The 72089-nt window shown below is 44.9% G+C and overlaps 1 protein-coding gene across 2 annotated transcripts; it reads right to left on the bottom strand.

Moving 5' to 3' along the window:
• Window positions 1–231: 231 nt before the first annotated feature.
• Rpia (ribose 5-phosphate isomerase A) lies at window positions 232–37967 on the bottom strand. Of its 2 annotated transcripts, none has more exons than XM_059257927.1 (9): window positions 37667–37967; window positions 31109–31169; window positions 29237–29292; window positions 24211–24270; window positions 22825–22889; window positions 22002–22070; window positions 21238–21379; window positions 19794–19893; window positions 232–968 (listed from the first exon to the last, which is right to left on the bottom strand). In XM_059257927.1, the coding sequence occupies exons 1-9, from the start codon at window positions 37928–37930 to the stop codon at window positions 943–945; spliced, it is 843 nt and encodes a 280-aa protein (XP_059113910.1). In that variant the 5' UTR covers window positions 37931–37967; the 3' UTR covers window positions 232–942. The 2 variants fall into 2 exon arrangements, with proteins under 2 accessions (XP_059113910.1, XP_059113909.1); XM_059257926.1 differs by lacking the exon at window positions 232–968 and adding an exon at window positions 13753–14692.
• Window positions 37968–72089: the final 34122 nt, after the last annotated feature.

A 72089-nucleotide genomic window follows, 5' to 3' on the forward strand; every position in this document is an offset into this window, starting at 1 on the left:
TTTTTTTTTTGTTTGTTTGTTTGTTTGTTTGTTTTCAAGACAGGGTTTCTCTGTGTAGCTTTGCTCCTTTTCTGGAACTCGCTTTGGAGACCAGGCTGGCCTCGAACTCACAGAGATCCGCCTGCCTCTGCCTCCCGAGTGCTGGGATTAAAGGCGTACGCCACCACCGCCTGGCGAAGCTGATTTTTAATATAAAAAGAGGCCATGCAGTATTCCCTCCAGATCTGATTTTTCAAGTTTTACCAAATGAAAAGGCACTAAGAGAAATACATCTCTAAGAAAGAGAACTGACAAAGAGGAATTAAAATGGCAAATGGCCAGAGTCTGTGATGCAGCTTGACCCATGACCCCTCAGTGCTCCTGGCCTCCACAAACCGGGAGGAATATCCAAACCAAATCACACCTAGATTCCCAGACATCTCTAGAACAAGAGTAGGAGATTATTCTGATTATTTAAATAAAGCAGTTGTTAGGAAACACATAATAAGTCTAGAAATGCCTGAATATTCTGGTTGGAGTGTCAACAACTGGATAAAATTGCCAAAACAATTGATCTATTTTTCTTTGTCTGTGCTGTGGGTACTGACATGGACACTTGGATGTTTTAAAACAGCTCAGTGGTAGAAATAAATTTTTTTAAAACAAATGACTGGATTTGACACTTGTTCCTGGTTCTGGTTCCTCCCCAATATGGCGCTGGGTCATGTTCTTCATCTAAAAGTACCTGCCTACATTTTATACAACACTGAGTGATGGTCACAAAAACAGCTCTTTGCAACCTTCTGAAAAATGTTCAGAGGGATGGTGAGGATTAATTTCATGGGAAGCAACGTGGTGGGCCTTTCCATGTGTGATGGGCCATGGCCTGCTCTCCTTACGAACTCCATGTTGAATCTGTATTTACTTATCGCTGTATAATTAGAACAGCAGGTCCAGCTTGCCTCAGCTCCCTCTTTCTGTACAGACACCTGCAATCACAGAAACAGAAAGTCAGAGTTTCTACTTTACAAATGGAAACAAAGCCTTACAGAATCGTGATTTCAAGTAGAAACTCAGTCCATATGAGAGGCCTGGAGCTAAATTGGTCATTTTTGCAATTCTCAGTAAGAGAACATCTGTAGAATTCAGTACCTGGAACTCAGCGTTCACAGTAAACATCAACACACATGCAAATTCATCTGTATCCTACTTCATCTTCTTCTTTTTTTTTTTTTTTTTTTTGAAAAGAGATACCGATGTGTAAAAATAAACTGCAAAATAATCTTCACATGCTTGGAAAATAACTCTTATGAAATATTTAATTGGTGCTACAAATCATCCTAATGTTTTGAAAGAGAATTAGGTTAGCACATATCAAAAGTCACCAAAATTTCATCCCCTTTAACTCATTGAGTTCAAGAAATCTAAACATTGAACATTAAAAAGCAGGGGAAATAGCTTCATGTTCCAACTCTCGTCTGGCATGCTCCAGATTTCAGGTCCAATCCCTAACATCACAGAAGTATTAATAATAAAATAAAAAACCAAACATAAGTAGAATGCTAAGTGACCAACAAGAGGAGAAATGGACAAGGAAATATGGAAAATTATCTCAATGAACTTACTATCATGTGAAAGGAAGCCTCCAAAGCCTGTGTGACAATATGGACAGCTACGTGTTAATGAGATACGTGTAGCATTGAATTCTATTACAATTAGCCCTACGTAAAAAAAAAAAAAAAAAAAAAAAAACCCGCACGTATTCAAAAATAAGGATTAGAACAGAACTTGGACAAAATGTTGAGCATATGTTACATTAAAGGCAAGTGGTAAAGTGTCTTCCTTCAAAATGCTTGTTTATTGCAGCAATGTTCACTATCCAAGCTATGGATCAACTTAGATGCCCATCAATGGATGAATGGACAAAGAAAATATAACATGTGTGCCCAATGAGGGTTTTTTTCATTACATTATGTGTGTGAGTGAGCGTGTGTGTGTGTGTGTGTGTGTGTGTGTGTGTGTGTGTGTGTGTGAGAGAGAGAGAGAGAGAGAGAGAGAGAGAGAGAGAGAGAGAGAGAGAGAGAGAGAGAGAGAGAGATCTGGAGGTCAGAGGATAACTTGCAGGAGTTGGTTCTCTCCTGTCATGTAGCTCCCAGGATCCAACACAAGTCATCAGGCTTAGTGACAAGTACCTTAACCCAATGAGCCACCTCACCACCCCCTCCAGTGGAATTTTACTCAGCCATAAAGAGCTAAATTATGGTATTTGTAGGAAAACATGTGGAACTGTAAATCATTATGTTAAGCAAAATAAGCCATTTTAGGACAAATACCATGTGTTTTCTCTCACATGAGGAATCTCAGTATTTTTTTAAAGGTATGAGTGTAGAAGGAGGACCATTCGGAAACAGGAAGGGGACAGAGGGAGGTTAAAGAAGACAAGAACAAGAAGTGGGTGACTTGATCCAAGCATGTTACATACATGTATAAAAATAGAATGAAAGTTGGTGTTTTATACACTTAGTATACACTAATAACGTCTTGATGTTGAACACTGTTTTATAGTAAGGAACACCCAGAACTAGAAGAAGCAGAAACACTTGCCACTGTTCACAGTAAAAGCACAGCTTCAACCTCTCTGTCTTGTTTTCAGAGATGGAGCCAAGGCCTCTGGTACCCTCTGGTGCCTGGCCCTCTGTGGATCATCTCACAGCACGGAGAGCCTGCTCCTGTCCCTGGAGTAGAAAGCTGCTACTTAACCAAAAATGCAGGCCAACAGCTTCCTAACAGCTGGAATTAACGATCAGAAAGGTAAGATCTCACTGCCTACAACAAACAGACTCACCAGTTACTCTCTGCTGTCAAGCGATGTAAAAGCTATAAAAATAGGTTAAGCCATTCTGAGACTGTGCTCTGCTTACACAACTGTCTAGGCAGAATAAATTAATGAGGGTATGTCTGGGGAGAGGTGCATGTTTTAATCAAGCCATTTCTCTCTAACCCCCACATATATGTGTCTACTTCTACCCTTGAGTACCTCCAAAACATGTTAAAGAAAAGAAACTAAAGATGAATACATGTTCTTACTGATTCACCTGCTGGAAATTTCTTCATTTAATTTTTGGAGAATACTGCATTGAAAATATTCCAACAGTACAAAGAAGTGGCCATGGAAAATAATTCTCTCTACTACCCTGTCCCCCAAGCTAAGACACTTTTAATAAAGCATTTTAGCTCTAACAGAGAGCTTCTTGAAGTCAGGTCAAGACCAAAAGCCAGTGAGTCAGAGAAGGAACAGGGTTGTAAAGAAGGGGGGCTGTGTGAGCTGTCTTCAAACAGCAGAAAGTCTCTCTTAAATTATCAGAGCTGCAGAACCAGGTGACTCACACCTTCAACCTGGTCTACAGAGTGAGACCCTGTCTCAAAAACACACAACAAAAAATGACTTTTAGAATTATCCTTACTTATAAAATTACCACTATAAAAGAGATAATCATTTTAAGTACAGAAAATTATTCAGAAAAAAAGTGTTCTAGAAAACAACCCTGTGTTTAAGTAACTATTCTGGATCATTTCTCCATTGTCATTATTTATACTTACCTACACACTGGGGACAAGAAGTGATCTCATGGGGTGCCTACAAAAGGGTGCCCATGAATGGAGTTTATAGTCATTGAATGTTGCATACATGCAATCAGAAACACAATCAAAAGACTCAGAGGAAAGTCTTCTTGAAACTTTTAAACATATAGAACTTTACATGTAGACACATTATACAGCAGTTTATTTTAGGAGTAAGTATGTGCCCTGTGAGTTTTACTGCATGTAAACTATATCTCAATAAAATGCATTTTAAAATAAAACAAGAATTTATTCTTGGGAACTGATGTTTGGGCACTAGCCCAGAAATGCAAACCCCAGCTCTGCAAGATCCCAAGGATTGCCAGTGTCTGTCTCTGCCAACAGTGGTGGCCAGGAAAACACTTGTTCATTGACAATCTTCACATCTAATGAATCCAGGCTTGTTTTTAACAGCTTGAATTACAAGCATACCTTTATTTTGTTTTGGTTTGGTTTGGGTTGGGGGTTTTTGGTTTTTTATTGAGGTTTTTTTTGTTGCTTTGTTTGTTTGTTTGTTTTTGCTATGGATCAACCTCAGGGCCTCGGGCATAAAAGGAAGACACACTCCACCACTCAGCTGTACCCTTAGGAAAGGTCTTTCCATGGTACCAACTGAATGTTATTTAAAATTCTACTTTGCTGACACAAACTTTTTGTTTCAGCCAAACAGTCTTTTCCTGTACATGGTTTTAATTCATTTTCCAAAGCACAAGCTTAACACTACAACAAACTTCAGGAAGAAAGTTGGTAGGGAGCCACAGAAATTAAGGCAGGCTTCCTCCACTGGGGAAAATGTGCAGGGGAGGTGTGCTTGGAAAAGCCAAGCTATGAAGAGTTAGAGGATAATCCTTCAACCTCCTAACCTCCCTTGGATTTTCCAATAATTCCTCCCGTACCAACCCCATACACCGAGAGCGACCTGTGAGGGGTGCATAGCCTGGGTGGGAGTCCAGGACGCAGCTCTTGCTCAGTTTCTGCACAGGCAGCAGGTTGGCAGCAATCACTGTGAGGGCCCTGGTGGCAGCCCGTGATGGACTGCAGCTGTGCTCAGATTTGAGCGAGCCCTGCTGTAGCTTCAGAATGGCCAGTGTTTGAAGTCTGACCCATTTTCCCCCAGGAAAACTTTCGTGTTCCCTAAAAACAACCTCCTCTGACCCCTGATGACCTGTCAGTAGATGTCCACGCGAAATCCATTTGCCTGAAGGGCTTGTCGGGGTGAGGGGGCTTCAGGCAGGCAGAATTGTACCCCAACCCAGCCAGCATATTTAGCTATGGGTGGTTTTATGCACTTAAGAGAACAGAGCTAAGGGCTTGGCAGTGAGCTGATGTAGCAAACACTCAAAACAACACATCTTCACCGAGAGAAAATGTCCTCTGACCACTTCATAACATAACTGTAACTACACTTGCAGCTTTGCTGGTTAACAGCCCTGGCTGTTGTCCCAGAGTCAAATGGTAGAGAAACACTCGAAATGCAAACGTACCGCGAGACCTAAGGGATTTACTAGGGGAACACCACAGCGGGTTTTATGGGGCATGCGTTATCCGGCGCTAGGAGCCCTAAGCACCTCGGTAGAAGTCCCTTTAAGCCATGCATAGCCAGTACAGTGAGGCCTAAGCACCTCGGTACAAGTCCCTTTAGGCCATGCATAGCCAGTACAGTGAGGCTATGCATGGCTTATGAGCACATGAGCATGCGCCGAATACCCCCGAAGGAACCAGGAAGAACCCGCGAGTTCCGAGGGTGTTCAGCTTAGCTTTTTGAAGAACCATGGCAATAACTTTCCCAAAGAGGGCGGATTGCTCTGAAATGAAGACAGAGATAGTAAGCTTTTAGGGACAGGGACTGATGAGGCTACACACGTCTCCCCAAGATCCCACTCTGCTGTGGGCACAGAAATCCCTGCCCAGCCTGTCCAGGAGGCCTTTGACGAGCTGGGCTGGAGCGCCCCCTTCTGGCTACTGCCTTGAGGTACATAAAGCTCTGAGGCCACTGAATCCCTTGAAAGAGAGACTATCTAAAATGTCACCATTTAACTCTGTCACAGCCATCATTACATTGGCATTAACCTCTTTAAAATTTTATTTGGCATTTCTCATTCATACATTTCTCACACTTCCATTTTTAATGTTAATAATATTGTTTAGGTTCTTCAAAGAAATCAGGGAAATAAGAGGTAGCTATCAACTCATCAGCAAAGACAACTACTCTTTTTTTTATTAAGAGATTTTCTATTCATTTTACATATCAACTCCTGATTCCCCTGTCCTCCCTCCTCCCACTCCCCAGCCTTCCCCCCCCAACCTACCCCCTATTCCCACGTCCTCCAAGGCAAGGTCTCCCATGGGGAGTCAGCAGAGCCTGGCACATTCAGTTGAGGCAGGTCCAAGCCCCCCCCTCCATATACACAATGGAGTACTACTCAGCAGAGAAAAACAATGACATCATGAGGTTTACAGACAAGTACTCTTAATATTGTTTGGTATGTTAAGTGTAGTTGAGATCAACATAGTTGAGATCATGCTCTGCAGTAGTCATTTTCCATCTACTTCCAGTCTCGTTCCTCTGCCCTGGTCCCCATCCTCACTAGATTGGGCCATGCGAGGCACCGGCAAGAGTCAAGGATCAAGCCAGGACATTCGCTCACCCCCTCCGCCTGGGGGAGGAATTTTCCAGTAGCCGTGACTCTTGCTCCCACCAAGTGCATAACTTCGAGGCTGTGAGACAACCTCTTACAACCTTGATGTTGCTCAGCTCTGGGTCCCTTCAGCTTAATGATGGGTTCTCTGCTCCTTGTCCCTATGAAGTAGGTCCCACAATGACACTGTCTGAAATGCCCCGAGGGGTTTATTTACCTGCTCACATCAAGACCAATCTGTATAATACCCACTCAAAATTATCCCATACGGGTCGCTAAATATAGTTCTTTATGGATTCTTTTTGTTGTTGTTTTGTTTGAGACAGGGTCTTACGTAGCCCAGATTGGCCAAGGATGACCTTAAACTTCTGATCCTCCTGCCTCCACCTCCTGAGTGCTGGAATTATAGGCCTGTGGTAGTGGAGGTCAAACCTAGCAGCACTCTAGGCAGACACTCTACCAACTGAGCTACATCCCCAGTGAACAAATTCCATCTTAAAGACTGAATAATGTAACATCACCTCTTGATTCACATCATTTAGGTTTCCGTATTTGCTCAAATACAGCATTGGGATGAATGTCTGCACACCTCAGTTTCCACCCCCCTTCAATGTATTTGCACAGGCTGTTTCCTACAAGTAACTAAAATGAGCAGGACATTTTCTGTTTCTTGGCACTTAGCGCCAAAAATCTCCAGCAAGAAAGGCTAGAAAGAGCTTGCAAACCCAGCGAGCTGGGCAAGCTCCTCTCCACAGCCCTCCACAGCTCAGATTAGATTATTGATGTTGCTGCTGCTCCTCTGCCGCTGCTATTTAATTGAGGTGTTTTGTGTTCGATCTTAGCGAGGCAGAACAATTTTCAGGTGTTTCCTCTTTGGTAAACTATCCTGTCTCTTGCTATTGAGTTCTCACTAGCGCTCTTAGAGGTTAAGGTATCAGATTCTTAGGCACACAGACGCTGGCTGTGGCGGCATTAAGTAAAAGGGAATTGTTCAAAGGATAGCACAGGATTCTAAGCGTCAGAAAACTGGGTTCAAAAATTAGGAAGACTCAATAGAGCCTGGCAAATGACAACAACGTGGGGACTGCATTAACGCCTTCTCTCATGGGCGAGTAGAGTCTATTGCTCCAGCTCCTTACTGTGAGGTACAATAATAGGTGTATGCTGTATATTTTCTGAGAAAGGCCTGTAGCTTCCATAAGACCTTTCATGCTATGATTGGATAAGTGTCCCCCAAAGGCCAATGTGTTAAAGATTTGGACACTAGCCTGTGGTACTGTTGTGAGGTGGAAGAACCGATGGGAATGGAAGCCTAGTGGGGCATGCCCTTGAAGAGAACACTGGGACATAAGCCCTCTCCTCCCTCCACTTCCTGGCCACCATGAAGTACACAGCTTCTTTAGTCTTGTGTTCCTGACAGGATGTACCGTTTTGCCACAGGCCCCAAAACAACCAGGACCAGATGACCAAGGATTGAATCCTCTGAACCCTCCAGACAAAACAAACCTTTGCTTCTATGCTGATTATCTGAGGTGATTCGTCACAGTGATAAAAAGCTAACATAACTCCTCAGAGTTCATCTACTCCACGTCGTGAGGAGGCCCAAGAAGAGCCACAGAGAGCAGGGGGCCCAGGCAATGCCCAGAGTCCAGTACTGGTTCAAGTACTCCTGACCCGAAACCTCATGCACTAGTCACTGTTCCGTTTGCAGGGCTGTGAGCAAAAGGAAGTTGGCAGTGTTCTAAGCTACTGCATTTGAGGTGCTCTGAGGCATCAGGACAGAGCTGAGATACTCCCTTAGGAGTCAAGCGCTAAGCAGGAGCAGCTAATCGGCCAAGCCTGGGCCTGTGTGACATCTCTGGAGAAAAGACCCATACATAAGAAGAGTCCCTAGCAGGAGGACATCTCTCACAATCCAGCACTTTGTGCCTTGAAAACAGAAAGTTACAAAAAGCTAGGACACCCTCCCTGAACCACTGCCTGCCTGCCTGGAGCAAGCATAGGTTAAAAAAAAAATAATAATAATCAGGAAGAAAGGAGAATTTCAATGGCATAAATTTATACATAATATACATTCCATATGTGCATACACACAAATATACCAAAGACAGCAAAAATATGAAAAGCTATACATGCAAGTTCCTAGGGCTTCTGTATTCACAATATATAAAAGTAGAAAAAAAAATAACAGTTCAACAACTAGTAAAAAAGATATACATACAAGAGAATATTATTTAACAATAAAAAAGTAAGTGCTGATGATGCATGCCAAAACATGGGTAACTTTAAGACTGTGCTCCAGAGGCCTCCAGAGGACTGGGAATTTTGCTGTTTAAAAGAATCAGAGGATGAGGCTTCTACAAGCAGACAGGACAAGTTTCACTAGATGACAGGAAAACCATCTCAGACAGTGATGTCCTGCTCTTGTTAAGACCGTTTTCATTTTGTAAGCATACTGCACATTTCCACAGAAGCTGGATTCTCATGAGCTGAGTGGTATGTGCACAGCCACTGCAGAAATCCTACATCATGGCATGTCAACAAAAGCCAGCATCTGGGGATTGGCAGCCAGCTACAGAGACCCCGGGCATGGTTTCCTGTTGGTTTTTGTACCATCCACCCACCTCCTCTGAAATCAGCAGAGGGATATATGATTTACTTTTTATGGTAAGAGCTCTGAAGTGTCACATTTAATATTAGGGTTTTTTTAATGCACGATTCTAGTCGAATGTGGGAGAGAGAAATGGGGGAGTTCATGTTTTAAATCCACTCACTTAGAACCCGGTATCTTCTCTAGCAGTTCTGAGGGGTCCATAACATTCTTATTTCTCCCCTTCCATGCCAGTGTTGAAGCAGGGACAATAACTAAGCACACTTTTTCCTAACAAGCTGTTTTGTTATTTCTGGATAAGTTCAAGGAAGCGTTCTGCATGTGGTATCTATCTGGTACACTTGTCCATCTCATTACAAACAGGCAGACGTCACTGTATCTCTGGCATCCTTAAACACAGGAGCGAAGAGAGTCTCTCCTGACTTAGACACTATGGCAATGCAACGTTTTCATTTGGGTTTGGCAGATCTTTGGGCCTAATTCTGTGAGCATACCTTAGCCCTGGGTGATGACATCTTTGTGTTAGTGCCCCAGTTAATTCCAAAGCTGTTGTCAATGTGTAAACCAGCCTGTGACAGTTTTCTGTACATGTTAAAGAACTTGACTGTTCAGTTTTCATGACGATTATGTAAGGACATCGGATAGAGATGGCTGTCTCTCCCAGACCATGTCAATGACCTTTACGATGTACTTTGGTTCCACACCACAGGATTTGTCCCCATAACCTTTTGACACTTCTCAAGTACTTTGTGTGTGTGTGTGTGTGTGTGTGTGTGTGTGTGTGTGTGTGTGTGTGTGCTGTTGTTGTTGTTGTTGTTGTTGTTGTTATTGTTAGATTTTCCCTTTTGCGATGGATTGCTTTAACAGCTGTAATTTCAACTAGATCGGAAAGATGTGGCCAGTCCAGGACAAACCCTAAAGTAAAATATATGTATTTTGAAGATGCAATACAAAAAAGAATGTAAAATACTGTTTTGTTAAGAGAGTAGTTTAGACATTCAGGATTAACTATTTTGAAATTGGCTTCACCCCTCTTTTTAGTGTGGTGACTAGAACATTTTAAATCACGTGACTGCCGACATTTCCACTGGGCAAGGCTGCCGTGATTCTTGGTGCAGCCCTGGCACTCGGTCCGTACAAGAGCTTGCTCTGTGAATGCCACTCACAGGACTGCAAAGGAGAGAGGGTGCATCCTCAGCACTGAGGAACATGGGCCAAGAAAACCAAACGCAGGGATCAGATCTCGGGACCATCAGAACTCATCAGTGACAGCAGATCGGCCTGAGTCTCCATGAAGACCAACTTCCGAAATAAAATGAGAATTAGCGCACTCGCCTCTTTGAAACTCAAGTTGAGATGCCAAACCATCCCCTCAGAAGGCAGTTCTGTCATCAGGGGATACTGTGAGTCTGACTGCCACTGGGATAAGCCTGACAAGAGATGCCACCAGGAACTCAGTTCCCTGACACAGCTACTTCCTCTTCCACCCTGTGGATGAGCCGAAGCTTTCAGTGACCCACCGTAACAGAAGGGGGTTTCAGCCTGAATTTACTGTATTCACCAACCTGCCTAACAACTATCCGGTAAACAATGGAGTCACCTCTGCAAAGAAGACCTCTCCTTCCTTCCCTGGACTGTGCCTCCACCCAACCCCAGCCAATCATTGTATTGTCTCTCAAAGCATGGCTGCATGTTTACCTGCTGAGACTCACTTGTGTTCAATTCATTGCTAAGCTATACTGGAGTGTTTTGCAATTCTGTGATTCAACTCAGTTACTAAAAAAAAACAACGCAATGACAGTGAACCTGTCAAAACATCATCTGATTACTGGGTTAGTGGAGTGAAGGCTGATGCAATCCTAAATCTGGCTGCATCAGCTGCTATGTGTGACAGGAAGTAAGCAGTCAGGCATCTCAGGGCACGAGAAGTTGTTGCAGCCCCAATGAAGTCTGGAGGCTGAAGCCGTGACATGGGGTTTCTGAGACCCCAAGTCATCCACGCCAGTGCCCAGTTCATGGCAAGTGCACGATGCCAGGTAATCACAGGTGTGAAGAACTGCTAAACCAAGGCTGAGGCCCTCTGTCCGGGCTAGCACAACTGGTCTAGCTCTCGGTCAGGCCTTGGGGTGGCTACCAGTCAGCCTGACACCCACACCTAAGCCCTGGAACCCTTCTGGTGAGCATAAACAATCCCAGTGGCCATTAGGCAAGGCCACTCTTCGATCATGACAAGAAAAGCCAGACTCCTCCACAATCATATCTGAACACAGGTGAAACAGGAACACCACCGAAGTCATAAAAAGGACCAGACAGCCCTATCCTGGCTAATCATGGCTGCTTTCCTACAAGGCCCACAGCTCTAGCTGTAAGGAAGAATGTTCAGATGCCTGCCCAAAGAATCACTCCTGCTTTCTACCAGCACTTGGTCCTGGGCAAATCCTCCATCTTTACTACCTGTGACCAAGCACAAACACAGATCTTCTCAGACTTAACACCAAGACATCCCAAAAGCTACCCACAGCAAGCTTCCCTTCATGCAATGGGTCCATCACTTGCCTGTGGCTAAAAGGAACTCACAATCCCCTTTCCTGGGCTACTACAGTGGCCAATGGCTCATTTCATAGAGAAAACTCCAAAGAGAGGAACACAGAGGAGATGGGGAGAAACAGAGGTTGAGTGTTGCTTCTGTGACAGATGAGAAGTGACGCTCTTTCTCCAACTAGGTTACACACAATGTTCTATTGCCCTTCTTCCAAAGAAAGCTCAACAATACAGAAAAAAAACAAGAGTAGCCATGAGCTCACACCAGCACACACATGTGCACACAACCATTCACCAACTTCAGGCCTTTAACAAATGTGACTCATTACAACTGACAAGACAGAATCAAGGGACATAAGTTAGGCAAAACCCTACAACTACCCAGGAGCACAAGAGAGGCCAGGAACCAGAGAAGTCTGCTCAGCTTTCCAGGGTGTAACCTGAACCAGGTACTTAAACTGAGCCTTACTTTCTCACTCTGAAAATTCAGGCACACTCAAAGGAGTTGCGGGATGACAGGTCAAAGTTCCAGGACAGTGGCCTGGCACACAGGACAAGTTGAAAGAGGAAATGGCCGCTTTCCTTCCTCACTTTGAGTCCGAGCTGAAGCCAAAACTGAGTCAACTCTACCCAAGTCCCCGTGATTGTCCTTGCATCCCTCCCAGAATGGTGGTAGCCTGCCTTGATGACAAACCTTTCCCAGAAGCCACTCAAGGCCTAGAGATGACTCAGGGGTTAGAGTATGCACTGTCCTACCATTGCAGAGGACCCCAGTTCATTCCCAACACCCACATCAGGCAGCTCACAACCACCTGTAACTCCAGGCCAGTTTCCAAAAGCCTCTTCTCACCTCTGTGGGAACCTACATTCGCGTGTACACACTCACACACAAACACTCACAGAAATAATTTTTGTTTTATTTTTTGACAGGGTCTATGTAGCTCTGGCTGTCCTGGATCTCACTCTATAGACCAGGCTGAGCTCAAACTCACAGAGATCTGCCTGCCTCTGCCTCTGCCTCCCAAGTGCTGAGATTAAAGGTGTGTCACCACGTCTGGCTACATAAATATAGCTTAAATATATATATATATTAAGGTATGTACCACCGGCCCAAGATAGAGCACAAGAAACTGGCTTGGCTTGTTCAGTGAATCACTTGCAAGGTCACATTTAATAATTTAGTGGCAAGTGTTGCATTTTAAGTGAATCAAAATTTACCTCTAAATTGCCCTATCTCGCCTACCAGGTGTTTTGTTTTTCTCTAAGAGAAGAAAAACCTCACATTAACATTCAAAAGCCCTAGTCTGGTCACATGTGCCAAAGCCTGTGAAGCCAACAGGAAATTTACATGTGATGTGGAGCAAAAAGGTGTTTCTGAAACCCAGCTAATCTTGTTTATCTTTATCCATGAGTTAAATCCACACCACACAAACTGGCTTGTTTCGAAACGTACCCTATCCAATTTCTCGGCTCGGTCTGCACAAAGGCTGTTGATGAACCAATTAAAAATAATGCACTCCTAACCCAGCCTTCATAACAACGCCTGAGGCAGCTACCTGTAGAGAGCACTTTCTGAGTAAAAAACAGAATTCAGCAAGGGGGGAAATGCCTTTGTTGAGACTTGGCTCCCCTGTGTAGCCCCGGCTGTCCTGGAACTCACTCTGTAGACCAGGCTAGCCTAGAACTAAAAGAGCCACCTGTCTGCTGGGATTAAAGGTGTGTGCTACCACAGGAGGCTGGAAAATGCTCACTTAAGGCTCGGTCCTGGTTAGCTTTTCCTCTGAGACTTGATTCAGCAGGAATTTGGATGTCAACACGTGTAGCAGAGTTCAAACTTCAACGCAGAGGTAAACTGAGATGACTGCTGAATATCAAGCAGCGTTAGCATGAGGGGAACCAGGGCTCACTGCACAGGGCTGTTTACCAGAATGGACCTGTGAGGCCCTTCTAGAACTACCACTGAGCTGGTCACGGCCTACCTATCTCTATGAAGCTTTTTCTAGGTGGTCTGCTGCTTACTAGGCAGTTTATCTGAACACTAGACTAAGGGAAACGAGAAAATTCCAGTCTCTTTTCCTGCTCATCAACTTCCATGACTAAAGGTCAAATACAGCAGCTGAAAATGAGCAAACGTGTGCTCAGCTCTGCTGCCCTCACGTGGACAGAGAACATCAACACTGCAGCAAAGATCTCTGGAACTCACAGGTCCTTGTTTCAAAAAGGAGATGATAATCTGCCAGAACCGAAGCACTTACCTGGCCTGTCTCAGATGCCTGAGTGGCTCCCACTCTTCTCTGATACAAACCAGGTGAGCAAAACTGATCCCCATTTCAGTACAATATCCACAGTAAAGACAAAGGGTCAAAATGGCACAACAATGTTTATTTCAACCTTCAAACAGCACAGAGAAGTGACAGCTTCTGATGCCAAATCATACAAGTGTTATTAGAGGAACAAAACAACATTAACAGAAAGAAAATCATTCCAACAACAAAAAGTAAGTGCTGCACATCTCACGCCATGCTATGCGCTGCCAGCAGGCGAAAGATTCCCACCACGTGCTCCCACCAGCAGGACCCAAGCAAAGCCAGGGTCCCAGACAAGGTGCATTCTCACCTGGGAGTGTATCCCCAAGTCACTACAAACCCCGCTGCTCCACTCAGACTTGTGTAAACCTGATCTTAAAACGTAACTAGGATTTGGGAGTGGTACAACGAAAACAACCTCCAAACAGAACAGAGTATGGCAAGAAAGTAAACAAGGTTTCCCATAAGGCATCAGGAGACACTGCCAGCTGGCTTGAGGAAATGTTGGGTTGTTATTTCTCAGCAAATCCAAAACCTCAGAAGTTTAACCAGCAGGTCGAGTCAAAGCTTTCAGAGACAGTCCTGACCACCTGTTTTTATTTATACATTTTTTTTGTTTTGGTAAATGTTTCATATAAAACATAAAATCAAGTTCTATTTTATAAAAAAACTGAATATTTTAATAGTAAAAATATATATATTTAAATTTCTTTTTAAAAAGACACATAGCAATACTTCATAAGACTGGATTTGACCACCCCCCTCACCCACCCATGGCCAGCTGTCCCTCTGGCACTGTGGACAGCTACATTAAGGTACATTAAGGCAAAGGCTCCTGGAGAGGCATGTCCACTGTGCCTGGGCTGGAGACTCAAGGTGAACACCCTGCTCCTCACAGGGTCAGAAGGGCTTCTCCCTCACATTCACTGAGCCATCCTGCATCCCAAAGTAGACCTTCTCTGCCATGTTGATGAACAGGCCTGTATCCACCACACCTGCAGAATGAAGAAGAGGAGCATTGAGGTCCATCTTCCCAAGACAAGGCAAACCTCCAGGGTCCCTGGGAACAAACATCATAAAGAGCACCAGACAAAACACAGAACTAAAGCCCTGCTCTCTCACACAGCACCTGAAAGAAACTAGGCCTATCTTTGTTCCTTCCTGGCACTTCTTCCTCCCATTGCATCATGGCTTGCTCTGTGTACCCAAATGTGTCAGCTTCATCCCACCCTGGAGCCTCTGCTCATGCTGTTCCCCTCGCCTGACTGGCCATCCTTAACAGTCAAGGTTGGCTGCTCCTCTTCATCCTCCCATGTGTCTTCTAGAGAGACCCCCAAGACTAGGCTACGTAGACCCCACTCCTCCCAGGCATTTTAGTCACACCAGCAGACCAGAAAGTCTTCCGCAGAGTAGGAGATATTCACAAAGCGTACACCTGACCAAGGAGTCACATCAGAATACAATTTCTCAAATCACTAAGTAAAAGATACCCAAAAGAAAAGTGAGTAAAAGACTTGAACAGGTACTTCTTAAGAAGAGCAATCCCCGGGCTGGAGAGATGGCTCAGTGGTTAAGAGCACTGGCTGCTCGTCCAGAGGTCCTGAGTTCAATTCCCAGCAACCACATGGTGGCTCACAACCGTCTGTAATGAGATCTGGTGCCCTCTTCTGGCATGCAGGCATACATGCAGGCAGAACACTATATGCATAATAAATCTAAAAATTAAAATTAATTAAAAAAAAGAGCAATCCCAAAAAGCCAGCACTTAAAAAGGCATACAAGCTCACTAGCAACAGGGCATGAAAGACTACTCGATCACCAGGGTAAGCAACGACAGTTGACTAGAATATGAAGGCAGACCGGAGCATTGCTGAGGCTTGCTGGCCATCATCCGGCTCCAGGGTCAGTGAGAGACCTGACTCAAAGGAAAACAGGACACACAGCATTGCCCTCTGGCTTCTGCACATACACACATGCAAACAGAGTAGCGTGAACATATCAACATGCTTGTTTGTGCATGCACACTGACAGTGGACTACTCAGCAATGAGAATTAACTAACTATAGACGGCCTTCATAAAAATGTCTATAAACACACATATCCTACAGTGAGATAACACTGGCCAACTATCAAAGGGTAGTGAACCTGGTGCAGGGAAACAGGGGCCTGCGTCTGGTTCCCTGCACTGGTAAACGGGGGCTCTTAATGTGGGTAGCATTTAATGTCATTTTGTAAAGTGAGACTGATCTTTTGATCTAGTACTTCCATGCTAGCACAAGGCTGATGTGCACATGACCACTAGCAGGGATCTAGTCTCTCGTGAGTCAGCATGTAGTAAGCTGGGATGAGAGAGGGCAGAACACAGTTTGAGCCATTACTTGGGTTAAAGTGAGGAAGGCAGGGGAGTTTCGACCTTTGTTTCTGTGGAAGATCACCTCAGAACAGACCACACTGTTCTTTTAGTAACACCGGCCATCTTCAGACGGGGTAACTAGTTGCGTAAAAAAGAAGGGGGTGACTTGCCACTGTTTACCCCTAATTTTGAACAAGGTAATTTCCAAAGGATAAGTAAATTAAAACATCTGTGGACAGCTCTCACCACAGCAAACTGGCGTGGAGTGGGTGAAGAAGGAACGTCCGGGCACACACTGCCGCACAGCTAGAGCTACTGAAAACGGACAAAGCAGCGCTCACACTCATTCTGATGAACACCTTCGGAGCACAACCAAGAAGCTTCGATCGGCCCCAGAGACAGTCAACCACCTCAAAGGCTACAAGAAGTATCAGGGCAGCTGTCTACAGCATGATTCTAGGACCTCGGATCAGTAAGGGGCTAGGACTGACTGATCCCCTCACCCTAACAAAATCAAAGAAAGGGCAGAGCATGCTGAATGTGGGCAGAGGACAGAGCCATGAAACACACAGAGGGACTGCTTTCTGAGTGTCTCATTGTGCAAATGCACCTGGGAATAAACAAAGCTTGCCCGTTCCTCTTCCCTGGGTGTTTTCCAACAGCAACTCTAACGGGCAGAAAGGAGGAGAAAAGGAGAGCCAATGACAAACATGGATGGACCTGTGGTAACACACCAGCTTCCTCACTCTAAACTGTAACTCTGATGTCTCAAGGACACAGATTCTTCATGCTCAGTAAAAGGCAACATGGACTTCCTCACATACAACACTTCAAAGTCACAAAAGCCAAGGAAGACCTGGGGAAAAGCAAGAGAGCCCCCTAGTGGGCACAGGAGGAACCCGACTTCCCATTCCACCCTGGGTCAGTCTGTATTAGCAGAGTCAAATGCACTCTGCCACCAAGCATGATCTGCACATCATCTTCCTCCTGCCTTCTTGGCCTTTTAAAGAGGTCACACTAAGCAACAGAGTAATTCACCTGCTGTACTTAATTAATGGAGAAAATATTGTCATAAGACTAAGACTGGGCCGGGCGGTGGTGGCACACGCCTTTAATCCCAGCACTCGGGAGGCAGAGCCAGGCGGATCTCTGTGAGTTCGAGGCCAGCCTGGTCTCCAAAGCGAGTTCCAGGAAAGGCGCAAAGCTACACAGAGAAACCCTGTCTCAAAAAAAAAAAACCAAAAAAAACAAAAAAAAAAAAAGACTAAGACTGACAGAGGCTGGACTTGGAAGAAGTAGCTGCCTTATTATACAGCAAATAGTCACACTGGTTTCATTCCCAACTAACACAAATAACTTAGAATCTAGGGGGGAAAACAAAACAAAACTGGGGGTGGGAGGTGGCACATGCCTTTAATCCCAGCAGAGGCAGGTGGATCTCTGAGTTTGATGCCACCCTGATCTACAGAGTGAGTTCCAGGACAGCCAGGACCACAGAAAAACCCTGTCTCAAAAAACTAAAAAAAAAAGCCGGGCGGTGGTGGCGCACGCCTTTAATCCCAGCACTCGGGAGGCAGAGCCAGGCGGATCTCTGTGAGTTCGAGGCCAGCCTGGGCTACCAAGTGAGTCCCAGGAAAGGCGCAAAGCTACACAGAGAAACCCTGTCTCGAAAAACCAAAAAAAAAAAAAAAAAAAAAAAAAAAAAAAAAAAAAAACTAAAAAAAAAAAGAAGGGGATGTCAGTGGGCATTGAGACAAGGTCTCATGTAGCCCAGGCTGGCCTCAAATCCATTATGTAGCCAAGGAAGTCCTTGACCTCCTAATCATCCTGCCTCTACCTCCCAAGTACCAGGATTACAGGTGTGTGTCACTACATGGGCACTAAGTAGTTGATTAATGACGACAATAGTGTATCCTTTCTCCCTAGGGACTTTATTCATCCAACATTGTTCTAAGTGGTGATCTAACTCATTTAATCCTCACAGCAACCCTATAAGGTATGTTATGGGATGGTCCTTCTGTACGCTGTGAATGTGTGTTGATAATAAAGCTGTCTGGGCCTATGGCAAGGGAGGATAAGGACAATCAAACTGAGGACTCAGAGGAAGGAGGGCGGGTTAACAGACGTGAGACAGCCACCCAAGGAACAAGATGCCAGAGGACTGGTAAGCCACGGACCATGTGGCAATAAATAGACTAATAGAAATGGGTTCATTTAAATGTAAGAGCTAGTTAGTAATAAGCCTGAGCCATCGACCAAGCATTTATAATATAAGCCTCTGTGTGATAATTTGGGAAGCAGCTGCCAGGTATTTGGGATCCAGTGAACAGGACAGAAAGTTCCACCACCATTTACAAGTAGGTACTAGTATTGGCCCTTTTACAGAGGAGAAATTGAGGCACACTGCTGTTAGCTAGGGGCTCCAAGTTCACACAGCTAAAGCATGGGTAGGTTAGAATCTTTGTCCAAGCAGTCTTCTCCCAGCAGCCACTCAGCCACCACACTCTGATAAACTGATTTTATCTATCTCACTACCCATATATGACCTAGACAGTTCCTCAGCACTGCAAGAACGATGCCTTTCAAATCACCTCCTCCTTTAATCCCCTCCTACAAGCTCTGACACTCAGATTTCTTAAGCCTGGACTCCAATTCATCTCAATCCAGCTCATCCAATCTTCCCCCAACTCCTACTTAATTATCCCTTGGCATAAAGTCTAGGCTTACATCATACGGCCTCATTTCAGCATGGCACTTGAGTGAGCAAGCATTCAAGTTCAGGGTCTGAGAGTTGGAGAGACGGCCCAGTGCTTAAGAGAGCATACCGCTCCTATAGAGGACCCAAGTTCAATTCCCAGCACCCATGTCATGTCGGAAGGCTCACAACTACCGCAGCTCCAGAACAAATGCTTTCTCCTGGTTTCTATGGGTACCTGCACTAGAATGCACATTCTCATAAAGAGACACATAATAAAAATAACACAAATCTTAAAAGGTCAAGGTCAAGAGGCACACAACCTAGGGCTCCCACCTTGATGCTGTAGTTATTAGGCAAACCACTTAGCTTAGCTCTAGGCCTGTGTTGTGTCCTGTAACTACCTCATCCAAGTGGGAATCCAATGAAACCTTTTAGAATGCTAAGCAGTGTCTAGATAATGTGATGCTAATACCCAGACCAATATCACTTCTATGAAACTGCCCCAACACACCTTCCCAGAAAAAAGGAATCTCTGTGAACTAAACTCTTGCTATTTCTCCAGCAGAATCAGCACTTTTAGTATTTGCAGGCTGGCTTCACACAGCCTTCCCCGGGTTCACATCAGTTCTAATCTAAGACCAATTCATGTATACACAGTCACAGCATCTTGCCTATGACATATAACCAGTGAACGTGGGTGAACTGAGCCACTTTTCCCTAAAAAGGTCAAAGAAGCTGTAGTCAAACTCCCTGAAAAGGAGGGCAGGATCTTTCCCAGAGATGGTGACCTTATTTCAAAGCAAGCACCCTCTGGCTTTCCATCAGCTCCAGGACTATCTCAATTCAAACAGACTATAAAATACACACACATCAAGACTATTACATAAGCCATGGGGAGGGAGGTGATTCAAGTTAAAACCCCAGACATGGTATAAAGTGAGTTCTTGAAACAAGTCCTACACAGCACATGTCCATCATGCCTCCTGTGGCCAGAAGAGCAGGGAGTTATGGAAGGATGAGTGACTATGAAGACTACTCAGGTTACCTGGAGTCATTTTGATGGCTGTGTTCACTTCACTCCATTTGTGAACGCGGTCAAACTTCCAGTCCAGGATAAAATTCCCATTGTCTGTCACCACAGGACCCTAGAAGAGAATTTCCAGTGACCAAAGATGACAACACAGGTAGGCAGAGGAAAGATGACAACCTGACAGGTGTCCTAACTGACGGGCTCCGCTCTCTGCTTCCTACAGGTGGTGCTGTAAAGCAGTAGTGAGCACGTGCTTTGGAGTTTTGGCAACTTGGATTTAAGTCTTAACGCCACATATGTATGGAATTAAGAGGAGCAATCGGCTTCTCTAAACCTTATTGTTTCTCAAGTGTCAGCAAGGGGGACAGAGATGCAAACAGAAGAGCTCAACAGAGTGAAGTTTTCAACTTACAGAGGGAAAGCCTCCAACAAAATGACCGCCAACATCACTACATCTCAAAGCTTAGCATAAACACCACCAAAACCACAAGATAAGGCTGTACTGACTTCACACATCACACCTTCTCCATCAGTGTCTCTTTAAAAGGACGGAGCAGCCAGGCGGTGGTGGTACGCGCCTTTAATCCCAGCACTCGGGAAGCACAGGCAGCTGGATCTCTGAGTTCAAGGCCAGTCTGGTTTACAGAGGGAGTTCCAGGACAGCTAAGGCTACACAGAAAAACCCCGTCTCGAAAAACAAAACAAAACTAAGAATGCTACCAGACAGGGCTGAGGCCTAGAGCTAAGATCTCCCCTTTCTTCTGTGACCTGCCTACCTGATGTTTCCAATGTATTTTAAAGGTGTCATTTGTAAACTTCTCTGTTTTGTCTCTGTACAAATTGAAAACTATTACCTCCCTGGAATGCAGGATTTGGAATAACCTAACCCTGTACTCCCAGACCATGGTTACTCATATTTGGCTCTAAAGTAAACTACTTCTAGCCGGGCGGTGGTGGCGCACGCCTTTAATCCCAGCACTCGGGAGGCAGAGCCAGGCGGATCTCTGTGAGTTCGAGGCCAGCCTGGGCTACCAAGCAAGTTCCAGGAAAGGCGCAAAGCTACACAGAGAAACCCTGTCTCGAAAAACAAAAAAAAATAAATAAATAAATAAATAAATAAAGTAAACTACTTCTTATGCTCTTTGAGATGAGAGTTGTACTCTTACACGGATAGCCTCAAAAAGGATGAGAAAAGAGGGAAATATCATACCAGGGAAACTGAAAAACCTTCTGCCCCACAGAGCGTCCAAAAGAGTGTTTAGAGGCTGCTCACTGGGAGTCTAGACCACAAGTATCCCCTGGGAATGTCAGGGAGAACCACGGCCCCTTCTATACGGAGTGGAGGGGGTGGGGGATGGACACGCACAGCACCCCCCAGGCTTCAGGGGCCTAACTGCCACAGAGAGGGTGACAGCAGCACACTGAGCCAGGATGCTCGGAAACCTCTCTGGCCACTTACCGCCTTGTTGACAGCCATTCGAAGTTCCACCTCGCCCCCAAACTTCTGGGTCACAGCCCGGCTCACTGGGACATAGGCCATTGGGATGACCTCAATAGGGATCCCCTTGTGCCACCGATCTCCAAGGTTCTTTGAATCTTTCCTGGAAAGAACGTCAATCAAATCAAGTAAGTTCAATGTACAAAACCAAATTCAGGCAAGGGGCTAGCTAGAGAGCTAGAGGGGAAGTGATCAGGAACAGTACAGGGGGCTTCAGAAGTATGGGCTGCTCTACACTACAGAGAAACGTGAATAATGTGGCAAAAATGTTAAAAACCGCTCTGCTGGCTTACTGACTAGCCTCGGTTTTCCTTGCAGCTCTAGCTTTTCTTGAGTAAATACATATGCAAGTATCTCTTCTCACATGCTCAGCACAAGTGGATCCTGGACAAAGACTGAACACAGTAGTCACGTGTGGCAAATCCTGACCCCAGAGGAAGCAGGACATGCTGAGTCACCGCCTGTGGCCAGGGCTTGGCCTGCTTCCTGAGGTTCCCTCTGAAAACCTAATGAGTGACACATGCAGATGAGCTCTGCCTACAGGGTGACACTGCTTCCTCCCCACCCCCAAACATGAAGTCTCAGCTGTACGCAAGAGTGCTATGATAACATCAGGAGTCACCTGCCTCCTGTATTCCTCCACAAGCTTCCCTCTCTGCACAAGGGGATGAGACTGGGGAACCCACAGACACTCTCAGCTGGAGCACAGAACCCTGGAACAGTACCTGAAATCAGCGATCACAATGAAGCGACTGGCATAACCAGCCACAATCTTCTCCTGCGTCAGGCAGCCTCTGACGGGGAAGAAGAAAGTGACATTAGAGTGAGATAATCCTAATTTGGGGACTAGGGTCAGACACAGGAATCCCAACTGTGCTCAATCCTGACACTTGAAGAGAAATTTGGCTTCCGTTTTTAAGGAGCCTCCCTCAATCCTGTCGTGCTACTTTCTAGTAAACCGACGACAGAAACACTAGCCTGTGTCTGGGAGAAACCTAGGAAGTATAAACAATGGTTCCATTCAGGCCAAGCACATCTCCTCTGTGTTAGGGAGACATCTCTGGACATGTCCTGAGAAGGCCAGTTTGGAACACAGCCCTGGGGACTGTGACAGCACAAGACCCAGACACTGAACTGTCTGGCCTGTCCCCACTGCTCCCTAGCTAAAGTACTTCACACGGACAACCAGGATTGCATAATACATAGAAAACCATGATTTCTGTCATTCTGATAAATGTTTCCAAATAAAGGAAGAGTACCCCCAACTGATCACAGACTTCACAGTTTTAACACAAAAGTCACAGACCTAACAGTCTAACCCAAGACTGTGCTGTGTGTGTACACAGAATCCAGCAAGATAAACCATCTCACTGAAAGACCCGGGTTGCCTGTCAGAAATGCCAGGCTGACTCAGAGGCATATGGTATCAATGTGCTGATAGGAAGACAAAATACATGTATCCAGGACAACTGTTTACTCTGTACTCCATTTTGCTTTGCTAAGGATTAGCTGACAGTCTCTTTAGCAACCAAGCCCCACAACACTCACCCGCCGCCCTTGATGAGATTGAGCTCAGCATCCACTTCATCAGCACCATCGATGGCAAGGTCAATCTGTGAGGGAGGAAGGAGCCCCTTGCTGAGATGCTGTGCCAAACCTGATCAAGCAGCAACAGCTCATCAGGTTCTCGGCAGCTCTATTAAACACAGCTAGGCCCAGTAATTCCACTCAAGAGACTCTGCCAGGGTCACAAGGGAAAGGGGCTGAGGGGCTGAGACACACCGTCCAGCTCTTGGCCACCATATTTGCTTCCTTTGCTCTCCAGGAACAAAGTGGATTGCAGCATGCATTCCCAAAGGAGTCAAAATACTGACTCTGGGGGTGACAGGCGAGGGTTAAACGTTTAAGATACTGCAGTTGGGAGCCCTCCGAAGGACCATATGCAGATATGCAGCAGGACAGAGGAAAACTGACTGCAAAGGCGGCACTAATGTGGACAGACACAGGCAACTTCAAATGGACAAGAAGATTAACAGGCATCTCTGAAAATGACAAACACTCACTACAGTCTTGAACTGGAAACTCTTTCTGCCCACAGAAATCCCCTGGAGGTCCTTCCCAGTGTTTTACCATGTACTCCATAGCATGGCCGCTAGACCCTGTCAAATCTCCACCCCATGCCTGCCCCACTATGCCCAAATCACTCCAGAAAGTCTGGGCAACACCCACATGTGCCACACATCCATGTCTATTATCTTCTCCTCCAAAGATCCTCTCTTGGCCCTGCCATGGAGCCTCTGCAGCTAAGCACAAACCTAGCCTCTTGCTACAACAATGACATACCTTTCCACATCCACCCACTGGGATAGTTATAGTATCGACTGTCTAGATTCAACTTAGCTCTATACCTAATGACAGCTCAGGTGGGCCTGGGTGACAGGGGATTCTGTTCACTCTCCATACCCACCTTCAATTTCTCCTGGGTGACTATCCTTAAACTTAATAGCCTTTCCCACAAATACCAACTTTAATTAGTTTTCAAGCAGCCAAGGCTGCCTCAGATATGACTTCTTTCCTCTGCTTAGGTGTGAGATATGCAGGCTGCCTCTCTTATGAGAAGGAACTCTCAGGAATCCATGGACCAATCCTGGAGCTGTCCCCATCTCCTTTACTATGTACTGATTCCTAGAGGTTAAATCTCAGGGAAGCTAACCTATACTATGCCTACACTGGAAATTAACTACCTCTCTGCTTGTGATTTGTCAGAATTAACACTCAAGTTCCCAGAACAAAGGTGAATATAATTGACTAATGTTTTCTGGACCTGCCAAGATATCTGGAGCCCATGAACACCTAGGGGCCACAAGAAAGGGGGAAAGACACAATCCTCTGTTATCTCCCCTCCCTCCCTCCCTCCCCTCCCCCCCCCCTTACCTCTGGGTGTTGATCCAGGTCACTGAGGGTTAAGCCATACTGCAATATAAGCTGCCTGGCCTGAGGAGGGCAGGAAAAAACAACCACAATCATTTACTCTGAAAATATGGCAAGGATCTGCAGAGTTCTTCTGATGCTTCAAATCTTAAAGACTGGCCTATGGCCTCTCTGATAACATCCCAAACTTGGCTACCAACAGGTGGGAGATCTGGCCCCACAAAGAGCAATGCTGACCGCTACTTCATTCCAGGAACTGGAGCCATGCAGCACACAGGGAAGACAGTTCCAGGTGAGCTAAGAGCTTCCCCTCCCTGATTTGGGCACAATGGCAGGATGCTCCTAAAACTTCTAATAGTACATTTGGGAGGCTAAGATATACAGCCAATTCAAACCCAGCCTGAGCTAAAATGATGCCCTGTCTCGAGAGACCAAGGACTGGGAATGGAACTCAGTGGTGCAGCATTTTCCTGGCATGCCAAAGGCCCCAGATTAGATCCCTAGCATGGGCAGGAGTCGGGAGCGAAAATAAGACCCAAATCCACAAAATACAAGATCCAGGAGGCTGAGGCAGGAGAACTTCAAAAATGGAAAAGCAGACTCCCAGGGAACTAAGCAGATTCTCTCCTACAGCTTCCTTCCTAATCACAGACCTCTGTCTCAAGCGCCAACACCCAAGCCGCTCTGCCTGGAAACCACACTGCCAGGGAATCAGATCCTCGGGGCAGACACAGCTTTCTCCCTCCTGTGGACCCTCTCAGACCCGACCCCACCCCACCCCACCCCTCTACACTGCGGGGAGGGGGCTGCAACTTTATGGCCAGCAGGGAAATGATCAGGGTAAGGTAAGAATGAAACTCCTCAGTTCAGCACGACTGGTTCAAACTTCCAGAGTCTGACATCGGGTCATTTATTTTAGCCATATTTAAACACAGCACAATTTTTTTTTTTTGGGGGGGGGGGGTTCTGATAACAATTAACTCAGTCCCGTTGAGTATTACAGAATGTAAGACATGTTTACATTGAAATTCTTTACAAAGTCCATCTATCTGGCTTCTTTCACAAAGATGGACATGTTCACTCAGAGATAGTGCCCAGGATTTGGGGTCTAGGGAGAATGGTGTCAGGATTGGCCTGACCCTAGGATAACATAGAAGTCATGGCCCTAAGATAACACAGAAGTCATTTAGGCTGTTATAAAATACAAGTGACATCACTCATAAGGATGGGTTTTATGGCCTAGAAGCAATGCTTAAGATTTAGGTGGAAAGCATCCTGGACAAGTAAAACATAAATTCTGGGGATACGAGTAAAGCTGGCCCTACAGACAGCAAAGGACCACCAAGTCATGAACTCCATTCTTCCCCAGCTTTCCAGAAGACTATGTAAGCACCTTCTTCCTTTGAAGAGATAAGTGGCAGGTTTAACCTTTCCTGGCTTCTCCAGTGCTTATCCATGTGCCCTCTACACTGCCCCACCCCCATTCCCGCATGTCAGCTCCCAACACCTAAAAACAAGTTCTACCCAGGATCCCCAGTACCACATCAGGCAGAGACTCAGAAGCTCTCCCTACCCAGTAACCCACAGCCACCACACACTTCTAAGATCCAGAGAGGGAAACAGGAACCAAAGAACAGAAAACTTACCCAACAAAGACAAGACCAGATATCAACGCCTAGAAGTACAATCATCCCAAACCCAGATGCCTAGGCACCAGAGTGAAAACACAATCAATAGCAGCCAGGACAGGACATCTCCCCCAGAGCCCGGCAACCCTACTACAGAAGGCCCTGAGAAATGCAATATGGATGAAGCACAAGACAAGGACTTCAAATGGCTATTAAAAATAAATATGATCAGGGACCTTAAAGAGGATGTGAATAAATCTTTTAATAATCTCTGTGAAAACACAAACTGTGGAATAAAATAAACAGCTCAAGACATGAAAGCAAAACTGAATCAATGAAGAAAACCCAAAATGAAAGAAAACTGGAAACAAAAGTTTAGAAACTTGAAGAGGAACCTCACAGGTAAGCCTCACCAACAGAATTCAAGAGCAATTTAAAGAGACCTATATCCGCTAGTAAAATAGAAGTAGTGATTAAAAGTCTCCCATGCAAAAAAAGCCCAAGGCTAGATTATTTTAGAACAGAATTCTACCAGTCTTTCAAAGGAGAATTAACATCAATACTTCTCAAATTATTCCACAAAAGAGAAACAGAGGGAACATTGCCCAATTCATTCTACAAGGCCACAGTTATCCCGATGCCCAAACCACATAAAGACCCAATAAAGAAAGATAATTCAGAACAATTCCCCTTGTGAACACAGATGCAAAAATTCTCAATAAAATATTTGCAAACCAAATCCAAGAACATATCATAAAGATCATCCACCTTGATCAATTAGGCTTCATCCCACGAATCAGTAAATGTAATCTACCACATAAGCAGAATGAAAGACAAAACAACATGATTATCACTAGACGTAGAAAAAAACCTTTGACAAAATCCAACCCCTCTTCATGATAAAAGTCCTGGAGAGACTAGGTATACAAGGGATATACCTCAACACAATAAAGGCAGTTTCCACTAAAATCAGAACAAGACAAGGCTGCCCATTCCCTCCATACCTACTCAACATAGTACTTGAAGTACTATATTCTTATTAGACAACTGAAGGAGATCGAAGGGGTACAAATTACAAAGGAAGAAGTCAAAGTATCTTTAACTGCAGAGGGTGATAGGATACATAAGTGACCTGAAAAATTCTACCAGGAAACTCCTACAGCTGATAAACACTTTCAGCAAAGTAGCAGGGCACAAAATCAAAATATACAAATTAGTAGCGCTGAAGGTACACTAGCCCACTTGAGCACGTAGCTCTGGCAGGTCTTGCCCTTCTCTCCCATTCCCTCTGCCTTGCTTAAAAAAAAAAAAAAAAAAAAAAAAAAAAAAAAAAAAAAAAAAAAAAAAGATGACATTCCTTAAGCTAGCCCCGAGGTCTATTCCCTTATTTGGCCACCTCCTCCTCCTGAGGCTGACTACCAAGGTTCAACTATCAAAGCATTAAAGTCCAGCAATCAAAAGTTTGCTAGCCCATTCTAACACAGACCTCCCTCTTTTTTCTCTTATTAAAAATTACACCTGCAAGGTCATTTCCTGCTATTTTTCCTGCCTGAGTCAGAAAGCAGCCACTTTAACTTTTCTTCCCCACTTAATAAAGGATCTCTCTGTGAAAACAGGTGTTCGGGGTGTGGTTTGAGCCCAATCTGGTCTGAGAGGGAGCCCCCGCTGTGTGGGGGTCTCCTTCAATCCCTCCTATATACAAATGGCAAATAGACTGTCAAGTATAAACCTGACAGGCACTGTTGTGGGATATAGATAGTTGGTCACACTGTGTGAAGATGTCTCTGTTTTAACTCACCTGCCTAAGGCACCTTCTGATTGGTTTAATAAAGAACTAAACGGCCAACAGCTAGGCAGGAGAGAATGGGCAGGACTTCCTGGCAGAGATAGGAACTCTGGGAAGAATCTGAAACCTGGGAGATTTTCCAGCTAGACATGGAGGAAGTTGGTTGTACTGTATTGAGGAGAGGTGACAGCCTCATGGCAGAACGTAGATTAATATAAACGTGTTCATAAGTTTTAAGAGCTAGTTGGGAACAAGCCTAAGCTAAGGCCAAGCTTTCATAATAAAAAGTCTCCATGTCATTATTCAGGAGCTGGCAATCCAAAGAAAGTCTAACTACAAGCCACTATGGAAATCGGTGTGGCTGTTCATCAGAAAGACTGAAATGCATCTACCCCAAGATCCAGCTATATCACTCATGGGAACATACCCAAAGGATGCTTCCTCCTGCCATAGAGACACTTACTTGTTCAACCATGTTCATTACTGCTCTATTCATAGAGCCAGAAAGTCGATGAAGGGATCAACAGATAAAGAGATAAAGAAAATGTAGTACATTTACACAATGGAATATTACTTTTTTTTAAATGAAATTCTCAGGTAAATGAATGGAGCTAGAAAAAAAAAATCATCCTGAACGAGGTAACCCAGACCCAAAAAGACAAATACGGTTTATATTCGCTTATCTGTGGATGTTAGTTATTAAGTCTTTGATAAGCAGACTATAATCCATATAGCCACAGAGTTTAGGTATAGAGTAAGAGACCTAAACTGGATCACCCTAGGAAGGGGAAATATGGTAGTTATGGATGGATTGGGGGAGTGGGGCCAGAACAGGAGGATCAAATGGAGAAGGGAAAGTGAGAGGGGGCGAGGGAAGAACAGAGAAAACTAAGGGTTTCCAGGGTCTTCGACTGAGCAGCTACCAATGTTGCCAGATCTCCCGCCTAAACATGGTCATTGTGGAAATACTCAACTTCTTTTCTTATAAATCCACTTGTAAAGCCATTCTCTGGGGGGCCCAATTGAAACAGTCATTGGTGGACAATGGCAATTCTTAACAAAATTCCGGAAAGTCAGATGAAAACAGACAGCCCTATCCCCTTGGTTCTCAATCTACTCGGCAGTTTTCCCCAGCTCCACTGTTTCCCCACCCAACTCTGGCCATTGCATAATCAAAGAGCATACTATACTTGCGTTACTAAACTTCACAAATTCCTTAGGCTTCATCCACTAACAGAGTAATAGTCCTCAAGGCTGAAGACCACACAGTTGTCTCTGCATACTCCATAGTGCCTACCTCATGAGGAAATATTCTTGAAGAAAATGAACACATATAAAATTAAACCACCAGCTGGACATGTGGCATACGCCTTTAATTCCAATACTCAGAGGCAGAGGCAGGAAGATCTCTATGAGTTCTAGGCCAAGCTGCTCTACAGTGAGTTACACCACCCAAGAGCAGTGCTTGTGATCAGCCCCTCCCCTGTGCCTGGCTCTCTCAAGGAAAACAACCGTGATGCCGATACAAAGCCACGAGTCCACCTTCTCAGGGACCCAGAAGGCCTGGCAGCAGTGGTGAAGACACAGACAGATGGAGACAGAGGACGTGACAAACCTGGAAGGACGTGGGGATGCAGACAAGGTCCAGATTCTCCTGCTTCACTCTTTCAGCTGTGGAGACAAGAGTCACACTGGTAAGTGTTTCATTCCCCATGCTTGATTTTTCTTATTTTTTTTTTTTTCTGGCAGGGGGAGAGGCGTTTGGTTTTTCAAGGCATGGTTTCTCTGTGAAACAGTCCTGGCTGTCCTAGAACTCACTCTGTAAACCAGGCTGTCCTCGAACTCAGAGATCCGCCTGTCTCTGCCTCCTGAGTGCTGGGATTAAAGGCGTGCGCCACCACTGCGAGGCTAGCACTTGATTTTTCCTGTCACATGTGTGTTTCTCAAAGCCAACCAAAGGGGAAGGGCCTCTCTCCCACTGACAGCTGCCTCTGTGTTCCCATCTTTGATGAAAAAGCTAGTGACCTCACTTGACACCTCAGAAGGCAGGGACAGCAGAGGGCCTGAGGGAAGCAGTGACCTCGGAAAAAGCCATTTCAGTGATCCTGCTGCTATGTGTCTGCATTTGCTAATGGCTGTGTATACACCAGCCTTTTAAGTCCTGCCAGCCCAAGAGATAAGTTATAACTATCACCCCTACTCTACACACAAGAAGAAGCTGAGTCACTGAGAGGTAAATCACCTTGTAGTCACACAGTAACCAGCGGCTGGAACATGGTCCTTGGTGGTCTCTCTTTCCTTTTCCTTTCCTTTTTTTTGGGGGGGAGGGGAGGTTTGCATGAGGAGGGGGGTTCAAGACAGGGTTTCTGTGTGACCCTAGCTGTCTTGGGACTCTGTAGACCAGGTTGGCCTTGAACTCAGAGATCCACTTGCCTCCGTCTGCCCCTGCTTCCCCAATGCTGGAATTAAAGGTGTGGTTGGTAGCCTGCTTTTCAATCTAAGCTAGAATCCTACATTGCCTTTTCCAGGAAAACATCAGAACTTCACCCTACATTTAATAAGATATAAGGATCTACAGGCCCCAGAGGATGATTAAGGTTGAGAGAGGTATCTAGTAATTTTAAATTTGGTTATTTACCTTAAACTTTCAGGAAATCTTAATTTGAATGAGGCTTAAAAAGCTGTTTTCTTAAAATATCAGGTCTCTTTAATCAACTCTGTCTCCTGGGAGGTTTAGATGTCACTTCTGTGAATCCATACCAATTCCTGTGCCATAAGATTCTCCATACACAGGGTTAAGGTAGTTATGTGCTGGTCACTAAATCTCCCATCAGCCATCACCTCCATAATACACTTCCTGATCACAACAGGAACCTGGGTTTTGCCTCCTGGGCCCTGACACCTGGCACCTGTCAAAGATGGGCATTTGGGCAAGCCTCTCCCAGGCTTTGTTTTTACCAGCAAAGAGCAGGGCAGCAGAACCTGTTGAGCAGCCACCGGAGCTGATAATGCTTGAACCTTTCCTAAGCACCAACAGAACCCAATCAGAGTAAGTCAACACCTACAAAAACCAGCCACCAACTAGAGGAGCCTCATCCTTGCTAGGGTCATAGACAGGACACTGTGACCTCAATTTGCCTGAAAAATACACAGGCTTCAGAGGAAACCTGAGAATACATACAGAAACCCTGATGGGTGTGTACCATCAAATTCTGCAAGGTCTCACCTAAGTCAATTCCTCCTCTTTAGCTAAACACAGTAAATTAAACACAGGCAGGGCTCCTCCAAAGTCAGCTGAAGAGGGCCAAGAATCCCTCTTTCCTGAGAACAACAGAAACACTCAACTAACCTCAGGTGAACAGCCTGCTCCTCCCGGCTCTGTAAGGTTGGGGGGGGGGGGGGTGTTAACAAATGCCAAACTTTTGCCCATTCCCTCCCTTCCCCCACAAACACACAAGAAACATCCAGTAACAGTCTGAGAACATACCTATTCGCTGCACAGCATGGACAATTGTAGAACCACTTCCAATTCCCAGCACTTGGTTATTCTGCCAAAGAGAGGGAGAGACAAACAAAATTCAAAACCACAAACAGTAGTTTTACTCCCTTGGCCTAGACTTATGGAGCACTGAAATCGTCATCGTGACCATCAGTTCACCAGCACAGGTGCAAGACGGGCACCATGCCTGCTTTACAGCTGTGTAACCACTGCCCCCGAAGCTGTCCTTGATCCTGCTATCCAGTGGCGGGGCCCTCTTTCCTTCCGACACTAATGCCACCCCCGTTTCACCATCCTCACTACACACATGAATGACTGTAGGAACAACCGCCTCAACTATTCACACCACACAGCCACTCTCCACTAACTGAAGCTGGCCTCACAGAAACGGCCTGCAAATAACAGTGTTTAAAGATCCCGGCCAATCCAAGGGAGGACATGAGAAAGAAAAGGAGGAGGGAGGGAGGGAGGGAGGAAGAAGGGGAGAGGGAAAGAAAGAAGAGAAAGAAAGGAAGGAAGGAGGGAGGGAGGGAGTGAGGGAGGGAGGGAGGGAGGGAGGGAGGGAGAGAAAACAGCCAGGGTAAGGGTGGAAAGCTGGGCTTTCTGGCTGCCTTTTCATACAAGCTCAAGACTTAGAAGATGGCAGAGACCATCATCTTCACACAGAAACCTCAGGGACACATCATGCCCACCATCCAGAGCTCTGTCAAAGTCAGTAAAAGAAGGGAGAGTGGGAAGTGACTTCAGAAGTCAATCTTCCTTCTGTCCAGCCAGCACCAAGGGGCCCGCCTTTGCATGGGAAGAGAATGAAAGCTTAGAAAGTCTTCACAGGCAGAGCATTTCTATAGCCAGAACCTGGGCAGGAGGCTTGACATGTCCTCAGGACTAACATGTTGGGTCCAGCCTCGCCCCAAAGATGCAGATGTAATGGTGAAAATGCAGGGCAGGATTTTACTCAATGTAACTCCACTGAGGAGAGAAACCCAAGCACTTCAGGCATCTTCAGGGCACTGACTTGAGCTTTGATTTTAAGCAGGGGAGGGAAAGGACAAGAGGGACACATTATTAAGCAATGCTGCTCAAATTCTGCTCTGTTTGATCACTGTCTCGGTTAAGATTCTGCAAGGTGCTTCAAAGACATCCTCACCGCTGAAGGAAACAACCATGAAATGGCAGCTCCTGCATGGGGGTGACTTCATCACAGTATCTGCCTAGCTTCCATCACTCCTGAAACACAGGTCTAGGAAAATGACTGGAGACTTCCCGGTGCTTTTGAGGGTCTGGAAGAGCACACGGTAAAAGCTGATGGCAGCAAGTTGCTCCTTTACCTTCAACCCTGAAGCAGGATGAGGCACAGCACTGGTTTTTAGACCAACACTCCTTGAATGATTAACACGCCTGTGTGCATAATTAAACACGTGTTTAACTCAAAGTAAAGGGTGCAGATACAGAAGGAGGCAGAAGATGACAGGCATCTATCCTGCGTTTAGTCACCTTGCGGGCCCCTAGCAAGAAGTAGTCTCTTTAGTACCTGTTCTGCCTCCCAAATACAAAGGACAGGAAACATGTGCCACAACACTAAGCCTGCCATCCTAAGAAAGAGAAGATACCTATGATCAGATGGTAGGACCACAAAGAAAAAATAAAACAGGGTCACTATCAAAACAAATAAGGAGCTTGGTTCCTAAGCAACTTCCTGGGAACACCTTCCCTCAGGCTAGAGCAAAACCACCAACCAGAGCAGCAGTTAACACTGAACACGGCCTACAACAGTGGTTCTCAAGCTGTGGATCGAGACCCTTCTGGGGGCTAAAGGGGGTCAAAAGACCCTTTCACAGGGGTCACATATCAGATAGCCTGCATATCAGATATTCACATTACAATCCAAAACAGTAGCAAAATTACAGTTATGAAAGTAGCAATGAAAATAATGCTATGGCTGGGGTCACCACATCATGAGGAACTGTATTAAAGGGTTGTAGCATTAGGAAGGTTGAGAACCACTGGCCTAGAAGACCTACATTTGCCTTCCATCAAGAAGCAATACCGCCAGGCAGTGGGGGAGCATGCCTTTAATCCCAGCACTCAAGAGGCAAAGGCAGGCAGAGTTTGGGGGCAGCCTGGTCTACAAAGCAAGTTTCAGGACAGCCAGGACTGTTATACAGAGAAATTCTGTTTCACTAAAAAAAAAAAAAAAAAAAAAAAAAAAAAAAAGAAGCATTACCAAGAGGACCTGTATATCTTAACATAAAGTCCAGTTTCACAATGGCCCCTATGACCTAGAGACCCACTGACCCACTCCACAGATCCGTGCAACACTACAAGAAAAAAACTGAAGACTCTGAAGTGAGCCAAAGATTACTAGATCCCTTCCATAGAACTCTGGCCCCTGCCTGTACTAGCTGATCCTACAAGAGTGTGTGCAACTTGACAGCTCCATAGATGCTGACTTCAATCTGTAGAAAACTGTCAGAAATCTTACCCATAAAGTTCAATTCACTGTGTTCCATGAGATGCAAGTGGTTATTATCCTACATTTATTATACAATAAATTCTGGTCTTTAAAAATTCAGTTCATTTTATTCATGACCCACTAATTTAATGAGTTGAATAAAATACTGACGTAAGAATAGCTAACATCCTTATCATGTTACCTTACAAAGAAAATCATCTTTTAACCCCATCAACCACACACACCCTCACTTTAAACAATTCAGGGAGTTCCACTGCTGAAAGAGCACTGCACCTCAAATTTCTCAGAGTGGGACAACTATTAGCAACTCACTTGGCAAGGGAAAGGCCATTGTGAAACTTCCTCGTAGGAGGCACTAAGGGCTGCAGCTAAAACGTCCATTTCATCCCCACAGTACAAAAGCCATAGCAACGTGCAGGGACAGGCCCACAGCCCACAGCCCAGAGCCCCAGAGCCCCAGAGCCCCCATCCCCCAATCCCTAGAGCCCCACGGTCCCAGAGCCCCATGCCTCATTTGGTCCTTCTCAAAATTAGACTATATCTAAGACTGAAAGACACAAAATGACCAACAAGTACCAAGAATTTAGAAAAACAAACAAATCAAATCCTAACGGCAATCACACACTTAACACATTGAAAAATGTTTCTAGCTGGGCTTCGCACACCTACATAAGACTTTATCCATCATTTTCTGTGGGGTTTTTTTCTTTTGGGGGGGTTCTTGTCAGATTATTGCATAAAGAAGTTTACAAATCAAAGGTAAAAGCACCTCTAATGGTAACACTGTACGAGCTGTGGGGTTTTTTAATAAGGGACAGGGAAATTCTACTGTGGCAAGGAAATCCTCACTGAAGCTTTAGGAAGACACAGGCACTTAAACCCAGGAAGTTGAGACAGCCATCCTTGGCCAATCTAGTCTCTGTCAGGAACTGGTTTGTGTTCTTGCCTGCTCACCCTATAGCTGAGTTGTCTCCACACATACATGCTTGTGACAGTGCCATTGTGGGTAAACTTCTTGCCGGCTGGCCTTCACTACTTTATCACGACCCCTGGGGCAGTACAGTAAGGATCTTCCTGAGCTTGAATTCCACAGAGAGAGACCCTCAATGCTAACAGGAAGCAGCAGGCCGTCACCCTGACCTGCACCAGCAAAGGCAGGAAGAGTGGAGGCTCTGGCTACAGGACACATAATAGGACTCCTTCTCCTGGGTGGAAACAGCCTGCAAAAGGAGGCTGCAGGAGGAGCGGGGAGCACTAGAAGTGAGGGAGACTCCATTTCTGTGAGGTGTTTGCTAGTTTATTGAGACAGTCTCACCTCTCAAACTCAGAGATCTGCCTGCCTCTGCCTCTCAAGTGCTGGGATTAAAGGCGTGCACCACCACACCCAGCAATATCTGTTTCTAATCTAGTAGAAGCCCATACAGTTCCAAACTCTTGTAGATTCCACCTGCCAGGATGCCTTCACAAGAGCAATGCACCTAATAAAGTCATCGGCTGCCCCCACAAAACCAAAAACGCAAAGGACTCAAGGAACCTAAGGACACAAAACATTTACAACAGCCAAATATCTCAAGATGTAAAGTATTCAAATAATGGTGAACATCTCCATTTCTTAAAGCCTAGATAAACTCAACCTGACCTTCACGTTTGGCCTGATGCTGAGAATCTGATTATCAATTCCTCATTAGCTTAGCTCATGTCGCTCCCGGCAGTCAAGCAGCAGCACACAGACGAACCTAGTACACCAGACAGGCTCTATTCTCGAAGACGAACTGCAGGACCTGCCACCTTGAAATAAAATGACAGACCCGGCAGTCAGTGCCCTAGCCAAAACCAACTAGAAGTGGCCAAAGGCTGCCTGCACACTGGCCCAACAGCTGACAGCCCTTCTAATGGGCAATGCTAACCAGCATGTCATCGTGTCCAATGGGGTGATCTCAAGAATCTAGGAGACTGGCTCTGGTGTATTTGATGAGTCTGGAACAGCGTGTTAGCAAAGCAGGCTTCAACATGAAGCAACAGACCACGAGGACAGCACAGACAAGCACAGTAACCCATCCGAGGTAACTACACTTTTAGAATCAGGGAGGTCTGGACCTGCCGACAAAGATTCAACAGCGGAGTTCTCCATCTACGCTGAAGTAGAAACAGTTCTGGAGGTTGGGGGGGACTGGAAACCGCAAACTCAGAGAGCCTAGGAAAAGGGCCACCGTAGTCCACAACCACCATATCAGTGCCCACACTCCACACAACCCCCTGAACACTGCCTAAACAGGTCTCACTGTACCCAACACTGAATGTGTAGATAACGATAACGCTCCTCCCAGAGCTCCTAGAGTTAGGCAAGAGAAACGCACAGAGGACTAGAACATAGGTCACAGAGAGTGTCTGGGAGTCAAGCAGAGGAAGCAGAGTGGGTGCCACATGCCTATAACGCCAGCACCTGGGAGGCAGAATCAGGAAGATCTAGCTGTGTGGTAGTGCACACCTTTAATCCCAGCACTCAAGGCCAGCGTGGCCCACATACCAAGTTCCTGGCCAGAAGGAGGGGAGGATTTCAAAACCAGCCTGATGGTGGTGGTGGCACAAGCCTTCAAAGCCAGCCTGAGTCTCCAAATAGGAAGAGGAAATTGGCCTCTCCTAGTATCCTTAGGAAGATAAGGAAAACTGAAATAGTGAAGTCCTTTGAATCAAACCCTACAAGACAAACAACCCTAGTTTAACAGAAAGCTCCAAAACCCAATAGAGATCTCCCAAGTATTCCCTGGTTACTTCTTTGAATACAGCTAGAATCCAGTGTTTGGGAGCTCTACCATGAGATGAAGGCTTGCAGATTTTATTTTAATCAAATATATAACCATAAAGCAAAGGTCAGAGAGATATGTACCACTACACATTAACAGAATAACTTAGATAATGGGCTCTCCTAAGGTATAGATTTCATTTATCAAACTATTAAGTCACTTCATGGAGGTATTTTGAAATTTCACTTTACTGTCCCAGGTTTACAGCTGTGGCACTGAATTCCAAACACAGAGCCAAATTACACATTTTACATTCAGACACCCTCTTATTTCGAGTATAAAATCCTATGCTAACCAGAGTAGCAAAAAGCTACACCAGAACAGAAGAGCATAGGAGCCTTGCCTGAAACAAGAGTGGTATGGCTGTCCTTCTATAGAATAGGAGGAGCCAGAGGTTATCAGACCCGGTCCCACCCACTCAGACCGCCCTAGCTCTTGGCAAGACAGAAAAAGCTCTAAGAACATCTTTGCAAAGGAACTTTGTGCAGCACTAACAAATGAAAAGAAAGAAAGAAAAACTTCCTATGGAGAAATGTGTTCTGATAACCCTATCTAAGAAGTGGAAAACAAAACCAGGAAACTCCACCACAGGGCAACAGAAATGATACAACTAAGATAATTAACCTGCTACGGGACGGCAAACCCACCTACAAGAGTCCACTCCTAGCACCACACCTGCCGTTTAACAAGCAAATGGGGGGGGGGGGGGGACGACACACAACCTTACTGAGTAACTGTTAAACACCTGGACCCCACCTAAGCAGCAGCACCTCCAGATGTCGTGTCCACCCGGCCCTGTAAACAGCAAGACTTCTTTGTAAAGACTTGCACTCAAGCTCCCAAGCAGGAGGAGCTGAAAAGCTTGTTGGGAGTAAAATTTCAAAACTCTTTGCAAACCAGTTCTCCGGTGGCTTCCCGGTAAGTGGGAAGTGAAGAACTCGAGGCAGCCTCAGGGCTAACCATTTTCAATGGGCTGATTAGGAGGCAGGCAATAACAGCCTGACAAACTCTATAATCAGGGTAATGCCAGGCTCCACTGTACACTCAGTTCCGGCTGGACAGGGAGTCTTTGGGGAAAAGGCTCTACTTGGGGGAGAGTTGACACCCACCGATTCGACGTCTAAAAGGCCTTTCAGGGGTTCGGAAGAGCAGCGTGAACTCGGGTACAAGGCTCACCCCCTCCCCTCTCTCGCAGCCCTCGCCCTTTCAGGCGTCAGGCGCACCCTGGCCGCGCAGCACGAAGCCATCACGCCGCCACAAGCTGCCCACCTTCACATGGTTCTCCACCGCCGTGTGGCTCGCCAGTTTCTTAGCCTCCTCGGCCTTGGACATCGTGGAGGGGGCTGGGCCGCCCGCGCTCGAGCCTCCCTTGTCGCCGCGGGTCTCCGACTGTGCACGCCCCGGCAGTTGCACGTGGGAACCCGAGAGGCCCCAGCTGTTCCCGCCCCCGCCCGAGGCCGCGCCCCCCGCCCGCCCGGGCAGTGGGGCCAGGACCCGCCCGTAGAGGGTGCTGAAGGGCCCGGGGCGCTGCATCCCGCCACCTCGCTCCAGCCTCTGCGGCCGCCCCGCCCCCAGCTCCTCCGGAAATCGGCTGGCTGGCGCAACCTGGTCCGCGCGTTTTCCTGGGCGCGTGCTGCTGGGAAATGTAGTCCTGAGGCGTCGGGGGCCTCTAGCCCTGCCGCAATCTGGACTACAAGCCCCACAATGCCCGCGACTTAGTGTGCAAATCGCCCGCCTTGACGCCAGCCTTTTTCTGTCCGGAAGGTCGGGAAAGCCTCTCGCTGTCTCGGAAGCTGACAAGTCCGTGCCCTGGGGTCAAGTGTTTACACTTATAGGTGAACGCCAAGAACTTTTCTGTCTTTACATGCATTTAGAAAAACAGTGCAATAAAAGAGAGAGATCTGTTGAAAACCTGACCTTGTTTTCCCCCAGCAAAAAAAAGTCAAGTGGTTATAACAACACAACGACATTCTTTTTTTTTTAATCTTTTAATTGCATTTTATTAAAATTGTGTTCGTGTGCATGAGTGCACGCTTGTGTAGATCAAAGGACAACTTGCAGGAGTCCATTATCTGACAACCTGGGTAGTGGGGATTGAACACCTATGTCAGTACTTACTGGCAGAACCACCTTAAAGGTGTCTGCTCTAGACTCACTCCTTGGTGATATATATTTGAGACTCCCAAGCCTTCTGAAGTCTGTGCTAGACCATCACAAACACAAGATCACAAGTTCAGTCAACAGCTCCTGCCTTGGGCATTGTTCTGCTGTTGGTATTGCATGGCGTGGTGTCTAGATGGAGCCTGGGTGCCTGCGCAGAAGCAAGTGTGCCCCATAGAGACCCTGCAATTCTTGGTGACTGGCAATTTTAAAACTAAAAGCTTTGGGCCTCCTTCTCTGCCTTTAGTTTGCTGCTATGTAAGGGGTAAGGAATTCTTATCACCACCTTTTACAAGCAGGAAACCAGTGCTGACTAAGCCTTACTGAACACTTGGAAGTTCTTGGTCTCATGCAGCAGCCTCACTAGCCTGAACTCACTATGTAGCCCAGGCTCACTATGTAGCATTCTCCTGAGCTTGGATTTCATGAGTATGCCATGGAAGAGAGCTGGAAGTTCTTTTTGTTAGTGTTTCCCTTAGGGTTTTTTGAGACAAGGCCTCTCTGTGTAGCCCTGGCTGTCCTGGAACTATGTAGACCAGGCTGGCCTTGAATTCAGAGATTAGCCTGTCTTTACCTACCCAGTGCTGGAATTAAAGGCATGTGCCACCACACCCTCCCCCAAGAGCTAGAATTTTCCAGGAACCCGTAGGAAAAATAAAAGACAAGTTTGCAACGCCTTTTTGCAACTTTTATAGCCTGAGTTTTATCTTATCAGACTGTAATGCCACCCAATATGCTCAGGGGCCACTTGATAGCCTCCTTTGTCAAAAAAGGAGGGGAAGTTCTTCAGTCACCATTAGAAATTTAACTCCAGGAGCCACCAAATTCAGGTGTACAACTGATGTTCAGACACTTAAATGTGACTCTTCTTCTGAGAAGCCGACGTCCACATTTGGGATCTTAGTTATCTTAGCTGCACCGTGACCAAAAGCAACTTGGAGTGGAAAATGTTTTGATTACATATCCTGAATCACAGTCCACTGAGGGAAGCCATTGCAGGAACCTGGCGGCGGGAGCTGATGCAGAGGCCATGGTGGGAGGGGTGCTGTTTACTGGATGACTCTTTATGAGTTTCTCAGCCTGCTTTCTTAGAGCACCCAGGACCACCAGCCTAGGTGTTGCCCCACCTACAATGGGCTAGGCCCTCTCATATCAGTCACTAAGAAAATACCCTACAGCCTTGCCTGCAGGCCAGTCTTACCAGAGGCATTTTCTCAATTGTTCCCTCCACTCAAGTGACTAGCTTGTATCAAGTTAACATAAAATTATGCAATACAGATAGTCTCTCTCTTCATGTTAACCCCGTGTTTAAATATATGATAAAAATCCCTTTGTAATAAACTGAACTATGGTTTGAATCCTGGCTTCAGCAGAGTAGAAGTCTCTGAAAAGAACTCTGACTGCTGAGCTCTATGGAGATGTGTCTCTGGCACATGCCCCACTGCCATTGACAACAGGGTTTCACTAAGTTGACCAGTCCAGCCTTGACCCCATTATGTAGCCCAGGCAGTCCTTGAACTTTCAACCCACATGCCTTCCTTATGTTCTCAGTAGCTAAGATTACATCACTCGCTCAGAAGGACTTTTTGTGATTATTTCTTCACTCTGTGCTTATGGATCCTTTGTAGAGGCCGTCAGGCTGCTGCTAACACACAAAGGACCCTCAGCATGTATCTGAAGCAAGATGAAGTAGCAGCCATCCCGTGCCTCAACTCTACACTCCACCTTCAGTCATGCAGAATTTCTGTCCCTTCTGTGCTGTTAGCTGTGGTTTTGAGCACACTATATAACTCATACATGTAATTCAAGACTTCACTGTTTGTAGGGAATGGTGGTGCACATCTTTAATCCTAGCACTTGGGAAGCAGAGGTATGTGGATCTCTAGGAGTTCCAGGTCAGGCTGGCCTAGATAACAGAGTCCCAGTTCAGCTGGGGCTACACAGTGAGACTCTGGTTCAAAACCCAAAAGACAGCCTAGAGAGATAAGTGCTTACTGCTCTTGTGGAGGGCTGGGTTCATTTCCCAGCACCCACATCAGGCAGCTTCAGCCACATACAGCTCCAAGTTCAGGGGATCTGACATCCTCACCTGGATGTGTCCATATGGTGCACAAATATACATTTAGGCATTCACATACACAAAAATAAAGAGCTGAGAAGCACGTTTATCTCAAGTGTCTTCCAAAGCTCCCTGACCTTTGTCAAACTGCCCCCCAAATTCTGTGACAGGGAGAATGGAAAAAAGCATACTGCTAAGGCTATTAAAATCCTTGTTCCCTCATGAACAGCTAGAAAGTGAACCATGTCCAACAGAGTTTACTTTCGTTTACCTCTTGATGTAAAAATGCCTGCCATGGGAACCAGAACCCAGAAAGTCATCCATGGAGGGAAAACTATGAATTGGAATCTCAGCTAACTGCTTCAACACTTTCCCCGCCTGTTTCTGCTGGGTGCTGTAAGTCCCAGTTTGGTGATTCTCTGACCCCAGCCATCTCTGCAGTGTGTTGTGAGTGCCCAATGTGATTATGGTTTGCTATCCGTCTGCTGCTTCTCTACATGCACTACTTGGTATTAAGTCTTTTATGTTTCTTGCTGTATACTTAATAAGGGTACTTATTTGAAACCAAAGGCACAGCTACCATAGATCATTGTCCAGACTACAAAAGAGTCTTTCAGGGCCCCTTGCATGGAACCCAGCTATGCTATATACTGTCTGATATCAATGACTTCACTGACTTCACTCGAGGTAAGTCTCCATGACACCATAACTTTAATTTGCCGTGCCTACAAAGCCACATAAGTAACACTGTCAAGTTCTCCTGGTTTGTACCAGACCTGTAGTGGCCCCTGTGTGCCTTAGTAGCTGAACTTCTCCTGGTAGTTGCTTTCAAGCACAGAATACCTTCTGTTACATGCTTTTAACAAAATCTCAATTGTTTGATTTTACCAATAAAGACTCAGGAGCCAGATATTGGGGTGAAAGCCTGCTAGCTCAGAGAGGCAGAGAGCACCCAGCTAACCTTCCTCTGCCAATGTCCCAGAAGCCCCACCCCATGCTGAACCAACTTCCTCAAACTTAATGTCCCTTCCTTCTACCTCCCGTGCGTCTCTCTATCTGTCTTCCTGACTCCCTCTTACTCTCTATGGTTTTTTTTCTTAATAATCCTATGTTCACTTCCTGTCAACCAGTTGCTTGCTGTGCCTCTGGACCTATTGTTGACTTTATTTAATCCTGTTCATAATATTTAAGCAGAAAGTTCTTGGATTAAAGTTGCGTGTGAGGGCTGAGCCACACCACAACTAGAAACAAGTTTCTCCAATAAATAACACAATCCCCGGGGTCACACTGTGATCAGATATCCTGCAACAGCTATGTTCTTGGCTCACTCTCTCCTTTTAAAGGAATTTGCATTTTTACAGTGTGAAGTTTTCCGTGGGTGAGACCATGCCCTCAGAATACCATTCCTATTGCCCCAATATAAGGCATAAGCTTTCTCTTTAATGGTGCTGATCCTTTTGATAACCCAATTGCTTTCCCCGGCTTGACTTGTCTGCTGCTTTAAATACACACTCCTTTCTTTTTTCATGTATTTCTACTGGGGGTCACTAGAGATCTGACAAAGAGCAGTTACCATGCCACATCCTGGATGTTAAGCTGTGAAAATTCCCTCTACCAAACAACTTAGTCTATTCTTTTTCAATTCAGCCTCACTCATCTCCTTGGGAAATGGACAGGATGCAGAAAATCTTCCCCAGAACGCAATGTGAATGGCCTCTAACCCAATTCCCTGTAGAATTCTTAAGATTCCCATGAAAATCTCCTGAGCCAGGCCTTGACGATCCAAATTCCTCTCAGGGTTCTGGTCTTCTAGTTTCCTACCAGAATGACCCATTAAGCTTTGCTTTCTGCATTCTAGGCCTTCTCTTGTTCACAGCTCCAAACTCTTCCACTAGTTCCAAACTCTGCAAACTAGTTCCAGAAGTCCGGGAATCAATCACATAGTCAAGTAGTCAAAGCAAATAACAACATCATATTACTGACTTTTTTTTTTTGTTGGTTTTTTTTTTTTTTTTTTTTTTTTTTTTTTTTGAGACAGGGTTTCTCTGTGTAGCTTTGCGCCTCTCCTGGAACTCACTCTGTAGTCCAGGCTGGCCTCGAACTCACAGAGATCTGCCTGGCTCTGCCTCCCAAGTGCTGGGATTAAAGGCGCATATTACTGACTTTCTATAGTGGTTACATTACTTGTTATGGTGACAGAAACAGCCTAAGAAAGAAAGGATTTATGTTAGCTCGCAGGCAGAGAGCATAAGGTCCATCGTGGCGAGGAAGCCATGGCAGCAGCTGTTGGGTCCAAAGTACTGACTGCAAAGCAGAAAAAGGGAAATACCAGAGCTCAGCTGGTGTCCTCTTTTTTCCCTTTTTATTCATCCTGGGATACCAATACATTCAGAGTGGGTCTTCAGTTAAACTTCTCTGGAGCATGAATGGTGCCACCCACCTTCAGGGTGCGTCTTCATTTAAACTCTAGAAGCATCCTCATGGATACACTGAGTCATCAGACACCTCAAGCTGACAAGGAAAATCAACCATCGCGGTCACCAGTCGCCCAGCTACAGTCCTCTCACTGTACCCATTTAGAAATCGTGGGTGGAAAAGAAACCCTGGGAGTCTGGTTTTTGGTAGCTTTCTGTCCTTCGCCATCTGACAGCTGCTAGTGGCGGTCACGTCAGGTGGTGCCCTCTAGTGCTCAGCTCTGTGCAAGCCTCCGGCATCAGGACCCTTGGGTCTCACTGAGCTAGCTACTCACTGGCACGCTCCTTACTGCACCTGCCACGGCTCTGCTCTACCGTCTCCGATGCCAACTCAGTCTACACTGTGGCAAGAAGGGATCACTGGGGCTTCACGCTGCAACACCAGGGGAGGTGACAGAAGAGAGTGCCTCCCAGATGGCTTAATGAAATTCATCGTTTCAGGATTCCCAACCACTTCCAGGTTCTAACAAACTAAGACCTTTTTGTGAAATAGGTTTGCAGTTGGATTTTTTTCTTTGGGCCTCTAGCTCACAAATAACAACACGGACACTTATTATTAATTATGAAAGCTCGGCCTTACCTTGGGCTTGTTTCTAACTAGCTCTCCATTTATATTAATCTATGTTCTGCCACATGACTCATGGCTGTTTCCTCTCCTCCTGCACATCCTGCTTGTTCTTCTTCTCCTTGCACCTTCTGCCTTTCTTCTTCCCAGAGTTCTCTCTGTCCCTGGAAGTCCCACTTAACCTCTTCCTGCCTATCTATTGGCCATTCAGCTCTATATTAAACCAATCAGAAGGTTCCTTGACAAAGACACATCTTCACAATGTGTCTTAGTTAGGGATTTTATTGCTGTGAAGAGACATCATGACCACAGCAACTCTTATAAAGAAAACATTTAATTGGAGTGGCTTGATTATAGTTTCAGAAGTTTAGTCCATTATCATCATGACAGGGAGCATGGCAGTGTGCAGGCAGATGTGGTGTGGGAGCTGGGAGTGCTACATCTTGCAAGCAGCAGGAAGTTAACTGACAGTCACACTGAAGGAAACTTGAGCAAAAGAGACTGCTGGGGGATGTCTTTCTGTACGATGTGAATATAGAAAGTTTTAAGAGCTAGCTAGCAAGAAACCTGCCAGAGGCCTGCAATTGGTAATTAATATAAACCTCTGGATAATTATTTTATAAGCAGCTGTGGGACCGAGGGCCGGGTGGGACTAGAGAAACCTTACAACTACAAGAGCCCTCAAAGCCCACCTCCACAGTGACACACTTCCTCCAACAAGGCCATATCCATTCCAACAAAGCCACACCTCCTAAGAGTGTCATTCCCTATGAGATTATGGAGGCCAATTACATTCAAACTACCACACCGTGTAAAATATTCCACAACATAGGTTCTCACTATGTAGCTTAGGTCTGCCTCAAGCTTGTAGTTCTCCTGCCTCCACTTCCTAAGTGTTGTGGCTATAGGTGTGTGCCACCACTCCCAGCCAACAATGTGAGGTAGTTTTGTGGTGGTTGTTGTTGGTGGTGTATGACGCTTTCCTTGTTTTTCTCTTTTTTGTTTCCATTGCTAGGAATCAAGTCCAGGGCCCTGTCTACACTGGGCAAGCACTCTACCATTATGTCACATCCCCAGCCTTAGCCTACTTTATAATCTTAAAGTCCACTAAAGCCTCCCCTCCACCAGACCAGGAGTTCTCCCTTCTTTTGTGGAATCTAGTGGACCTGGGGTAGTTAAGATTCCGAGGAACTCTTGGGGAAAGAGTCTTCAGAATAAGAGTAAAGGACCCCAGGAAGTTGAGCACACCATACTGAATCCTTGCTTTTGGTGAGAGGGAGGTGGGGTGCTTGGGTCTGCAGAGGCTCTAGGCCCTGATTTCCTGAGGGTTCCCATGAGAACCAGTTTAAGATGTTGTGGAGTGCACGACTGAGACACACAGCCACCTGCCTCGGCTTCAGTGAAAAACGGAAAAAAAACTATCCCTTTGTGCTTTTCCACATCTTCTCCTCTTCTTCTCCACTTGCTCTGTTCAAAGCATGAAAACCTGAAATGTGGAAAACAAAAAACCAAAACAAAGCAAAGCTGAGTGGTGTTGGCACACACCTTTGATCCCAGCACTCAGGAGGCAGAGGCAGGGGTTTGAGGCCAGCCTGGTCTACACAGCGAATTCCAGGATAGCCAGAGCTACACAGGGAAACATTGTATCCAAAAAAGAAAGAAAGAAAGAGAGGGAGGGAGGGAGGGAGGGAGGGACCGACCGGACGAATGGATGGGGGCGGTTGTTGGAAGGTGATCTCCAGGGAATATTGTGCATGGCTACAGAACAGCCTTGAGAATCCTGACAGAGACTGCCGCGATCCTGACTAAAATATATCCCTGGAGCTTGAGATGGCTCTGCAAGCCAAAGGAACTGCAACAACCCAGACCTGAGTGTGACCGCCAGGTCTCACATAGTAGAATCAGAGAACTGACTCTGGAAAGTCATCCTCTGACCTACACACTCACCATAGCAGACACACACACACACACACACACACACACACACACACACACACACATATGCATGCACGCACGCACGCACGCACGCGCACGCACGCACACACGCACACACGCACGCACACGCACGCACGCGCACAAACACACACACACACACACACACACAAATAAAGAAATAGAAATTAATTTAAAAAAGAAACAACTTAAGCTCCTGTAGCTTCTCTGTTCTCACACTCTCGAAATAGTCCTTGGAGCTTCAAACTGTGGCCTTTGTTGCTTCCTCCTTTTTTCACAAGGGCAGGTTTCCCATCTACTAGCAATGCTGATTACTAAATCCATAGAAATGTATGGGCCTTCCTCAGTGCTCAGTGACCAAAATGATTCACTGCTGTGTCAACATTACCATCTTGTTGTGTACTTAACAATGGGATGCACCATATTGCAATGTATATCTTCCTACTGTTGGACTAAGGCCATGTAGTTCTAGGGGAGGGGTGGAGCGGTGTATATAGGACAACTTCTTACTGGGTGGGGGTAGACCCATTTTTTGTTTGTTTGTTTTGCCTTTTGAGATCTTCGTAGCCGTGGTTATCAACTTAGAATGTTTGGGGTTTGGTTTGGTTCGGTTCTGCCCATCATGGAGTACTTGGCAATATACAGAGCCATTTTTTATTGTCACAATTGGATAAATGCTACTGGCATCTAGTAGGCAGAGGCCAGGAATGCCGCTATGGGATGCTGGACCACTTTCAGGTCTTTGTGATGCACAAACATAAAGACAGACAGACACAAACCGTTTCTCCCCAACTCAAGTGTCGATAGCGGTAACTCTGCCTTAAAGCATCCTCAGCACGGGTGTGAGGGTGGCCCATCTAGCCCACGCAGCTTGTTCACCTGTTTCATTCACATCCAGAACTCCTCTGTGATCAGTCTTCTCCAGACATACCCAGCCAAGGAACGTCACACCACCCAGCACCAATGCCTGCCTTAGCTATTTCCATAGCACCCATGGAAGCTCACCCCTGTATCAGAGTTATCCATTTCCACTGATAACCTTCCAGTGGAGCTGGAGGAACCATGAGGGTGGAAAAGGAGGAAGAGGATAAAGGAAACTAAATTTTGCTACGACAGTGAAAATGGGAACAGACATCTACAAAAATGTTGGAGTACCCTACCCTTAAGGTTGCAACCCATCCTGTTTGGACAGCTCTCTGAGTTCGGTGCAAAATGGAGGACTCCCTTACCAGCAGGACTCCCTCCCCACCTGGACAGTGTCTCTCGGCTGTTCCTGAGCCGGGATGCCTGACCTACCTCAGGCGAGACCTTTGACACAGATCCCTATCGAAGCTCTCTCCCTGCTGACAGTTAGGTTTTGCGATGTGATAGTTAGGTTTTGTGCCCCCAGCTGTGTAGTAGGACATTGCTACCAAATGCGCATTAGGTGATGCCCCAGCTGCTGTTCCCATCCTATGTATTTCCCCTTACTCTGGAATAAAGCTGAATTGTAACACTGAGACCTGTCTCCCAGAAAGCTTCTTCCATTGTACCCACAAGCTGACTGAACCCTGTTCCCCCACTTCTGCTCCGTCCTCCCTCACGGATCGGTGGCCAACAATCCTCAAGGAAGAAGGAGACCCACACACAAAAATCCAACTTGTCAAGGGGATCCAACATGGCCCTACCACCTGCACTGTTGCCTAAAGAACCACATTCTCCGTTCAAACGTAAGCAGCAGCAGCCTAACTTACCAGGGTCTGAACCCCAAAGAGGGACTAGAGCTTTGTCCCCGTCCCCAAGAAAGAGAGGAAGAGGAAAATCGCCTGCTCTGCCATTTTGACTGAGTGAGAGACAGATCTAATTCCATTCTTCCACACGTAGACGTGCAGTTTTCCCAGAACCATATGCTGGAATACTTCCCTTTCGCCAATGTGTACTTCTGTGTATTTATCAAAACTCAGCAGCTGTGGTTGTGCTGGGTCTCTTATCCTATTCCACCGATCTCTGTATCTGTTTTCTGCCAGTTCTTTGCTTGTTTTATGCTTGGTAGAATAACTTGAAATCAGGTAGAGTGATAATTCTATCAGTATCCCTTCTGCTCAAGACTGCTTTAGCTATCTGGTGTCTTTTGTGCTTCCATGAATTCTAAGATTTTTTTTCTATTTCTATAAAGAAAGTCGCTGTCATTTTGATAGGGATTTGCAGCTGTAAGTTTTCTCAGGTCCTGCCCGGCATGCAGTCGCGCATTCCTCCAGTCCCACCCAACCCTGCGGTCCCTGAACTGCTTATAAAATAATCATTCAGAGGCTTAATATTAATTATCCACTGTATGGCCCCACCTTTCTCTTTCCTGCCTCTCTCTTTAGATTGGGTGGGACTGTGGGAGATTGGCCTAGTTTTATATAGATTTCTTGCATCTTTGTCTGGTTTTGGTATCGGGGTAACATTAGTTTCATAAAAAGCTAGATGTTGTTCCTGCCTTTTATAATTTGTAGAACAGTTTGAGAAGCATTTATGTGATTTCTTTGGAGATCTGGTAAAATTTAAGAGTGATTCCATCTGGACATGGACTTTTTTCAGTTGGGAAATCTTTTTTTATTACTTCTTCAATCTCATTGTTTGTTATAGTTCTGTATAAATTGTTCGTCTCATCTAAGTTTAATTTTCGTAGATCATCTGTGTCTAGAAATTCATCCATTTCTTTTACATTTTTCAATTTAGCAGAATATATGCTTTTTAGGTAAGACCTAACGATTTTCTGAATTTCATTGATATCTGTGGTAATAGATCATTTTTCATGTCTAATTTTATTAAATTCAACCGTCTCTTTATTTCTATTGGCTAGTGTCTTAGGGTTTCTCCTGCTGTGAAGAGACACCATGACCATGGCAACTCTTATAAAGGAAAACATTGAATTGAGGCGGCTCACATACAGTTCAGAGGTTCAGCCCATTATCATCACAGTGGGAAGGAAGCAAGGCAGCACACAGGCAGACACGATGCTAGATAAGGAGCTGAGTGTTCTTACATTTTGACTCCCAGGCAACAGAAAGTGGTCTGTCTCACTGGGTGTGGCTTGAGCATGAGCCCTCAAAGCCCACCTCCACAGTGACACACCTACTCCAACATGGCCACACCTCCCAATAAAGCCACTCCCTTTGGGGGCCATTTTCTTTCAAACCAGCACAGTTAGTTTGGCTAAGGGTTTATCCATTTTGTTTTAACTTTTCAAAGAAACAGCTCTGTTTTATTGACCCTTCATATCATTCTGGGTTTTGTTGTTGTTGTTTCTATTTTATTTTCTGCCTGATTTTTCATTGTTGTTCTTTTTGTTTTTGAGACAGGTTTCTCTGTGTACTGTTCTGGCTGTCCTGGAACTCTCTTGGTAGACCAGGCTGCCCTCAAACTCACAGAGATCCACTTACCTCTGCCTCCTGAGTGCTGGAATGAGAGGTGTGCACCACCGCCACCAACCAGCACCCCACCTCCCCCCACCCCCCACCACGACATCTGCCTGATCTTAATAATTTCTGTCTGCTGACTTGGGATTCAGCTTAGCACTCTTTATCCACTGCTTTAAGGTGTATCATTAAGTCATTTGAGATCTCTCTTGCTTATTAATGTCCCTCTTAGGACTACTTTGCTGTATCCCATTGGTTGTGATATGTTGTGTTTTCATTTTCATTTGATTCTAGAAATGTTTTTTATTTCCTACTCGATCTCTTGAAATGTCTATTCATTGTTCATTAGTGTGTTGTTTAATTTCAATGGGTTTCCATTTGTTCAAGTTTCTCTTTATACGTGACAGTTATGTAGCTTGGTCTATTTGTGGGACTCCTAACAGTGGGAACAGGGGCTGTCCCTAAAGCTTTGGCTGGCTTTTGGGAACCTAATCTTCATACCGGGTTACCTGACCCAGCCTTGATACAAGGGAAGGTGCTTAATCCTACTGCAACGTGATGTGGTATGCTTTACTGATACCTATGGGAGGTCTGCCCCTTTCTGAACAGAAACAGAGCAGGAGTGGATGGGGGCATGGAGGGAAGGTGGGGGGGGGGGCAGAAAGGAGGGAAGGGAAACTGTTGTTGGGGTGTAAAATAAATAAAGAAGTTTAATTTAAAAAAGAAAAGATAAGAAAAGAAAATGCCTCTATAAGATCATCTTTTAGCAAGCCAGTGGAGCATTTTGTTCATTAGCAGTTGCTGTTACAGGGTCCAGCCCATTGTGGATGGTGCTATCCCTGGACTGCTGGTCCTGGGTTCTAGAAGAAAAAAAGCTGAGTGAGCCATTAGAGGAAGCCGGTAAGTAGCTCCCTTCCATGGACTCTTTATCAGCTTCTGCCTCCAGGATCCTGCCTGTTTGAGTTCCTGTCCTGACTTCCTTCAATGAAGAGCAGTGATGTGGAAGCATAAGACAAATAAACCCTTCCCCGACCCCAGAAAAAAAGAGTTTCTCTTGCTGCTGGTGTTAGTCATGTTCTATTGTGATCCTATAGGACACGAGGCATTGTCTCAATTTTCCTGTATTTTTTAAGATTTACTTTGTGCCCTAGTATATAAACTGGGTTAGAAAAGTTTCCTGAGTGGATAAGAAAAAAATATATTCTCCAGTGTTTGTATAGAATAATCTATAGATGTCTGTTAAGTCTATTTGATCTATGCCACTTAATTCAGACTTTTAGCATAATGGGCTCTCAATTGATGACAGTGAGGTATTGAAACTGCTACTATTGTCCTAAAATTAATATCTGTGCCTTTACATCCAACGGTACTTGTTCTATGAAATTTAGTGCCCTTGTATTTAGAGCACATATATTTGAAATTGTGATGGCCTCTTGATGGATCATTCCCTTGGTGAGCATGAAGCAACTTTCTTTTTTTTTTTTTTTTTTTTTTCTTGAGACAGGGTTTCTCTGTGTAGCTTTGGAGCCTGTCCTGGAACTCACTTTGTAACCCAGGCTGGCCTTGAACTCACAGAGATCTGCCTGGCTCTGCCTCCGGAGTGCTGGGATTAAAGGCGTGCACCACCACCGCCCCGCTCTTTTTTTTTTTTTTTTTAAGGTTTATTTATTTATTTATTTATGTATAAAGTGTTCTGCCTGCATGTATGCCTGCAGGCCAGAAGAGGGCACCAGATCTCATTACAGATGGTTGTGAACCACCATGTGGTTGCTGGGAATTGAACTCAGGACCTTTGGAAGAACAGCCAGTGCTCTTAAGCTCTGAGCCATCTCTCCAGCCCCTGAAGCATCTTTCTTTATGTTTTCTCACTTTTTGATTTGAAGTCTATTGTCACCATGAGAACAGTGACATCTGCTGTGTCCTAGATTCATTGCTTGGAACACCTTTTCCATCCTTTCACCCTAAGGGAGTGTCTGTCTTTTGCGGTGAAGTACATTCCTTTTTTTTTTTTTTTTTTTTTTAATTTTTTTTAAAGATTTATTTATTTATTATGTATACGGAAGAGGGTGCCAGATTTCATTACAGATGGTTGTGAGCCACCATGTAGGTGCTGGGGATTGAACTCAGGACCTCTGGAAGAGCAGTTAGTGCTCTTAACCTCTGAGCTATCTCTCCAGCCCCAAAGTACATTCCTTAGAGGCAACAACCAGACGGTTCCTGATTTTATTTATTTGTTTGTTTGTTTGTTTGTTTGTTTGTTTGTTTTTGACTGAGTCACTCTATTGCATAGGCCTGCTGCCCTGGAACTCACTGAGCAGACCAGGTTGGCCTCGAACTCACAGAGAATTATCTGCCTCTGCCTCTCATAGGATTAAAGGTGTGAGTCACCCCAGCTTTTTTATTCAATCCACTAGTCTGTGCATTTTGATTGGGGTACTGAGACCACTAGTATTTGGTTATTGACTAAAGGTGTGCATTGATTCCTGTTATTGTGTTGATTTTGTGGTCTGGGTTCATTTTTGGTTTTGTTTTTCCCTCTCCCTTTCAGGCTTAACTATTATTCTAGTATTGTTGATCTTTTCCTGTGTCCTCACAGATAGATTTGATTTTTTCATCTGTTGCAGAATATTTGTTTAACCATGTAAAGATGTGTTGCATTTGTTTATGTTGCAGAATAATTGTTTAACTATGTAAAGATATGTTGCATTTGTTTAATTATGGAAAGATGTGTTGCTGTTTTACCTTACCTGCCTAGATTGGTCTAATAAAAAGCTGAATGGCCAATAGCAGGGGAGGAGGTATAGGTGGAACTTCCTCAGGCAGGGAGAGTAAGTAAGAGGAAGAATTTAGGTTCCAGAGAGAAAGAAAAGAAGGAGATGACAGGGAGACACCAGGGGCCAGCCAGTCAAACATGGAGGAAGCAGGAAAGTAGGACATACAGAATGAAAGAGGGGTAAAAAGCCCTGAGGCAAAACACAGGTAAATAGAAACAGGTTAAATTACGTTAAAAGAGCTAGTGGGACAAGCCTAAGCTGAGGTCAAGCATTTATAATTAATAAGTCTCTGTGTCTTTATTTGGGAGCTGGTTGGCGGCCCAAAGAAAATGCCAGCTACACTCTTCAGTTTGAAAGACTCCTTCGAGTATTTTCTGAGAGCTGGCTTAATGTTTTTAAACTCCTTTAGTCTAGATTCATCATGGAAATTTTTTCTTTTCACGCAGTTAGCACACATAGCTTTGCTGGGTACGGTCGTCTGAGTTGGCAGTTGGGATCTTTCAGGACCTCCTTGTCTTTAAAGTCTCCACTGAAAAATCTGCTGCTGTTTGGAGGGCCTGCCTGTGTGCGCGGTGCGCTTTCTCTCTTGCTGCTTTAGCTGTTTTTGTTCTGTATATTTAGGGTTTTGAAGAGCGATGACACAGGGAGTTTCTTCCTTGATCTTGTCTGTTTGGTGTCCTACATGCCTCCTTCTCCGGATTGGCATCTCTCTTCCCAACTCTGGGACATTTCCTATTGACTCCTTTGGAAATCATCCCTATACCTTTAGAACTAAATTTTTCACCCTTTTCTATGCCTATTATGCATAGATTCTCTCTTCAGAATGTCACATATATCTTGGAATTCTCACCAGTACTTTCTTGTTACTTTATTTTGCCCTTGTTGGATTCTTCCGTTTCCTCCACCTTGTCTTCAAGCTCAGACATTCTGTCCTTCCTGTGATCCATTGTTGAGACTTTCCACAGAGGTTTTTATTTGACTTTATATATATATATGGTTTTTTTCATCACCAATTGGGTTTTCTTCTGTATGTCTGCCTCTTCGTTGAATGCCTCTTTCATATCATTCATCATCTTCTTTATCCAACTATTTGTGTCTTTGAACATATTTATAATAATTATTTTGAGTTCTTTTGCAATTTCTTTTTTGGTTTATTATAAATAAAACTCGGGGGTAAACATTAAGGATATAAACCTGGAAGAATTGCAAGCTACCACAGCACACCACCACTGTCCACTTCCCGAAAGGGCCATGCAACCCCTTGGCCCCACGTCTTCCTCCTCTGAGGGCCTCTCTTTCCTTTCTCCGGAGTCCGCCTGGGAACTCCATGATCCATTCCAGCCAGCTGAATGTGAACCCCGCCTCTCGAACCAACACCCCACTTCACCAACTTCATGGGACATCTGAGCACAACACAGACCAAATACCCGTTCTCTGGGATTAACTCACTCCCACTAGACACCATTACTGTCAGGTTAATAGTCTTTAGAGGTGTTTTATTGTCTGTGGGTTTTTTGTTGTTTTGTGTGGTGTGTGTGACTCACAATACAGCATTGCAGTCTACGTATCTCCACAATATTACCACTGTGCAAATGTCATACTAGCCCATTCACCACAGAGGCCCCTTTGAATTCCTTAACTGCTAGAAGATAAACAGCCAAGACTAGTACGAGTATACTTTGATTTTATTTATTGAGGTTAGAGTAGGAGTAGGAATAACAAGGGGGATGTATAAGGATTAATATTTTGTTGTTGGTTGCTGGATGATTAAAATTATGTTGTTGGTTGTTGTTTGGTTCTTTTGGGGGCCCGCCACCCAGTTCCCAAATAAATCCACACACAGAGGTTTATTATTACTTATGAATGCCTGGCCTTAGCTTGGCTTAGTTTCTAGCCAGCTTTCCTTAAGTTAACCTATCTATCTTTTGTCTCTGGGATTTTCTCATTCTCTTACTTCTGTAAAATTTTTTTTTCTTTTTGGTTTTTTGAGACAGGGTTTCCCTGTGTAGCTTTTGAGCCTTTCCTGGAACTCACTTTGTAGCCCAGGCTGGCCTCGAACTCACAGAGATCCACCTGGTTCTGCCTCCCGAGTGCTGGGATTAAAGGCGTGCGCCACCACCGCCTGGCTTACGTCTGTAAATTTTACTCTTACTCCGTTGCTGGTTGTGTAGCTGGGTGGCTGGCTCCTGGTGTTCTCCTCCTTCCTCCCTCATTCCTAGCTCTTTTCCCAGATTTCTCCTTCTATATATTCTCTCTGCCTGCTATCCCCGCCTATCCTTTCTCCTGCCTTGCTATTGGCTGTTCAGCTCTTTATTAGACTATCAGGTGTTCTAGACAGACACAATAACACGGCTTCACAGAGTTAAACACAACATAAGCAAAAGTAGCAGACCTCAAAATAATATTCTACAACAATATTTGATTGGTTTTGAAAAGGAAAAAAATCCAAGGTAGTTTTAAGTAGCTGAGAAGGAAAAGTTGAGACACCATTAGGGTCCACAGATTTTATAGATTATTAAATCTGTAAGAGATTAAAATTATGAAGTAAGAAGGGTGGAGGATAAGGATGAGTAAAAGAAGAAAAGATAGGAATAAGAGGGGGTGTTTATGAGATGTGACCAAGGAGAATATAGAGTAGTATACAACTATAGTATAGTATAGTATAGATACTGAAGATGGCTATGGTAAACAGTAACTCATATGGCTAGAGAGTTGTTATAGTTAAGAACACTGGCTGCTCTTCCAGAGGAGCTAGGTTTAATTCCCAGTACCCACATGGTAGCTCATCATCATCTGTAGCTACAGTTACAGGGGATTTGATACCCTCTTCTGGACTCCACAGGTACAAGGCACACACTTGGTGCACGGGCAAAACACTCACACACCCATACACTTAAAATGAAATAATTTTTTGAAAGAATGCTTTATAATAAACTAAGTGAAGAAACATGAACAACAGTCCTAAAACCTAACTGAGCAATGTACAAACAAAAGCAAAACCGTATGAGACATATGCAAGAATAGAAATACGTAGTAGAAAACAAGAAATAAAAAGAATAATTTATGGGGTAAATTGCAGGCATAGATGCGCTGAGTTGAAAGGTGAAATTCCTAGCAGGTCCCATGTGGTGCTGTTGGGGAGGGAAGGGTGGGAGTCCTTGGTCTCTGCAGCCTGTGCTCATGGGATTCTGGCATGTGTGGAAGGGAAGATTTGAAGTTCTTTACCAGTGTCCCCTTGGCCCCTGCACTCTGCTATGATCTCTTCTGGTCCTGCAGGTCTTGTGTATATCTTAGTATATATTTTGGTTTTGGGGGTGTTGGCTAAGAAGATGGTCACCAACTTCTAAACTGGGGTGTCAAGTAGCCTGGAATTCTGTGTTGAAATGAACATGCAGTTGGGGTCAAAATAAGCTTGCTCCACACTGGAACAGGAAGCCCACTGAACATCTGCTAGATGAAGCAGATTTTGCATGTTTATCGATACAAAATAAATAATTTGCATTGCCGTTGCCTTTCTGTACTTCACAAAGTTACAAAGTAGCTTCATTGAAATCAAATAACCTGGAAGGATGATGTCCTGTATAGTCTAGACAATAGACTTTTGTTGCTTGCAGACACACAAAATATCCCATGCAAAGCCAGCTTCAAAGTTCCCATGCATCCTGTCTTTCTAAAGCTAGAAGCAGCTAGCATATGGGTTTTGGGGGATTGGGGTTTTGTTTTTTGTTTTTTAAACACAAAAGTAGTTCCAACTTGGAGCCCAACTCTTTCCCCACCTCATTCCCTTCTTCTATCCCCTCTCTTCATCCCTCCATGCCTGTATCCCTGAACCCCAGTCCTCTGGGAAGAATCTCAGTCAAATTAGTGCAGCTGTTCACCTAGAACTCATAGCAAGAGCCCCATTCTATATGCAATTCCTCTGAAAGGAATATTCGTGGAAACGGCACTCATTCTTCCTTCATAGAAGGTGTTGATATTTTGTATCCTTTTGCTACCCAATGTGCATTGATGCCTATTGCTATTGTTTGAATGTTTGTCCCCACCAAAATTCATGATGAAATTTAATTGTCCCTTCACTGCCAGTGTCGAGTCTTCCATGCACCCTTTCTCTCTAAAACCACGGAAGATACCGTGGAGTTCACATTGAGCATTAAACTGGGACATTCTTTTCTGTAAGGGACTGAAACTGCCGTCTGACCACTAGGTGGAAGCAACATCTCAGTTGTGACAACTAAGAACCCTTGCAGACTGGGGATGAGAGCTTAGCAGAGCGGGAGGTTCGAGCTGGAACGGGAACAGAGTGGGAGAGCAAGGAAAGAAATACCATGATAAATGAAGACACCATGGAAATAGGGAGAAGCAGAGTGCTAGGAGGGTTCCCAGGAATCCACAAGGATGACTCCACTATAGACTAGTGGCAATGGTCGAGAGGGTGCCTGAGATGACCTACTGTGGTGATCAGATGGCTGAATACCCTAACTGTCATCATAGAGCCCTCATCCGGTGACTGGTAGAAGCAAATGCAGAGATCCACAGCCAGGTCCCAGACAGAGCTCCAGGAGTCCAATTGATGAGAGAGAGGAGGAATTCTATGAACAAGAGATATTGAGACCATGACTGGAAAAAGTACAGAGACAACTAGCCAAACTAGTGGAAACACATAAACTATGGACCAATAGCTGAGGAGCCCCCATGGGACTGGACTAGGCCCTCTGGATAGTCGAGACAGTTGTTTAGCTTGAACTGTTTAGGGGGCCCCCAGGCAGTGGGATCGGAACCCATCCCTAGTGCCTGAGCCGGCTTTTTGGAGCCTGGTGCCTATGGTGAGACACTTTGTGCAGCCTTGGTGCAGGGAGGAGGGGCTTGGACCTGCCTCAACTGAATATACCAGGCTCTGCTGACTCCCCATGGGAGACCTTGCCTTGGAGGAGGTGGGAATGGGGGATTGTTTGGGAGGGAGGGGAGCAGGAGGAGGGAGGACAGGGGAATCCGTGGTTGGATTGTAAAATGAATAGAAAATCTCTCAATAAAAAAAAGAAAACAACAAATTGTTAGCCATGGGGGGGGGGGAGAACCCTTGCATCCCCAAAATGTACAGGGGGTCGTGCTCCCTGGAAGATCCCTTTAGCCCGGGTCAAGTAGGTGTCGGCTGCCAGTTTCAAGCTTCTTTCTCGTCAGTCTTCACTAGTTTTCGCCTTCCCAGAGCAAGAATCCCCTCCCAGGGAGGTCTTCAAGTAAGAAAAGCCTTCCCTTTGAATATGTAATAATTAATATTAACAGGTGATAGTTTTAGTAGGTTGACAGGTGGTAGATAATAAAGACCTCTTCATACACTTAGAAGAGGGGAGGGAGGGAGTGTATGTGTGTGAGGGGATGCAAGTGTAAGGACAGCAGTTTCCCTGCTCTATCACTCCATGTTATTCCCTTGAGATAGGGTCTCTCATTGAACCCGGAGCCAGGCTGGTAACAGGCAAGGCCTAACCGTTCTCCTGAGGTTATAGGGAGCCACACTTGGCTTTTTATGCAGATGGTGGATTTGAACTCAGATCTTCCTGTTTGGCTGGGCAGTGGTGGCATAGGCCTTTAATCTCAGCACTCAGGAGGCAGAGGCAGAGGGATCTCTGAATTTGAGGCTAGCCTGATCTAGTTTGAGTTCCAGAATAGCCAGAACCTCTCTCTCTCTCTCTCTCTCTCTCTCTCTCTCTCTCTCTCTCTCTCTCTCTCTCTCTCTCTCTCTCACACACACACACACACACACACACACACACACACACACACACACACACCACACATCACACATCACACATCACATATCACACATCACACCCTCATGCTTGCTCAGTAGTCACTCTATGATTTAATACTCTCCCCAGTCCAAGTTGTCACATTTGGGGAATGTGACAACTGAGTGACGTGGGAGTATTGCTGCCACCTAGTGGCTAATGGACAGGATTGCAGCAGTCACCTCCAATAAAAGGAGGACTAAATTAGGCAGTAAAGGACTTTTGCTTAACAAAAATTACAAGCTGATCACTTAAAAGTAGGAGCAGAGAGAATATAATTTAATTAACAGCCAGCAAGACACCAGCCAAGCTCCAGAGCAGCAACTCACAAAGCAGGTCAGGGCCAGCAGCAGCCAGGCAGCCAAGGTCAGCGGCTAACAAGGCAGAACTCAAAGATGAACAGTCGGGGGCTTCAACACATGACCGCCCCCTAATTATGCAAGCACACATGAGCAGCATGTGACTCTGTCTTCCTGGCTAGGCCAGAGGGAGATGCAGAATGCGTGCCCTACCCCCACCTCCAAGCTGGTGCAGGGTGGACTTGGACTTATGTGCCCGGGAAAGTAACCAGTCTCGATAGAAATTGCCTTATCTTCATCTGGCTTCTTCCCTGAGTCCTATAAAAACCCTTATCCCAGAGGGACTTCCTCTTCTTAGGCACCCTCTGACTCTCAGGAGTTTCTCTCATTTTCCTTCAAATTCTCGTTTTTCTTTAAATCCCCTGCTAAAGTCTGCTCCGGCTTTGTCTGTTTCTCCCTGGCCCTCATCTTCATGATTGACATGAGACAATAACTTGACGACCACCATCTCAGCTGACTTCTGGTCACTGGTGGCCGTGTGGTACCTTAGTCCCGGAGGTCTAGTGCATGTGGGCTCAAAAAGGTCCCATCATTCTCAAAAACCTGCATCAGTGGGTGATATTCATTCAGGCATAAAGAGGGACTCTGCCCTCTCTCCATCCTGCCCCCTTGCCCTTCTGCTTTCTATCATGAGGCAGTGAGCGAGAGCCCTTGCCAAATGCCAGTCCCCTGATCATGGGCTTCCCGACCTCCAGAACTAAGAGGAACAAATGTATGTCCTTCATGTAAGTTGCCCGTTCTCCAGTATTTTGTTAGTGCGCACAAAGAAGGTTAGGGATCTGCAGGCCTGGTTTCTGAAGCCCTGGGAGATCGTGACTAGTGGTTTGAAATACACAACTTTAAGGCCTTTGGAGTGCAGAACCAGAGCAGGATGCCCGTCCCCGAGGAAAGATGGATTCAGTGGTGTTCTCTGTGTAGTAAAGAGCAGGTAGTGGGGGTAGAAGGAAGGAACGTCCTCAGGCTTCTGTTGGAGTAAGTCTGGAGGAGGCATCTTCCCGAGGCTCCCCTGTGTGGGTGCTTTCCAAGCTCCCAGCATCTCAGCCTTGTTGGAGCAAAGATACACTCATCTGGAGGCTTTCTGTGGAGGAAGCTGGAGCTTCTGGATTTGGTCTTCCCTTCCCTCAGGTGTTGCCCACCCTGCTTCCAAGTTAAAAGGGGGTGTGCCTGTATCAGTGGCCCACCCCTTCAAACCTCTTGGCACCTCATTCTCACTGGCTCTGGACTTCCCAGGGTAAGGTGCCTCTTTTAGGGAAGTCTTCAAGAAAGGAAACCCTTCATTTCTAGGGGACAAAACCTGCCCAAAGTGGCCATGGGAACAACCTGGTTCCCCAAACCAAATCATCTTCATCTCAGCTGGATCTAGATTTCAAAAGAGAGGGTTATATTCTGCATCAGTTCTGCCTCAACCTCGAGGTTGGTCGAGCATCGGATGAACTTTTCCCTCGTGTCCGAGATGTCTGCCAGAGGCACCTGCCATGCCCCTCACTCACCAGGTAAAGGCCTCTGCTTTCTCCTGCTGGCCTGCAAGTCCCAGCCTTCAGGCTGTCAGACCTTTGTTTTGTGTCACCGCCATACCACCTTGTCACCTACAGCTCCTGCTGGAGAACAAGCAAAACCTCACATTTCAACTACATGTACAGTTTTGTGTTGGGCCCCGTCCATAGCTCTCCCGGGGCCACAGATTAGACACCTCTATTTCCAATTAGACTGATTTAGGAAATACACGGGGTCAGAATCAGTTGACACTGATGGGTTTTCTTTAGTTTGAGACCCAAATCCTTTAGCTAGAATTATTGCCTCAATATTTTCCTTGTTGTGGCAAAACACCTCATGTCAGCAACTTGAGGAAGTGAATTTTTATTTTGGCTTACAATTCCAGTCCACCGGGGCACAAGAGGCATGGCGGTAGGAGAGGAAGAGCCCTGGGGCTGCCTGTTCAGATGGGAGCACCAGGGATCAGCTTAGGCTGGAACCAGAGGCGGAGAGAATCTCTAAAGGCCAGTCCCTGGTGATGCACTTCCATCAGCTAGGCCCCACATCCAGGAGTTAACATGTCCACCCAAAACAATACCGTCAGCGGCGGACCAAGTGTCCAAATGTATGAGCCTGTAGGGGACACTTACATTCAAGCGAGAACAGTTCTCTTCCTTGGGAGCCTGCGGACTGTGGGAAGGAGTTGTGGAATGAAGTTATGGTACTGTTCCTGGAGGGCAGATGCTGGGAAGCCAAAAGTAGGGGTGTGGCCACTCTTGCATGGGAATGTCAAGACCATAACTATGGTTAGCTTTATTGTGTTTGTGCTTGAATAGCTGGCAACTCCAGATTCATGTTAAAACAGGCAATATTACAAATATATTAAATAATAAAGAATCAAAGTGCTTTGTCATCTGCTAGTGTCAGGGAATGTGAGTGAGCAATATAGCAAAGGAAAATAAATCACCAGAATTACTCAAATACTTGTGTAAGCAATTCTTTTTTAATCTTTAGAGATTTACTTTTACTTTATGCTTATGAATGTCTTACCTGCAGCTATGTATGTGCACCATGTACCTGCAGCCCTTGGAGGCCAAAGAGTTTCAGCCAGTTGTGAGCACTAATTCCAATCCAGGGTTTTAGGACCACGCTTTACTATATCCCATCGGTCGCAATCTGCCTACAGGATCTGCCTCCTTTATAGCCCCTCAGACTCAATCCTTCTTTTTCTTGTTGGTCCGGCAGCAGTCCCTCAGGGCAGTCACTCCAGTCCTAGAATACTGCAGGAGCTTTATAACTTCACACCAGTGTCCTGGTTTTAATTCTCTTCTACGGACATAGGACCGAGTTTCTAAAGCTGGCCAGTTGTGGGGGTGTGTAGGATGTGCCGAAGAGGCGGAGGCAGGAGGATCATGAGTTCACAGCCAGCCAGGGCTACACCTTTTTTTTTTTTCTTTCTTTTTCTTTCAAGTGTCTGGAGAGATAGCTCACCAGTTAAGAGCACTTGTTTCTCTTCCAGAGGACCCAGGTCCAATTCCCAGCACCCACAACTGTCTGTAACTCCAGTTCCAGGGGATCAAATGGCGGTTTCTGGCTTCTGCAGGCACTGGGTATGCAGGAGGTACGCAGACATACACCCGGGCAAAACAAACAAACAAAAAATAGATATTTTTAAAGTCAAATCTGATTATGTTACTATTGTTTAAATCTTACAACATAGCTCATTGTTTGGTGGTTAAATTAAGAATTTTTTGTTTGTTTGTTTTTGTTTTTTGAGACAGGATTTCTCTGTGCAGCCCTGGCTGTCTTAGTCCTGACTCAATTATAATCAAAGCTGGCTTTGGAGTTGGAGTGTGGCTCTCTACTTTTTCTAAATCCAAGCATGTTGTTAAAAACTTAAGTTTCTGCCTCATATCAGAAGAGCCACTTGGTATAGGACAGAAAAAAAAAACAAAATCTAGGGACTATTGTTGTCAAAATACTATTTCTCCCCATACTTATTTTTGACTCTTTTGAACTTTTCTTTAGATATAGTGCTATCCAAAAATTTAAACTTTCCATTTTGATATTAATAACATTTAAGTTTTCCACAGTAAACAATAAATTTTCCTAACAGTGATCTCTGAAATCTCCAGAAGGAAGATGGGGCCCCACAACAATGATTCTACCTGATTCATAATGATGCCATTGAGTCAATAAACACCACTCATAGATCAGCTCTGGACTACAAACTATTCAGGACAGTTCCAAGGTGGCTAGCTGAGATGGTCCATCATCTCACATCTCTAGCCAGAACTTCAGATAAACTTTACCCATTACTCTGAGACTGGCTATAAGCGTTACAGCTAGTCCAATGAGACTTAATCATTATTTTAGTTTCCTTACAGGATCCCACAGAGATACCATCATCCCCTAGACAGCAGGAAGCAGCTTTAGGAAAACGACACCCCCTCTTCCAACAGGTTTTGTTTTCTCAGGGTTATGGATAATTGTCATCTGTTAGGGGTTGGTTATAAGTTGTAATAGGGTTGGGGGTGGAACAATAAAGTTTAGACTCAGGATTCTCTTTTGGAAAAAAAAAGGGGGAATAAATAGGATAGGATAATAAGGTAGATTATTGTATCTACTTATAAACTAAATCAGTAACTGTCAGCTTTAGATAATTTGCATTGGTTTGGATTCTTGTATATTGATACAAATGTAAAATTATTTTTCTATTCCTGTATAAGATATTTGTATATTGATACAAATACAAAACTGTATTTGTCATAGTGTACATATGTTCCTACTCCTGTTTGAAATATTTTGTGTATTGATACAAATGTAAAATTATATTTGTCATACTGTATGTATGTTCTACCTCTGTTTAGGATATTTTGTATATTGATACAAATTAAGGATATTGTTGTCATATTGCACTATACATTTCTACCTCTAGTTAAGATATTTTTTATATTGTCACAACTTTGAGGTCATTGTCCCTATGCTGTACATCTATTTACAGATTGTTTATTTGTGTAATGTGAAGCCTTAGTCTTTAAGTTATTTAGGTTGATATAAGACTTATAGGTTAATAGTCACCCATGCTTGTCATATTCATAGTCATGTTAGTTAGGTTTTCTAGATATACAGAAATACATGATGCATGCATAGGTAATCTTCAAAAACTTCATAGACCTAGAGAATATAATATTTAAATGTTTTAATGACTTAGAATTCTGTTGATATGGGACATGATTGTTCCTGGCAGCACTGATCTACTCCCAAAAGAATGTTGGGCATCAAAGATACTTCATATGGAGTTTGTCTTCTTCTTGGCAAAAAAAAAAAAAGGCCTGTTGCAAAAAGAACTGCCCTTGCCTCAGCTGCTGACAGTAAGCACACCATCCATTCTGGACAAGCAGGACACAAGGAAAAGTGACTGCTGAACCTTGCCAAGACAGGGTAACACGGTCTTTCAAAATATCCTGCTTCTAAAAACGGTCTGTCAGATATTCTAGGCCTATAGTCATAAGTGGATGCCACAACATTGCAGAGAAACATTGGATGACTGTCCAGGCAGCCAGCTGTCTCTGTCATTTCTTGCATTTTTCAGAAGTTGCTTGCTTGCACTTCCTGTTTACTCAGGTAATTTTCATAAATTATTATAGTCCAGCCTTAATAATCTTCTTCCCAGAGGCCCAGAAGAGAAGCTACAAACAGCGTAAATTATTTTCGGGTAAAGAATCTAGGAACACCAAGCTCTTAGTCCATCTACTTTATTCCTCTGGGATAAAATCCTATCTACACAGCTTCAGTTCTGTTCTCATGCCTAGCTCCTTTCTTGCCTGATTTCTCTCTATATTTATCTTGTCCCCTCTAAGTTCTATCTTAAGTCTCTCATCTTAGCTCTGCCCATTCTTGGTCTCTCTCATCTCGTTCTTACCCAACTCGTTCTTCCCCACCTGGCTCTTCCTCACCTTCCATCTCATTCTTCTAGTTCTCCATCTAGTTCTCCAGTCAAAATCCCCTCTCAGTCTCTGAGGTTTACAGTTATATACTCATGCAATAGCAGTGCTCTAGCTAAAGCAAGGTCACCAAGCTTGAATTCTTACCGAGTCATAAAGGCAGACAAGAGTTTTCCTCAGTCAGAGACCATCAGGCTTTCTTTTACAACCCAAAAGGGGAGTGGTAAAGGAGGAGGTCAACTAAGAGCTAAAATCAGTTAATATATCAGAAAAAGGGAATTTATGTGCTCAAACTACGTTCCTAGAGGTGACTAGGTAAATGTTACGAGTCTATAATGTCAGTATAAATACCACTAAGCCTGTATATAAAAGGAGGGTCTGAGCCTAATTTACCTTAATTCAAGAGATCATTTGGCTTTGGATGTTTGATAGGTATTTCAGATAAAATACACTGTTATGAGTTCTTGGAAACATACATAGCATACGAGAAAATCATTACAGGAATCGGCTAATATATATACAAAAGCTAAAATATCACCAAGACTTTTTTTTTTTTTAAGATTTATTTTGTTTTGCCTACTTGCCAGAAGAGGGCACCAAATCCCATTATAGGTGGTCGTGAGCTACCATGTAGTTGCTAGGAATTGAACTCATGACCTCTGGAAGAGCAGATGGTGCTTTTAATCTCTGAGCCACCTCTCCAGCCCATCACCAATACTTCTTAAGCCATGGCTTGACCTTCAGAAAAGTCCTTGACCTTTCCAAGTAGTAGCTTTTGTGATAGTAGCTGAATTCCATTACATTTTCCTGTGGCTTACACCAGGTAATATTATTTTTCTTCTCAAATCTTTGATGGGGTTGAAGACTAGATGGTTACAGTTACATTCCTCTCATATCTTAGCTAAGAACATATCAGGTACTAGAGTTAGATTCTTTAGGATAGGACAGCTATTGGAATAATCTCTGTAATTTTCCATTTACCTATGATCTGGACATTTAGCATGTGTTTCTTGCTTGATGTTGTTCGTGTTGGTTGATTTTCATTTTCGTTTATGTTATTATCTTTTCTTTCTCCTGGACAATCCTTGATAATCATTCTTATTGTATATAGTTTTGTATTAGGTTTAGAACCTCCTTATTTAGACAAAAAGGGGAAGTGTAGTGGTTAATCGCTCAGCCAATGACCTTGGCTACCTAGTGTAACAGAGGTGGTGCTCCTTTTCTGCCTCTGTGACCTCTTATAAGGGAGGAGAGAGGGGAGTCTTACTCTCTCTTGGGTTGTGGAGACCGAGTCAGGCAGCGTGAAGCAGTGTGTGTCGATCCCCATCTTTTCCGGACAAAGAGGAAGGACTCCGCAGCTGGATCTACCTTGCACTGTCCCCGTGAGTCTGTATTCCCATAGCACCCATTAATAAATTGATATATATTCTTATATATACCCTTTTGGTTCACATTTCACAAGCTGGCCTAGAACTCAGAGATTCCCTTGCCTCTGTCTCCCAAGTGCTGGGATTAAAGGCATGCACCACCACTACCCAGCAAAGTAAGAGCTTTGTATGAAAGCATGCAAAGCCTTAGCATGAACAGAACCCTGCCTTTTTCTCAAGGGCCATTTCCCCATTTAATGACCTAAACCCCAGCCAGAGCCAAAGCCTGATGCACAGTGCTCTCATGTCTTTATGCTTCTGCAAGTGCTAGTGTCTCCACCTAGGTGCCCTCTCTACCACCGCTCACTCCTTAGCCTCCTTCATTTTCATCTTGTGTGGGAGACCCGCTCCCACTTTTTCCCCCTAGGGAACTCTTGAGGAGGGAGAAGTGAGAAATATTTAGATAGAAGGGTAGAAGGGAGAGGAACATATAAAAACAGAGGATATCCTTGAGAAGGCCTGGATCCTTATCCACTGGCCCCTCTTGTCTCTTCTAAAGGGCTATTTATAGGAATGCCAAGAAGTAGAGCAAAGACCTCCCCCTACCTCAGCCAAGTATAGACCCTTCCAATCACCTAGTAATCATGCTCATGGTCAAGCAATCCTCTAATGCAGCCTTGCTGGGTAAAGCAAGATCAAATCTCACTAGGAAACCTTTGAGGGCCTCCACAATCTGGCCAAGTCCTGGTATGGGTCTCCCCACTGAATAACTGTATCACTGTATGACATGCTATGTGGGATGACTCATCTCTAGCAGGCTTGAGGCCGAAACCAGTAAAAAAAAAAAAAAAAAAAAAAAAAGAAAGAAAAAAAAAATACTTTCTGGGAGCCAACCTGGGTCTGTCTAAGAGCCTTAGCAACAGCAGCTGAGATATGATCTGCAGATGACCTTGACCAATGAGAGGCAGCCATATCACACCAGCAGATGCATATTCATCAGACCTTCCCCCAGGGCAAGGTGGAGAGTATATAAGGCTTGCCTCTTCCTGAATAAACTGAGCTTGTTGTTTCAACATTCTCCCAGAATCTATGTTGTTGACTCTGTGTCTACTTGGCCCCCTCCCCCAAAGGTAACAACAGCACAGGACCCTGCTATATCGTTATAGATACACAGGTATACCATACATAGCTATACTATATACCATATACATCCTATGCATTGTCTCAGACCTGTCTTATCTGGATCTCCCCAATGTATCATTATGCACCTGTAACTACATTTGCCCTCTAAAAAACAAGCTCTTTGGGTTCAGAGTCTAAAGCTGCATCTTAGGTCTGTATCCTTAGGACTGGTTCATAGCAAGTGCCCAGTATGTGGCTATAAGAGGGGTGAATAATGGATCAAATCAGCATAGTGAAAGTTCAATATGAAATTGTATAACATTTACAGCCTTTTAAACACCTACAGAGGCTGTATGGTGCAATGAAAAGAATAAAGAGAGTATAAAGGCAGAATTAGAAGAATCAGGTTTTAGACTCATCTTTATCATAAACTGATAGAGGCTGCCTGAGATTCTTGGTTCAGGGTTTCTCTCTTGTGTCACTCCAACATCTTGGTCCTGCATTCATATCTCAAGACTACCACTCATTCTGGCTTCCTGTTTCCCTTCTATATAGAGCCTTGTGACTCCTCAGCCTCAGCAGCAATCCAGAACAATCTCTTAGCCTCAAGAAACAGTTTTTAAGATTCTTTTCTCTTGCCAGGCAGTGATGGTGCCCGCCTTTAATCCCAGCACTCGGGAGGCAGAGACAGGCTGATCTCTGTGAGTTCAAAGCCAGCCTGGTCTACAGAGTGAGATCCAGGACAGCCAGGACTCTTGCACAAAGAAACCCTGTCTTAAAAAAACAAACAAACAAAAAACTAAAAAAAATTCTTTTCTCTTTCTTTCTTTCTTTCTTTCTTTCTTTCTTTCTTTCTTTCTTCCTTTCTTCCTTTCTTCCGTCCTTCCTTCTTTTTTCTTTTTTCTTTTTGTTTTTGTTTTTTGTTTTAGAGATGGGGTTTCTCTATATAACCACCCTGGCTGTCCTAGAACTCTCTCCTGCCTCTGCCTCCCAAGTGCTGGGATTAAAGGCCTATACCGCCACCACCTGGCAAACATTGTTTTCTAACATTTATTTGTTTGTTTATTTATTTATTATGTGTGCATGTGCACACTCATGTGATAATATGCCATGAATATAAAAAAACATCTGGTATCAGTTCTTTCCATCTACTGTGTAGGGCCTGGGATCGAACTTGGGCTTGGCAGCAGGTGCCCTTACTCACTGATCATCCTGCTGGCCTAGGCAGCTAACTGAATCTCCTTGGCCATCCAAGGCAACATTCAGAGGTTACAGATATTCAGGCATGAATGTCTGTGGGAGGATGTGGGGCCATGATTTAATCTATCACAGATAACTATAGGCAGACAAAACTAAACTGAAGCTTCACATTCTATACAAGCATTCACTCAAAATGAGTCAAAGACTTAAATTTAAATTCTATATCTAAAAATATTAGGAAATTTACATAGGAGAAAAAAGTGTTTGGGTTTTATTTTCATTTTCTTCTTTCATTAATTTCTTTAAAGTTAACATCTAAGATAATGGGCTTCATTATTGCATTTTCATACATACACCATTACTATTCATCCCTGTCCTCAGTGGCTGCCCATGCCCCTTGAGAGTCAATAAAATATTTTACCGAACTTTACAGGGGCAGAGTTTACCGCTGACCTTCCCTTCCCCCAGTAACCCTGCTTTGCTTCCCTGTCACGTGAATTCCTCTGCCCTCTCTAATCCCACTGCTGCCCCTTCAAACCTCTTCCTCCCTTTTCACGGCCCCCTTCCTAGTTGGGGAAGGACTCTTAAGTGGACCCTAAACATAATCTATGAAAGAAAGACTGATAAATTGCACTTTGCCAAAATTAAAATGTTTCCTCTGTAAAAGACTTTGTGACTTATTTGTGTGAAAAGGATGAAAAAAAAAAAAGAAAAAAAATACAGGCAAATGAAATCATTCTCTAACAATGCAGCTGGAGTATAGAACATACAGATCTAAAGGTTATGGGATCTTTCAAAGCTCAATAGTAAAATCAACACAAAAACCAACTATAAAATGGGGAAAACACATGACCTAGCTTCATGTCTGTTGCTATGACAAATGCCCTGACAGAAAATGACATGGAGAAAAGAATTATTTGACTTACAATTGTAGTTTACAGTCCACCAACTCAGAAAGTCAAGACAGAAACCAAACAGTCACGTCACATTCACAGTCAGCAGAGAGAGAGGATAGGTGTGAATCCCAGCTTGCTTCTTTCATTGCTCAGCTACATTTCTCTACTGTTATATAGTTCAGGGCCCCTACCTAGGGAATAATGCTGTCTAGTGTGAGGTGGGTCTTCTTATATCAATCAATAATCAAGATAATCCCCTACAGACACATTCACAGGCCAACCTGATCTAGATAATTTCTCATTAAGACTCTCTTCTCAACCTATGTTGGTGGAGCACACCTCTAATCTCAGCACTTGGGAGGCAGAAGCAGGTAGATCTCTGTGAATCTGAGGCTAGCCTGATCTACTTAGTGAGTTCCAGGACAGCCAGGGCTACGTAGTAGAGAGACCCTGTCTCAAAACAAAACAAAAGACTTTCTGGCTGGGTGGTGGTGGCACATGCCTTTAATCCCAGCACTCAGGAGGCAAAGCCAGGTGGATCTCTGTGAGTTTGAGGCCAGCAAGATCCAGGAAAGGCACCAAAACTACATAGAGAAACCCTGTCTCAAAAAAAAAAAAAAAAGACTTTCCAACTAAAGAGGTGGATCAGCAGTTAAGAGCAGAGCATGTCTTGCTCTTGCAGGGGACCCAAGTTCAATTCCCAGAACGCATATTAGACAGCTCACAATTGTCTATAACTCAGCTCCAGATGATCTGATGTCCTATTTTAGTCTCTGTGGGGACACACACACACACACACACACACACACACACACAGAGAGAGAGAGAGAGAGAGAGAGAGAGAGAGAGAGAGAGAGAGAGAGAGAAAATTAAAATAAATCTTAAAAAAAAAAAACTAGCCAGTACAACTTAAAATAGTCTTTCATGGAAGAGGATGCAGTGATGTCAAAAGGCATGTGAAAAAATGATCAGCATCACCAGGCCTTAGGAAATGTCAATGAAGACCTCAATTAGAAATAATATCCCTGCTGGGCATGTTTACTCCCAGTCTTTGGAAGGCAGAGGCATGCAGATTTCTGTGAACTTAAGGCCAGCCTGATCTATAAAATAAGTTCAAAACAAGTTCCAGACTACCGTAAGACACTCTCTCAAAAAAAAAGAAAGAAAGAAAGAAAGAAAGAAAGAAAGAAAGAAAGAAAGAAAGAAAGAAAGAAACTACTTCATACCTACTGTGCTAGTTACTTTTCTGTTGCTGTGATAAAACACTGTAATCAAGGAAACTAGAAGAATTTTATTTGGGCTCTTAGTTCCCGAGGGTCAGAGTCCAATCAGCAAAGGCCTGGTGGCAAGAACAGGAAGTTGAGGCTCACTTCCTGTGCTGCCAGCACCAATCAGAGTGAGCTTGTGAGGAAGATCATCTGTGTAGAATGTCTGGTTTCCAAAACCACCAGCAGATTTTAGTTTATGGTCTCCTTCTTTACCCCATTACAAGATTTCACATGCAAACGTTCATAAATAATCTAAAAATATCCTTTGTCAGATTTTTCTATTTTAGTTGTTATAAATAAATGCAGAGAACGATGATTTTTCCAGATCTTACATTCTAGGATTCTGCACCCAGTTAATTCAACCAACACAGAAATTGAGGTTTATCGGGGAGCAATGCTTATCGTGGCCACCAGGTGGCTGACCACTCCCATTGACAGATTTGGACACCTCAGGAAATGATGACTAGTTATATTTAGAGTGTGAGTTTCTTCTATTTCTGTGAAGAATTTCTGGAGCAATCTAGTTTCTTTAGATTTTCTGGCCCAAAGGATATGAAAATGATCCAACAGTCCATTTAGTTAAACTTGGTTTCACGGTCTATCAAATATTTACCAAGTTCCCACAATGAGTACTGTAGGAGAACTTGGGGACAGAGTTGTATAAAATGTCAGCTGTCCCTGGAAAACAGGACCCCAAGAAAGACACAGGGATCGCCCAATGACAGAGAAATGGAAGAGATCTACATGAACAGCCTGGACATGAGTGGGGGTAATGAAGGGCGAGAGTCGAGAGAAAGAGAGCTTGCGGGAGCGGGAGATCCCAGCTGGATCAACCAGAGAGAGGGAGAACAAGGAATAGGAGACCATGGTAAATGAAGACCACATGAGAATAGGAAGAAGCAAAGTGCTAGAGAGGCCCACAGAAATCCACAAAGATACCCCCACAACAGACTGCTGGCAATGGTCGAGATACAGCCCGAACTGACCTACTCTGGTGATGGGATGGCCAAACACCCTAATTGTCGTGCTAGAAACCCCATCCAACGACTGAGGGATCTGGATGCAGAGATCCATGGCTAGGCCCCGGGTGGAGCTCTGGGACTCCAATTAGCGAGAATGAGGAGGGTTTATATGAGCGAGAATTGTTGAGACCAAGGTTGGATAAAGCACAGGGACAAATAGCCAAACGAATGGAAACACATGAACTATGAACCAATGGCTGAGGGGTCACCAACTGGATCAGGCCCTCTGAATGGGTGAGACAGTTGATTGCCTTGATCTGTTTGGGAGGCACCCAGGCCGGTGTCCTGTGCTCATTGCATGAGTTGGCTGTTTGAAACCTGGGGCTTATGCAGGATCGCTTGGCTTGGCCTGGGAGGAGGGGACTGGACCTACCTGGACTGAGCCTACCAGGTTGATCTCAGTCCGCGCGGGGGGAGGCTTTGCCCTGGAGGAGGTGGGAATGGGGGAGGGTGGGCTGGGGGGAAGGTGAGGGGGGCCGGAGTGGGGAGAACAAGGGAATCCGTGGCTGATATGAAGAACTGAATTATATTGCAAAATAAAAATAAAATTAAAAAAAAAAATGTCAGCTGTCGGGCCTGAGAGTTGGTGCAGTGGGTTAAGAGCATGTGTCGCTCTTGCAAAGGACAGAGGTTCCAATACTAGCACCCAAATGGCAACTCACAACCCTCTGTAACTCCAGTCCCAGGAGATCTTATTCCTTCTTCTGACATCTTCAGGCACTAAGGCATGCATATGGTGCACGTACATATATGCAGGCAAAACACTCATACACACAGATTCATTTTTAAAAACTGGGACATGGGAACATAGGGAGACAGTGAGGAGAGAGGGAAGCTGGTCCCCAGCAAGGCGTGTCCGCAGACAACCTGTAAATCAATAATAAAGACTATACTGAGTTTCAAGGTAAACAAGGCTCTGGGACCCAGGGCCAGCTGCCTATGTATCAGTCTGTTTGATCTGGCAAGGACCAGAGTGGGAACAGACACAGACAACTCGTGATAATGACTCATGGTTCTGCTGACATCACCTGAGAAGGATCACAGCTGGGAGAGGAGGTGAGCTGCCCTCCAAACATCCATGGGAGAACCTAGACCCAAGCTGGGCCGGTCACAGGCATTGTTGAGCAGCCCCAGCCTCACATCCTCCCTCAGTAGGGCACAGTCGCGTTTCATATAATACTTGGGTCCTGGGGGCACAGGCTTAGATGTCTATAAAAAGAAACCTGACTTTGTTGATCCTGGTCACCTGAGATAAAGTTTATAGAGGAAACCACTCAGCTGGGTAAGTTCTTGCTGGGTAAGCATGAAGACCTGAGCTTGGCTTTCCAGCACTCGGGTTAAAAAACAAAACGAACAACAAACCTGGATGTAGGGGCACATCTGTAACCTTAGCACTGGGGACACAGAGACCAGTGGATCCCCAGAGCTCAGCAGCCCACCAGGCTGGCCAGTTAGTGAGCACCAGGGTCAGTGAGAGACTGACAGGAAATTTTAGTGGAGAACAATAGAGAAGGACACACAATGTCAACCTCTGGCCTCTGCATGCAGGCATGCATGCACAAATTCACTTGCTCAAACCCATGGACGCAAACACAAAGGGCGGCGGGAGATGGAAGAGAGAAATAGTTGATGAATGGTTGAGTATTTCTCCTTATGTTCAGGCCACTGTCGCTTTCATTATGCTCCTAACTCCCCATCGTGACACTTCCGCCGCTGTATTTTGTCACTGTCCAGGTTTGGTTTCTGTTGCTGTTCTGTGATAAACCATGACCAAAAGCAACTTCGGGGAGAAAGGGCCTATTGTAGCTCATAAATTATAGTCAGTATTGAGGGAAGTCAAGCAGGAACTTAAGGAGCTTGAAGCAGAAACCAACAGAGAAACTCTGC

Source organism: Peromyscus eremicus, chromosome 3 (assembly GCF_949786415.1).
Source record: "Peromyscus eremicus chromosome 3, PerEre_H2_v1, whole genome shotgun sequence".
NCBI classification, from domain to species: domain Eukaryota; kingdom Metazoa; phylum Chordata; class Mammalia; order Rodentia; family Cricetidae; genus Peromyscus; species Peromyscus eremicus.

What these genes read in the sequence shown, in the direction of transcription:
- Rpia (XM_059257926.1), bottom strand. Translation starts at nt 37,930, where the DNA reads ATGCAGCGCCCCGGGCCCTTCAGCACCCTCTACGGGCGGGTCCTGGCC. An exon ending in AATCTCATCAAGGGCGGCGG is followed by an intron (nt 22,071 to 22,824) that starts GTGAGTGTTGTG and finishes CTTCCCCGTCAG; the next exon opens with AGGCTGCCTGACGCAGGAGA. An exon ending in GAATGGCTGTCAACAAGGCG is followed by an intron (nt 19,894 to 21,237) that starts GTAAGTGGCCAG and finishes ATTCTCTTCTAG; the next exon opens with GGTCCTGTGGTGACAGACAA.